Genomic DNA, 71,829 nt, shown 5'->3' on the forward strand with positions numbered 1-71,829 from the left:
CCCCCTCCCTGCAGCCACGTGCTCCTCAACCGCCACCAAAACACAACAGCAGGTTTAAGTCAAAATCTTAATGGATTTATCATCCATACAAACATAAAAACAGTCACAAACCGAATCAAACTATCAATAACAAAACAAACATATATAATATAATTCCATGAAATATGAGGCCCCGTTCGGGCCACACGACAGACAGGTTTGGCTGCCCCATGGCCAGGAGGAGGTCTGATCCTCTCCTGGGATTCACAGCTCCTTGTCCCTCCGGAGTCTCTGAAATGTCTCATGTTACACCTATCGATCATCTCAGTGATTGGCTGACATCCAATAACCCCCTCCTGGGCCGATGACCCAATGTTCTTCAGGATAAGACACCTCTGCTCACAGCCACCTTCGTCCATCCCCCGCTTCCAGCACATTCCTCAAACCCCCTTACACAGACATTCAATGCATGAAATGACCACTCTCTAAACGTCCTTAAGTAAATATATTGTATCACACAATATCCAGCACTAGGAATGCTTTTAAAACTTAAATTCCTCACAATACAACCTGCAGGCCGATTAGTATTTTGGAAGATGTCGGTCTGAGGAACGTTTTCAAGGTGCGTTCGTGTCGCGTTTGGTGTGAATGCACCTTTAGGATCGCAACGAATGAAGGCACGTATGAGCCTCCCTCAAGACGCACCATCACAAGAAGAATACACGATTTGTATGAAAAGGTGAGGACTACAAAAGCGACGGCGTTACAACGTGCACCAGCTGTTGCTCTCACTGGAGACTACTGGAAATCGCTGGGTAACCATCATCACCTCGGAGTTACAGTCTATTATATTGATGAACAGTAGAGCTGCATTCACATGACCTGACTGTCATGAAAACAGAAGACAGACATTTTGCTGAAACGTGCGCGGAACATTTTATTCATGTTGCACAGCAGTGGAACGTTTCAAATAGAGTCAGCACACTGAGTACAGATAGTGCAAGAAATATAACTGCTACTATGTAGAGGGAATACTGCTGTTAAAAATCACCTTATTTGTTTAAAGTGTTTGCAAACCAAATATTATTGCCCTTTTTCTTCATATAGCAGTACTTTTAAAATAAAAGTGCGCAATACACTACTTTTGAATTAATTATTGAACTTTGCCATAATGCGATTAATTTGCAAAGAAATCATGCGATTAATCGCGATTACAAATTGTAATCGTTGCCCAGAACTAATATTTATATAAATTATATACACACATACATACATACATATATACTGTCGGAGCATCAACATGGTAAATTAAATATCATTTTATTATGCGCATTGTAGTATTTGTATTATGCAGACATTTTGGAAAACTGGTGAAGAACTTAACACAACGCAGTAAAGTATTTAGTAAATGTACCTGCATTCATGTAGCAACTAGTAACATGATAGTTTTGACATGTAGATATACACAATAAAATCACATCACAAACAAGTAAGAGGTTGATACCATTTATTTTGCTCTTGAAGAACACTGTAGGTGATCATCAAAACCTAATTTACTGAATAGTATTGAGTGCTTAATGTCAGGCATGTGTAATGTGCAACATTTGAAATATGATTTTACTATGAGCATTGTAGTATTTGTATGATTATTTTTCTGACATTTTGGAAAACACAGGTGAAGTATTTGATTACTTTGGGGTCATTGAAAGCATCGTAGTAGTCTCATTGTGGAGAAACAGTCATGACCGTCCGGATGCTGTGGAACCAAAGTAAAGGAGAAATGAGGAGACCTGCACATTTTCATTGATCTGTGTTGTTGTTGAGTCATGAATGGAGGAGAAAGAATGGGAGTGTACATCTACCATTTGCCATGCTTCATCAGATCAATGGCTTCGTTGACCTGATCCAAAGTCATGTTGTGAGTGATGAACTCATCCACCATCACCTTCTTGTCCAGGTAGGCTTTGACCATCTGAGGCACGGCATCCCTACCCTTAAAGCCTGAGGCACACAATCACAGTCTTATCTAGAATACAACTAACTTACTAGCGAGTTGCAAAACATGAGCACACAGCCATTTATTTACCAGAAATTTGTCAGTCAGTGATGATGGTCATAATTGTCTCACCTCCAAACGTAGAGCCCTTCCATGTGCGTCCAGAGAGGAGCTGAAAGGGGTGAGTAGCAACGTCTTTCCCAACTATCCCAACTATCACGCTGACGCCCCAACCTCTCACGCAAGACTCCAAGGCACTGCGCTAGATGGAGAAACAGCATAGATCTTAAATATAATGAGCCAATTTACTTATAATCTATATGCAAATCTTTTTCATCTGCCTCACCACGACTCCCGCATTCCCGACACATTCCAGGGAGAAGTCCACTCCTCCGTTGGTCATCTCGGACAGCACCTGGCTGATGGGTTTACTGTGATCCTTGGGGTTCACGAAGTCGGTCGCTCCGAACACTGTGGCCTTCTCAGACTTCTCTGGATTGATGTCAACTGCGATAATCCTCTTGGCTCCTGCAGCCTTGCAGCCCATGACTGCAGCCAAACCCACAGCTCCCAGACCGAACACAGCACATGTGGAGCCCGGTTCCACCTACGATACAACAGAGTTCAGTCAACATGGCTCTATAGGTCGGAGTATGTTGTGCGCCATACTGTATTAATCAATAGAAAGGTCTCTCCAAATATACAGGCACTTAACACAAAAGGCATCATTCTGTTATAATTTTAAATAATGATGTAAGCAATCCCCACCAGTCACACAGACGCACCTTAGCAGTATTGACTGCTGCTCCGTATCCTGTGCAGATCCCACAGCCAAGGAGACACACTTTGTCCAGAGGGGCAGCAGGGTCGATCTTAGCCACAGCCATCTGGTTGACCACAGTGTACTCTGAGAAGGTACTGGTTCCTAAAAACTGCAGCACCTTCTTTCCCTTACAGGTGAACCTGGAGTCTAATGGTGACATTTCCTGCAGACGACCAACAGACCTGAACAAGACAATGTTTTGATGTGAAAAAAAACTGAAACAATTTGAAGGTTCAATGAATATTTGCAACATGCCAACAATTTAAATCAAATCAAGATCTAAACTGTTGGGATCTATCAGGAGCGTGTTTGGTTATCAGCAAATATAAAGCTGCTCTTTAAAGTATAACAGAGTTATACAACAAATATTTGCAACATACCTAAAATCTAAGAAAACAATCCAAGATCTAAACTATCGGTCCTGTGGTATCATCAGTCAGTAACTAAAGTGTTCCCAGTTCCTTAATCATCTCTGCATACCAACTGTGTGATCCAACCAGTCCTGCATCAAGCAAACACTTTTTGATTTACTATGCGAGCAGATTTCTACTATCCTTTGCCTCAGAGATTGTTGGAACAAGGCCCGTAATAGTGAATCCTGCGTTTCTGTGGAACGCAGTGTAGTGTCCTCAAAGCTTTCTCTGACAAACTTGTTATCTGTGTAGGTCACAGACTTCCCCAACATCCCTGATTCTCGGCCCCAGGTTACCAGCCCTCAGCCCAAGCCTGCTAGTCCACTACATTCCTGTCTTGAGCTGGCTTTCCTGCTACCCGACTATCCAGATCCTGCTTTTCCTGAGTCGGCGAAGCAGCTGCCCACATCCTCCAAGCCTTCAAAGAACTGTTCGGGGAGCCACCCTGACATATCGCAGTCATTCGTTGAGGGTACTCGCTTGAGTCATCATAGTGGCAATGCTGTGTTCTGTCTGCCAGTTACCTACCAGCAATTTGGACTCTCTGCCTGTAAGCCATTTACAATGAACCACTGAATTCATTTTGCTGCCTACAGCTGTTTGCATTTGGCTCCAATCCCTGTATAGCAACTCTAACAGCTATACTGATAGAGAGCTGTTGAATACAATGTTTGTCTAGAAGTGTTTGGACATACCTTTTGAACATACCCAGCAGGTATGAAATCAATAGTTGAGACAGAAGAGTGTATTAGTGCTTATTGAGCTCACCATCCTTTCTCACACTGGTTGGTCTTTGGACTCTTACAGAAGCGACATTCTCTACACTGGGAGATGAACAGAGGAATGACTTTGTCTCCTGAAAGACAAAAACAATGTTGCCATGTTATAGTCACATTACTCTCCAACTTTCATTATAAAATAAAACTATGGCACAGATTGACCTCAATTTACAACCCTCATACATTTCCACTAATACCTGTAAAACTGTTAATGGACGGATTAAGGAGACAACTTGTTAACAGTGACCTTAAGAGGTCTGTTTCAAAAAGTCAAAATATTTTTTAACAAAACTTGACAGCTATGTCCCTTTATTTCTGAACTTTGGACAGAGCCAAGCTAGCTGTTTCAATACTTTACGCCAAGCTAAGCTAAGCTAAACATGTCCGAGCTCCGTACTCAACACACAGACATGAAACATCAATCTTCTCATCTCACAAATAAAGCAAATAAGCATTTATTCAAAAATATTTTACTATTCGAAATTGACCTGGCTGAAATTCAGTGACTCCAGGTCCGACGCTCTCTACAACGCCGGCTGCCTCGTGGCCGAGGACTACTGGGAAGCCGTCTTCATGCATACTCTCTAACAGGTGGTACAGGTCAGAATGGCACACCGCAGTCGCCACAATCTGCACCAAAGACAGTAAGCAAACGATGAAAACACAAAGGATTTAACGGACGGACTGAGGAGAGTTCACTCTCACTGGGTTCAGCAGTACTAGCAAGACTTTCACATTATATTGTCACTTTTCTGTAGCGTTAATATCAAACGTATCACTAAATGGACCCGGTAAGTTGCATTTAGCAGGATTTTGTGATTAAAGGACGATCTGCTCTACATTCAGAGCCACAGCCACCCTATAGTAGTGATAGTTAGTGGACGTCTCTCACCTTGATGCGGACCTCATTGGCCTGGGGCGGGGCTACCTCAATCTCCTCAATCACCAAAGGCTTGTTGGGCTCCCACGCCACTGCTGCCTTGCACTTGATGACCTAGAGGGCAGTGACAACACATTAAATTACCCAGCATGAGATATGACAAATATTACTGGGACTTTTAAACCACAGGGTCTCAAAAAAAAATCCCCAAGGCCCCAACCTTTGTTGAACTCTGAACACTGAAGCTTAGTTTATACTCGCTGTAGTGAAGCCGGCGCGAGACGTGCTCCACAAAAAGACGTAATTACGGGGCCTACAGTCTATGGGGCATATCTATGGGTTTCACTGGTTGTCTTTTTGATTGCTCACAGTTCACTTTGTTTGTACGCTCTCTGGCATTTCAGGGAATAATGCAGCTCACAGCGCGTTGAGTAGAAACGATCATGCTATGAGCTCGCGGAATGGAAGGAAAAGCATGATTTCTTTTAACAAGCCATAAAACTACATTGTTTATCCTGGCCAGACGCTGTAAAAAACGTCATTATCGTCAAATTTACATTTCTCCATCACATGTGACAAACGCTTTCCGTCAGAAAAAGTAACCGAAGCTAAGCTTAAAATTGTGATATTTCATCAACATTTTATTCTACATGTCTCATTAAAAATCTCACCCCAAATAATACGTTTGAAGTCACCAGATCCTGTAAAAACTTATTGCAAAAGAACAAACAAAAAACTAACAAAAACACCACAAAATATGTTGGATTGTACTCACCTTACCAGCTGTGTTCATTTTTGGAGCAAATATGAGAGAAAACCAGCAAGACAGGACTTAAGAGAGCAGTTGCATAACAGAAGCAGGGAGGAGACAACAAGAGACTTTGGTCCTGTGGTTTTATGTCGCAACAGAATAAAACTATTTGGCAAACCTTCAGGGTAGAATGACTCCAATAATCCTAACTGCCCCGGCTGCTTTACAGCCCATAATTGCTGTGAGGCCCAGTGCCCCTAAGTCAACCACTGCACAGGGCGAGCCGGCCTCTGTATCTAACTCTACTTAAACATCCAGAGGAGACAGAATTGAGGTTCTAGATTGTTGTTCTTTAGATATCCTTTATCTTCTTTGCCTTTCAAATTATCCAAGACTCTAGCCAAGAGACAGAACTGTGGACTGTGTTCAGCCCAATGAGATGGAAATCTGATTTTCAAACAAAAAGTGAATCGTTTTTTCGGACCAACACATTCTCACTCCCAACTCGTGAAATACCGACACTTGGTCAGTGGCCCTGAGCTTCAAAGTCTGATGGTTTAGGGAGAGTTTTGGATGTGTCAGGGACGGTGTGTCATTTTATGCTTGTTTCATGCATAGTGTCTATTCAAAATAAACTTCAATGTTCACAATAAATGTACTGTTTTAGCTTGTTATTGCATACAGTATCTTTAAATTAACTTACAACATTGGTTCACTTAGGTAGTTAGGTTTACTTACGCCACAAAACTACTTGGTTAGGTTCAGGCAACAAGAGGCTAGTTAGGCTTAGGAAAAGACCGTGGTTTAGGTTTAAATAAGTATGTTTGTTATGCAAAATAACTACATTTATTACTTAACTGGCATCAGTAAAAATAAGTCAACATTAGTTTCACACTGGACATGAACAGCGATGTAAAGGGTGAAAGTCATTTGTTTATTAGAGGTGCTAAACTCCAAACGCAGAGCACTAATTTAGCAGCAAACAACTTTCTTCAGTGTATGTTGTCATCTGAGCTTCTCTGTGTTTGTTGACGTAGCCGGTCCGGCAGTGCGTGTGTGTGTCCCACTCACTAGCTAATGGCTAATTCGGCGTCCTTACCATCCAAAAGTCACTCTCGCCTGCTCTACGAGGACTTTCTTGCTCTACATCAATTGCTCTGTCCAGTACTGATGCTTAACGATGCCTCAGTGAGTCAGCTTGACATGCCGAGGCGAGGAGCACTAGGTTAGCCACGGTATTTGACAAGTTGGGGGTCAGAACAGGTTTTTCAACCAATGCTGTGCTTTTTTTTTAACATTGTGAAAAGACACTTCCCAACTCCTATACATTGCAAGAAATGTGTAATTACCTCAACGTTTTATGACATTTATCTTTGACACATCACTTTTATCGCTCCAACACCCGGGAAATGTACTACCTTCAAAGAAAATGTACACATGCATGCAGAAATACAACTTTAACTTTGCACTCTGGTACATAACTTGCATAATAAATTATTAACTTTATTACTCAAATCCTGGATCCCATTCTATCCACCTGTATCACATTTAGTTATCCTTGTCTGTAGATTTTATATTACATTATTCATAGATTTAGTCTGTAACTGCAAAGCCCTATAAAGTCTGTCTCTGACCTTCTGAGCAAGTGGTGAAGTTACACTATTGGTTGGCCCAGTGTTGGAGTTGCCTCATTGGCCATTGCTCCTTCAAAATGAACAGACATGAACCTGTCCTCAATTACATCCTTGGGGGGGCAATCCATGGTTTTTTTACGTTACATTTTTATAATTATTTACTATGATTTCCACAAAATGAACCTTGATAGCCAGCCATACACATGTACACCGTCTCACATGCACACAATAAGATAGGACACTGACGTTACTGCCTTATGCAACACTTGATTGACTGTATTGAAATAAGGTCTCTATTTATGTAAATAGATACTTAACAGTATTCCATACATTTTTTTGAAGCGGGATATATGATAAAGCAACATGTTGTCAGCTTTTCCCATTCACTGTAAAAGGCAGCATGCTACATTAAGAAGAATCACTACATATAGTGTTGCATACCTTCACTCGTCTAGAGGCCTGATTGCAATTTCAAATTGTCTGACGGCCTTATTGCAAAATATATCAAGCAAACAAATCCTCCCTACATTATCAATAACATGTAAACAGTTCCTACCGAGGTTGAGCAAGAAGTTGGACAGAATAAAGGAATGTACTGCGTGTTTAGCAAGCACCACTGAGTAAATCGGTTGTCTCAGATTTGACAAATAAAGTGGTTTGCCTTGAATTTATAAGCATTACTGATGAATTCTTCCAGAGTCATCTTTTTTCAAATTGTGTGCCAAGTCAAAACAGGACATGAGGCAGAGGGAGACATAAAATAGAAGACAGAGAGACATGAAGTTAAGTTAAGATACCCTAAAACTTATCTAGTCCTACAAATTCTAAAATATAAATATGTCACTTTGTTTTAGTGGTTAGTTTAGTTTAGTTTAATTTAGTGGTTACCTGCATATCTGCAACCAGATACACAATAGGAAAGCACTGACGGTATTGACTTTGTTTCACACTCATACACACATACACAGCCATACATACACAAACATGCACTTCACACAACACAGAAGCACAGAATAAATTGTCACATTCCTTTTTGATGTCTCGTCACATTAACTTTCAGTGTGTGTGCATGCATGGGCATGTGACAAATATACATGCACACATTGCAAAAATGACTTATAAAAACACAAAAAGATACTAGTCGTGGTTTTATATTGCAAACATTCAGATGGGCGACGGCTTTGAATGTTTTTTTTACTTTAGTTTGAGACTAAGATTGGTTCGCACTAAATGTGGGAAAATCTATTTTAAGTCTCTGCAGCCATGTCATCAGTCTCTTGATTTCCTCCCCACATCTGGGCAGCAGATGTGGAGCCTGTGTGAGATAAACAAGCAGCTATCGAGATTTATTGACTTACATAAGAGAAAAGGAGTTTGGGAAATACGTTTGAGACTTAGATGATGAGATCTATGCGACTCTAACCTGTCACACATTTCTGACACAACTTGTACTTGTTCTTTGAAAAGAAATGTCCTCGGAGGGCAAATCATTACAAAATCCCATCTCAGCTTTGGAGGGCACCAGTGACACATAAGACAGACAAAACCCAGAGGGACAGTATTCATGAGATGTCTCGAAGGGCAGAGTTGAGTCACAAATTCATCCACTCTCAGCTCCTAGTTCATGTAAATGAGCTTATTTATTCAGCGAACACACTTGAAGTGACTTGAAGTTTAGATTTTGGACATCAGGCACTTGGGGATCAAAAGAACCCCAACTCGGTTGAAGCGAGCTTCTGCTTAATTTTTCTTTGTATCACACACCTTAAACAAAAGTTTGTCTCTTAGACGTTTGCAAAATGTACCATTTGGGGACGCTGGCGCAACATTGCCACGTCCACAGGGCGTGAGTGGTGTGCTTAACAGTGAGAGGAAGAGCCACCTGACAATCACAGAGGAGCATCGAGAAACCAGAACACATCTGTGGTGAGTTTCATTTGAATATGAAAAACAAGTCCTTTTTTGTAACAAGGACTAAGGACCACACCAGCTTCTAAATGGACCGACTGACAAGCTAGGAGCAGCTAATCAGCTTCCCAGCCAAGACTACAGTTGGACTTATATTCAAATAATAATTTTAAATACTGGATGCAGAGTTGAAGTAGTTGACATTGATATAACTGAGATGGTCTGTTCACATTTAACCTAAAACTGTGGTCTCACTAAACACAACGCAGTAAAGTATTTAGTAAATGTACCTGCATTCATGTAGCAACTAGTAACATGATAGTTTTGACATGTAGATATACACAACAAAATCACATCACAAACAAGTAAGAGGTTGATACCATTTATTTTGCTCTTGACATGTTTAGCTTTTATTTATGAACACTGTAGGTGATCATCAAAACCTAATTTACTGAATAGTATTGAGTGCTTAATGTCAGGCATGAGTAATGTGAAACATTTGAAATATGATTTTACTATGAGCATTGTAGTATTTGTATGATTATTTTTCTGACATTTTGGAAAACACAGGTGAAGTATTTGATTACTTAGGGGTCATTGAAAGCATCGTAGTAGTCTCATTGTGGAGAAACAGTCATGACCGTCCGGATGCTGTGGAACCAAAGTAAAGGAGAAATGAGGAGACCTGCACATTTTCATTGATCTGTGTTGTTGAGTCATGAATGGAGGAGAAAGAATGTGAGTGTACATCTACCATTTGCCATGCTTCATCAGATCAATGGCTTCATTGACCTGATCCAAAGTCATGTTGTGAGTGATGAACTCATCCACCATCAACTTCTTGTCCAGGTAGGCTTTGACCATCTGAGGCACGGCATCCCTACCCTTAAAGCCTGAGGCACACAATCACTTCAGCAAAGAGTAACCAGAATAAAACTAACTAGAGAGTTGCAGAACATAAGACCACAGCCATTTAGTTACCAGAGTGATGGTCATATCTATCTCACCTCCAAACGCGGAGCCCTTCCATGTGCGTCCAGCGATGAGCTGAACGGGTCGGGCAGAAAAATCTTCTTTGTCTGTCCAGCCAACTATCACGCTGACGCCCCAACCTTGCATACAAGACTCCAAGGCACTGCGCTAGATGGAGAAACAGCGCAAAGTCAGTGGGCTTTTTACCAGAAGGGTGCTGGTCCAAATCTTTGGACTAGCTAAGGAAATGTGGGCTTGGTGAATTCATAAATGGAAGGAATGGGTTCAGTTTACTTTGATTAGATTAAAGGACACTGTTTTGATAGTTAGGTCACACCTCTTCAATATGTCCTTGAACCATATGAAATCAAACCTCCCTACCATGACTTCCACATTGCCGACACATTCCAGGGAGAAGTCCACTCCTCCGTTGGTCATCTCGGACAGCACCTGGCTGATGGGTTTACTGTGATCCTTGGGGTTCACGAAGTCGGTCGCTCCGAACACCGTGGCCTTCTCAGACTTCTCTGGATTGATGTCAACTGCGATAATCCTCTTGGCTCCTGCAGCCTTGCAGCCCATGACTGCAGCCAAACCCACAGCTCCCAGACCGAACACAGCACATGTGGAGCCCGGTTCCACCTACGATACAACAGAGTTCAGTCCACATGGCTCTGTAGGTCGGACCTCTTAGTTCTTAAAGCATTTATTCTCCCTAGATACATTGGTGCCCCTGGCAGTATGTTGCATTTTAGATGCCTAATGTGTAACATAGAGGGGTTTGTGTGTGTGGGGGGGGATTCATTACAGTGGGTTTTAGCCTTCAACAATACATGTTGGACTATCCCTGACAGTCAAACAGACACACCTTAGCAGTATTGACTGCTGCTCCGTATCCTGTGCAGATCCCACAGCCAAGGAGACACACTTTGTCCAGAGGGGCAGCAGGGTCGATCTTAGCCACAGCCATCTGGTTGACCACAGTGTACTCAGAGAAGGTACTGGTTCCTGTAAACTGCAGCAGGTTTTTCCCCTTACAGGTTAACCTGGTGCCTGCCAACACGTTGTGACGACCAACCCTGAATAGAGAATTTGTTGAAATGAATATGCAACTGCAGCATTTTTTTCCCCCTGTTCTTTTAGGTTGCAGCAAATAGTTGTAAGAGTAAAATAGATCATCTTTTAGGCTTGGAATGAAGAACAAAATAAGAAGAAAGATCTCAACTATCTATACCGTGGTATCGTCAGACAACATCTAAAGTTGCTACACTGATAGATACGTGTTGAATATAACGTCTTGTCTGTAACCGTATGAACACACCCAAGAGGAATGAAATGAAAAGTTAAGACTGAAGAGAAACGGAGTGGAAGGGAGGAGATGAGTGCTTATTGAGCTCACCATGCTTTCTCACACTGGTTGGTCTTTGGACTCTTACAGAAGTGACATTCTCTACACTGGGAGATGAACAGAGGGATGACTTTGTCTCCTGAATGACAGAAACAATATTGCCATATAAATTAAATTAATTTAGGCCAACTTTTAGAATGAAAAAGTTAGGCCTCAGTTGACATCCCTCATACACTTTCACCAACATCGCAATTAGTCATTTTTACATTTTTGTTAATGACTAAATTATCAAGATGCAACTTGCTAATAGTGCGCTTTTGTGGTTTTGGTCACGTGGGTCGACCGTATTGATCACTATATATCAGAATTTTGGAATGAGACAGACTAGCTGTTTCCAGTCACGCTAAGCTAAGCTAGGATCAGCTAAGCTCAGCTAAACTTGTCTAAGTGCCGTACTCAACACACAGACATGAGACATATCAATCTTCTCATCTCACTCGTGGAAAGAAAGCAAATAAGTTTTTATTCCAAAAGATTGCATCATTCCAAACTGACCTGGCTGATATTCAGTGACTCCAGGCCCGACGCTCTCTACGATGCCGGCTGCCTCGTGGCCGAGGACTACTGGGAAGCCTTCTTCATTCGTGTGCTCGAAAAGGTGGTGCAGGTCCGTGTGGCACACCGCAGTCGCAACAATCTGCATTGAAGACAGTAACCAAACATTGAAAAGACAAAGACGAGTAACGAGAGAGTGTTTACTCTCAGTGGGTTCAGCAGCACGAGCAAAACTTTAACATTATATTGCTACAGCTATTTGGAATATCAAATATATAACTTTGAATAGAACAAAACACCTCTCCAGCACATTGTCACACATTAGTAACACACCGTGGATATGTTGGAAACATGGCGCAGAGGACGGGCGCCGTATCCTCAACTTCAGACTTTTCATCTGTGATATTTCTTTGTTATTAAATTTCTCTTTTTCCAATCATTTACGCTGCCCAGGCAAACCTTATCATACAATATGATAGAGAATAACTTCTGCACATCGTGCAGAACAACTTGGTTGTCCACCAAGAACTATATTCTTGGTGGACAACATTTTCTCACCACGATCAACAATCAATAGGGAAAATCAATGGCTTGGATTACTTGTTGCCCAACCCAGAAATGTAGGAGAGAAGGGTCACGGGCCGGATCCTGGTCAGGCTGGGGAACATGCAAAGTCACTGGATAACCCAGGAGCGGGAAAGCTTTTCAATGCCTCCGAAATGATCTCAAAGACAGCAGCTCTTCTTGTGGTTCAAACTGTATATGAATTTGGAGTGGGAGGGAAAGTCGAAAAAGCATGGCATCGAGATATTGGCAATATTGTTTCGATGCACGGACGAGTAAGTATGGATGTATTGAAATAAAAACTATTAATATTGCAAATACAAACTAAACCTTTTAGAAATAATTGCTTCCAAGTCAACTACATGGTGGTGAGTTTCTTTCTGGTGCAGTCATGGGTAAAGTCAGCGGGATTGGAGTATGTAGACTGTAATACAAACAGTCCAGTTTGTCGTGTGCATGACGACAACATTTACGGCAGGTTTTTATGGCAGTGTTGGTCAGTCTGTCTGCTTGATTGACTAAACCCATTTTGCTGCTGATTTAAGTGAGATGAACGGAGGGATAACATCATGTTATTAGATACAACAGATGTTAACAAACTGCATAGTTTGCAGTTGAAGAAAGGTAATACATTGCAACAGTGGTGGGCCGTCAGGGCCTGCAAGGCAAGGCCTTCTCTGCTGGTCTAAACAGAATCACAAAGTTATAGCTATTTTATAATTTTTCTTAAATACACTACATGTATTATAATTTATAAAACTATTTTCCCCATTATCTTATTTTCTCATTGCACAGCTACAGTCTTCCTCAGTTGCTCTGCTTCTAGTGCAGCTTGTTTTAAGTAGAGCTTTTATCCAATCAGATTTCACCTCTGTGTCTCTAGGTAAGAAGAGAGGCCCGAGGCCTGCAGACTCACCAGTGAATCCATGTACAGTTTAAGTGAATGGGGACGATATTGTTGATTGTCATAGTCTTCAACCAATCAGATCTTTAGTTTGACATGTTGGCCATATTCTTTGACATGTCAGAGCTGCTAGCTGGCCTAGCCGTATGTGATTGGTCAGTGGGCTAGCATGACATGTTGGGCGGTGACAATCCCAATATCTGCTGCCTCTGTGGAGCGGACATTTTCATCCCGCAAACGCATTAAAACGTATTCCGAAAACACAACTGGGGAGGCTCAACTGTCTTCACTGGCATCCATGAATCGAGAAGGACTTCTTACTGGAACTAAAACGCACGGATGTACTGAACAACCGTGAGATTAAACTCTTTATTAACAAAGAAAGGAGGATGGACTTTGTCTTTAAATAGTGAACAGCAGCTCTGGTAAGTTAAATGCGTTTGTTTTTACATCTGCAGTAGCTTTAATATGCTTGTTTATATATTATTATTTGTACAACTTGTTTTTAAGAAGATGGATTTTTGTTTGGTTTGATATGTGATTGGAACTATTGTTACGTCCAATGTTGCCCTGGGGACATATTTAGCCGATGCCAGTGTTGGCAACTTGCTCGCTAAATCTGGCCACTTTCCAAACCCTCGTGGCGACTTTTTTTTGTCAAAAGCTACTAGTGACAAATCTAGCGACTTTTTCTGGTGTTGTTGGAGACATTTCTGGTGTTTTGACTCTGACGTTAAAGCACGTACGTTCTGCAGTGGCGTGAACGAGCAGCGGGTGCTGCCGTGAGCCCCAAAGCACACACAGGCGGGTACTCTCACAGAAGCCTCGCGCTGCAGTCAGAGAAGAGAGGAGACGCACTCTCGGCGTATTCTCTGCAGTTAGTGTATCTACAGGTGTTGAGCTTCATTTTTACACGAAACAAATAATAACCGTAGCTGTGTTTCAGCTGCAGGACAGCAGTGAAGGCCCAGTTATAAAATGTACGGCCCGTCACTGCATTGCAATATATCGCAATATATAGCAATACTTTTGCATATTGCAACCTTAACATGAACCGTGTGTGTACATGTGTGTGTGTTCTGATAGTGGACCTCTCTCACCTTGATGCGGACCTCGTTGGCCTGGGGCGGGGCTACCTCAATCTCCTCAATCACCAAAGGCTTGTTGGGCTCCCACGCCACTGCTGCCTTGCACTTGATCACCTACAGGGCAGCGACAACACATGAAATTATTCAGCAATGAGATATGACAATTATTACTGGGGACTGTTCAACCATATTAGGAATGGTTTCAAACTAAGGATCAACAGTGCCGCGATCCTTTGATGAAAGGTATATGGTAAAGCAACATGTTGTCAGCTTTTCACTTTGACTGTATGTCACATTGAGGAAAACAAATGGATTTCACGTCCTCACTTCACTCCATTTTTTATTATTTTATTACTTGATCACGTTAATGGTCAGCAGTTTCCATATCTCTGATATAGCTGCTCTTGGCAAAAGCAAACATAAAAAGGAACAGTTTAAAGTCCACACAAGAGTTGTTTGACAAACACAATTTTTGATAAGCGCCTAGCGCAGAGTAATTCAGTTGTATCAGATTTGATGAATCAAGCGGTTTGTCTTGAATTCATAAGTATTTTCTTTAATCTGCTGTGGACATATAATGAAATCTTGGTCTTCCACAAGAATATTTTATCTGACTGGATACTTTCAAACTGTGCCAAGCCAGGACTTCACTGAGACAGAGGGGACAGAGAGACAGAGATGGAAAGTTGGAGACGAAAAGAAAGGGCCCTTTAAGGTTAAGATACCCTCAAGCTATTACATAAGGCTATTACATAATAGGACTTATCTGTAACCAGATATGCTGGGAAATACTGCACAGGAAAGCACACTCCAACCCCCTGAATCAGCCTCACAAATGTGAACTGCACTACATACATTCTGCACATTCAAATGCAAAATATTCTTCATGAAAATAGTGTTAAATTATCATTCACTAATGCGATACAGTGTCATTGATTTCTGATGTTTTGCTATATATCGTGAATGGCACTTTCATTTTAGTGTGAGTGTTAAATACACAGAACAGACATATGAGCTGACATATGAGACATATATGCTGATGTGTTAGATTATACTCACCTTTCCAGCTGTGGCCATTATTGCTGCTAAGATAAGGGTATACAAGCGAGAGAGGAGTGAAGAGACGAGTTCAGCTGCGGGACAGGAGCGTGGAGGAGAAAGGTCACGCTGGATTTATTTATAATGGGAAGAAAACAGCTTGACATTTCTGAAATGAAGCATCACGTTAGTTCATGCAGGACACGGAAGTTATACACCCCAGCTGTAACCAGCGGACAGCCAGCCAATTCGAATCATAGCTTCCAATCGGCCACGCACCAATCACAGCCCACTCTCACTTCAAGGAGGATAATCTAAATATGACTCCCCCCTCACTGATTCATTTTACACCTGCGCTGTTACAGACCGCACTGCTGGCAAAGCTTAGCCTCCTCCACCCCAGCCTTCACCCTTTTGTTAGTTCAGAGTTCATCTTTCATGGCAAATGGTTGAAATGTATTTAAGAAATGTACCTCTGGCTCATTCCTGTAGACCCTTGGGGGTTGTTGCTCGGTGCTCCCCGTCTTGGCTTGGTAGCTGCTGGCTAATCCGGGGAGCATTCAAAGAGCGGAGCCACCAGAGCTAAGTTTAACTGTATTTACATTTGTTGCAATAAATGGTTAAAATCTATGACGAGAGTGTCCCTGACTGAAATGACCACGTACGTAGTTCAAAATCTCCACTCCCTCCCATCACACATTAACCACTTTACAGCTTTTGGACTACAAGTACATTGTCTCTGGGTACACCTGGGTTCAAACCGGGGATAACGGGTGAGCCATCTACAGAAGAGAAAGGTATTCTGATTTTCTAATATTTTGGGAAATGAGCTCATTCACTCAGAGGAGAGAAGTTATAACGTCTGAACGTGAAGGTAGGTGTCCTCTTTGAGAAATGCATATTTCACACCTCACTTTATCAGGACACTGAGGGAAAAAAAGGCATCGTGCAGATTTTCATGAACATCTTTTATAACTTAAACCTGGAGTGAACCCTTGTGTGGAAATGCATTGCTGTAGGACAGGGGTAAGCAACCTTAGACACAAGTGCTTTACCAATAGTACACTTGCAATAAGTGTGCTAGAGTTCTTTGGATATGTGCCCTCTCATCCACAAACACCACAAAGACCCGCCCTACTCTGCCCCTGATTGGCTAGCACTCGTTGCCTTCTTCTCCCAGTTTGCAGAGTTTATTGCTGGAGATTGATGGAGGTTGGAGGAGTCAATGATTTCAACTCAGATGTGGCTGTTTACATAACGATTGCAGCCTTCGAGTGTAGTTCTCTCTTTTATGATTACAATGTCCTGGTTATGAGGGAAGAATGTTTTTTATTCATTTTGCTATGCACGTTGCCGATACCGATGGAATATAATTACAGATCTGTTGGTGATTTCAATATTAGCCTGATGACATAATTAAACGTAATGCTAAAAAACATTTAAAAGATGGAACTTCCTATCAAAAGGGTTGCGACCCGACGTAAGGGAGTATATTGATGTCGGAGAATAGTTTGTGATTCAACAGCTAAAGGTGAATAATGTAACAGTTACTGGTTTTAAACAATTCTTTTGTACTTTACTCTGACTCTCACTTAGTTATATATTACAGAGAAATATCACAAGTTAAAGTATTATGAAGCAGGAGAAAAGCTTGTTTTTTTTCTTTAAACAAGAATAACAAAAAATCCTCTAAATTTTATATATATATATATATATATATAAGTAAATCAGGAACAACTACATGTCCAAAGTACATGATAGTGTTGGACTGTGAATAAACCAAATAAGGAAAAACTGAATATATATATATATATATCTTTTCAATAGGAGTGGATCATTACACGCTGTAGATTATTAATGTAATTGTCCAAAGTCCAAAGTCTGCGTGGTGTAGTAGGTGGCTGTCTGGGTTGAGTGTGTGTCTACTTAGCTATGATAGGATGCAGATGCTATATATATATATAGTATATATATACAGTATATATACACTGCTACATGCATCATATGAATTTCTTAAATTTTTTCTTCAAGGAGAACAATTCAGATATGTAATAATTTAATAATAATCACAATAATAATAACACATCTGACCTAAAACTATTTTGACTGACAAGAACAGCAACAGGAAAACCACTGATCTGGTGTGAACTCTGCACATGATTCTCACAATCTGCAGGAAATCCCCTGAACAGTGTTCAAAGTCAGGCGCGTACACTGTGCATTATTTGATAGATCTCTTTATTATGTGCATTGCACTGCGTGTATGCATACAGTGTTGAGCTCCGGTACAACATAGCTGCCGGCCATGAAATGATTTTTGCGTGGCTGGAAGCCACACAGTGGTCTCATTGTGGGGAAACACTCAGGACCGTCCGGATGCTGCGGAGCAAAAACAAAATACATTCAGACCTGTCTAGCCAGTTAGTAAATCATGAATGGAGGAGAAAGAATGGGAGTGTACATCTACCATTTGCCATGCTTCATCAGATCAATGGCTTCGTTGACCTGATCCAAAGTCATGTTGTGAGTGATGAACTCATCCACCATCACCTTCTTGTCCAGGTAGGCTTTGACCATCTGAGGCACGCCATCCTTACTCTTAAATCCTGAACCACAGATAACACACACTTAAAATAAGAGCAAACGGAGTCTTATCTTAATAATACTGGTTGACCGCAGAGATCCACATGCCATTTACTGTCACTGTACCAGCTACTAATCGGCCATACATGAGAGAAATAACCTTGGTTGCCAGTCAAAGAGAAAAGGATGCAGGCCTTACCTGAGACCCATATCAGGTCGACTCACTTTGGTTGCCGCTCATATTACGATTATTACTTTTAAGACCCGCCTTTTTGAGATGACAACCATTTAAAAATGACAATTGTTGACCGACAGGTCTCTCACCTCCAAACAGGGAGCCCTTCCATGTGCGTCCAGCGATGAGCTGAATGGGGCGGGCGGCAAAGTCGTCCATGTCTGTCCAGCCAACCAGCACGCTGACGCCCCAACCTCTCACACAAGACTCCAAGGCACTGCGCTAGAGGGAGAAACGGCACAAAGCCAGTGGGCGTGTCACCGGAAGGGTCCCAAATCTGCAGAGGAGCTAAGAAAAAAAAGGGTTTTAAAAGTTACTCACCATGACTCCCACATTGCCGACACATTCCAGGGAGAAGTCCACTCCTCCGTCGGTCATCTCGGACAGCACCTGGCTGATGGGTTTACTGTGATCCTTGGGGTTCACGAAGTCGGTCGCTCCGAACACCGTGGCCTTCTCAGATTTCTCGGGATTGATGTCAACTGCGATAATCCTCTTGGCTCCTGCAGCCTTGCAGCCCATGACTGCAGCCAAACCCACAGCTCCCAGACCGAACACAGCACATGTGGAGCCCGGTTCCACCTACGATACAACAGAGTTCAGTCAACATGGCTCTGTAGGTCGAACCTCTTAGTTCTTAAAGCATTTGTTTTCCCTAGATACTTTGGTGCCCCTGACAGTATTTTTAGGGGGGGGGGGGGGGGGGGATTCATTACAGTGGGTTTTAGCCTTCAACAATACATGTTGGACTATCCCTGACAGTCAAACAGACACACCTTAGCAGTATTAACTGCTGCTCCGTATCCTGTGCAGATCCCACAGCCAAGGAGACACACTTTGTCCAGAGGGGCAGCAGGGTCGATCTTAGCCACAGCCATCTGGTTCATAACAGTGTACTCAGAGAAGGTACTGGTTCCCATAAATTGCAGCACCTTCTTTCCCTTACAGGTGAACCTGGAGTCTGGGGCTGACATCACATCAGCATTCCTGAGTAGAGAATTTGTTAGAATGAAAATATAGCTTGAGACTCAGTGTTTGCATTGCTCCATGTTACATAAGAGGGTGCAGAAAAAAATCAAAGCCCTAAACAAACTGTTCTGTGCCATCATCAAACACCTACAGTTGCTCCTCTGACATAGTGAGTACTATGACATATGTAGAGACAGTGAATTTGCACCATCAAATGGGTCTATAACCTAATATGAGCACATGAAATGAAGAGATGAGAAGGAAAAACATGAGCTCACCAGGCATGCACACATTGGTTGGTTTTGGGACTCTTACAGAAGCGACATTCTCCACACTGGGGGATGAACAGGGGGATGACCTTGTCTCCTGAAATTAAAATACAGTGCTGTCATGTCCAAGGAACTTTAGGCCAACTAACAAAACAACAAATCCAATGTAAAACAGATGAGTAGCACAAATATGCCTTAGTGTTGTCGTTGCTAGCATTGCTGCCACAAAGTTTGACAGGGAAAGAAACATTGAGCCGTTAGACAAATTAAAGTGTTGAGGTGGTAAATTTGAACTGACCCGGTTGAAACTCAGTGACTCCAGGCCCGACGCTCTCTACGATGCCGGCTCCCTCATGGCCGAGGACTGCAGGGAAGCCGTCTTTATGCATACCTTCAAAGAGATGATACAGGTCCGTGTGGCACACTCCGGTCGCCACGATCTGCACCCAACACAAACGACCACACAATGAAGACACTGATGCGTGTTTCTTGTCAAAAGTTGGGTATCGTGCTTCCTTTAAACATTCGCAATTGAAATCACAGCAAAGCAACTGTGGACCAGTGGACCAAGGAATGGATTCAATTGTGTGTTAATCTGCTAAAACGTCTCGAGAGTGGACGTCTCTCACCTTGATGCGGACCTCGTTGGCCTGGGGCGGGGCTACCTCAATCTCCTCAATCACCAAAGGCTTGTTGGGCTCCCACGCCACTGCTGCCTTGCACTTGATCACCTACAGGGTAGGAAAATCTCAATTTACTGGGTGCTACTGCCACAGTTCAGCTATTTTAGAATGGGTTTTCTGGAAAGGAGATGAAATGTTATCCTCTGTGAACGATTCCAAGGCGAACACTCATCTAGAGGCGCCACATTGACTTATACCATGCAAATGATCCTCACAGCGAACATAATCAAAGGGGTTTCACATATCCGCTGCACATTTATTCATTACATGTTAACAGTGGTAGGTGGTTTCCATTACCCTAATACTGCTGCTCCTGGAAAAGCAAACATCACGTAACAGTTTTTTTTCGGTCTTTCTTTTTTAATTCCAATGTCGACCTTCATGATGTTGTTTTTGGCTCACTACCTGCTCATCTTTGCCAGTCCACAGCTGCGCAAATCTCTGGATAGTTTCAAACTCAAAGGACATGCAATATTTCACTGAGGCAGAGGGGACAGCTGTAAAAGCAATAACTCTTAAGTTGCTTTGAGTGAGAGAAACATGTGCAAAGACAATTACATTGACACTGTTCATGAGAGCACAGAAACACATTGTCAGGTATCAGCTTGATACATTCCTCCCATCCGCATTATGAAAATATTATGATCCCGGAAAAAATCTCATATTAAACTAAAATATATTGACGTGAATTTTGTGTGTATTGTAGTCTGACGTTTTGTTTTTCTACCTACACATACTTGACTATACTTAAACTACTATACTTTACAAAAACAAATGAAAACATCCCGTTTGTACGTAACTACATGCTCTTATTGAATTATATACAGTACCTACCTTACCAGCTGTGGCCATTTTTGCAGCAAAGCTGAAAGCAGAAAATAAGGCAGGAGTTGAGAGAGAAAGAGCTGCCGGACCGAAGAGTGGGGAGGAGGGAACTTGGATGTGATGTTTAAGTACTGCTGCTGCTGCAAAAAAGCTGTTACGCAAACATCCAGATGGGCAGGGACTGACTAAGTCATTGCCGTTCAATCTGTGTTATCAGCTCCTGATACTGTGGAGAATTACAGTATTAAGAAGCATTATTTAGTAGAATCTATAGCACCCCTAGTGGTGAATAAAATTGTCACAATGATGAGAATGTAAATTATGTTAAGAGTCACAATATATTTACTTATGGAATGTAATATAGGTTTACAGGATGTTTACTTATAGAAGATATTATATGTTTGCAATAAGTTTACTTGTAGGAGTCTTAAACATAATCATTGGAAGTATTGAACCAAAGTACAGTCACATAGGTTAGGGGGTTCTGAGCCATGAGGCAGAGAGATCAAAGGGGAGATAGGGTCAGTGAGGAATGCAGAGGACAGGCTCTTCACGACCATATAAGGGAATAGGTCGAGGACCGGGGACATCAAAGGGGACACAGAGGTGCTGGACAAATGACCAACAAAGGAGGAGGAGAACCGGAGACAACTGAAGGGAAGCAGACGGCCATAAAACAACAGAGAGGACTCCTGGGTAGGACCATGCGGTCCCAGGTCAGAGGTGATGTCACAAGGAGCACAGCCACTGAGATGAGCAACGGATCGATAGAGGTGGGGTCAGATCAATCGGAAACCAATCACTGACCCCGGATGACGGCCTTTATGTTTTGCGACGGCTTGGGGCGCTTTCCGGCCATCAAAGAACATAAAAAGAATGTTTGAGAGAGAAAGTTTCAGTTCTCGGCAATATTCGTTTTTCAGCTAACTGACCAGGTCGGATCTGTGAGTGAAATTGCACGTGGACTCTGTTCTCGAGAACATTACCATGCATGGTGTATTTCAGATTGCATTTGTAAAACATTAGGTTGCAATTGAGTGCATCAGTTTGCATTGTTTACCTTCGTGGTTGCAGTTGTATCTGCTATCTTTTTATTAAATTACTATTTTTGATTTTTAATTGGATCCAGTTCGTTTTTGATTAGTCTCCATTGCTGGAAGTCAGCAGCGGCGAAAGTTTGCAGCCTACCTCCTCTCGTGAAGTTCCAGCCTCGACAATACTCAAATCCAGGCCACATACTGTATGTGGATGCTGTATAGTTATCAAATCCTGCAGGTATCCTTTGTAAGATAACATTTTCTTGATTAAAGAAACCAGGAATTTTGTTAAGTTTCGAAAGATTAGCACATTACTCTCACAACTCTGCACCCACCCTCAAGTCTGAGATAAAAGTCCACCTTGCCCCACCCTGTAGCAACTATGCGCTGTGTAAATATATAGTGGCGTGTGTTGTAATCTGAGCTTCTCTTTGCTTTGTAAGTTGTTCCCGGCTGCATGCATGTGATTCCCTGTTTGTTCGCCCCGATGGTTAGCTCGTGGTCATCACTCTGCACTGCGCTCATACGGCTGATAACGCTGCTCTGGCAGTGGCAGTGTAACAAAAAATAAGATCACAGAAAACCTGTGAAGTCTACATCCTCATTTTGAGAAGGATGCTTTACTGCAGCCACTGCATCCAAAAAGCTTCCCCTGGTTAAGTTTCTGCATCCGTTTGTTGTCACCACATATAACACACTTTTTGATCAAATCAGACATTGTTAAAAGCAGCTGGGTTTTTATTGAGCGTAAAACTTGAATCAAGTTTTTCCTGAACCTCCTGTAGTTGCTTTTAGACGCCCCCCCCCCCACCCCACGCTTAGAGACAAACATTTTGGGTTTGTTAATGATTTAGCACCTTTAATAAAGCCTTTTTAATATAAGCTTCCTCTTTGTTCCTTATTAATAATTAGTTTTTATTGCAAAAAAAGATGTTGGACCAGAGAAACACGTATTATATGAATGTGACAAGGTTAAAGACTTGTGGGGGAGAAGAAACATATTTTTATAAATCAGTTCTTCCATTTGTGTTTGTGGACATATTGGTATAATTATACAGTAATTTAGTAGTTCAAAAGTTGAACATGCATGTTGTAATTGATCTGTTGTTCAAAAATAACTATGTAAAAAAAATGATCTCCCAATTTACTATGCACAAGTAAAAATGTTATTGAAGTTTGTGGAGCCTGCATGGGTTGCCAGTAAGTACACAAAGAACCCAAATTATTCTAACCACATACCCATCAGATGTTAAAGTTTTCTTTTTTTAACATACGCTGTTAGTTATATGATAAAGTGCCGGTACTAAGTTGGCACACCAATCTGAATAGTGGACGTGATGAAATAAGTCGTTCATTAGCTTATCTAAGTGTGTAAAAGAGGAGACTTACAACACTGACGACATTTCAAAAGCGCTTCGATTTTTATTGTTTTAACAATCAACTGATGTCATCGACGGGGGGGTGACGCTTTACATATTAATAATATGATCAAATGCGTGGGAATTAGTCAACAGAGGACGCATCCAGTGCTAAAAGTATCAGAAATATGTTTGCTTCAAAAGGCACTATATCAGAAAATAATGATCTCTGATGTGTGGTAACTTGCACTACGCCGATGAAATAATTGCCTCTATAAATGGCGCTCTCGAGCGCTGTTAACCAAAGCTGCCAGTGATAACGATAACCATCGTTCCCAGGTCGCTCTATAGTGAACTAAATATCTAGATCTATCTATCTATAATGATCTAATTCATATTAAGAATAGCATCATTAAGACATAATTCTATTTCCGTATCAAAATGTGCTCTGTGTGCCTACTTTTAGTATCATTTGATGACTTTTCTGTGTGCAAACTTAAAAATACATTAAAAAGACAATCTGCATCTATACGAGTAACATTGTAAATCTTAGCTTTGAGCTCATGAAAAATCATTTGTAGATAAAGTTTTGATAAGTTTTCTATCGGAAGGAAACTAAATAACACAAGAATCTCCCGTTTACAGTGACAGATAAACAACTACTATGCAAGAGGATAGAAGAGACATGTTAGCTTTCTCTGGAATGTGGTGGGTTTTTAAGACAACATAAAAAAAAAGAGAAAAAAGTCACATCGATGAGAACAGTGTGTATTTCATTGGGCACCACTGGCTGTGGTGCAGAGCAGCTTGAATGACTCGTCCTTACTGTACATGCATTAGTATGCGGAACGAGCGGTTACGCAACGCTTGTCGGAGTGCAAGCGAGTGTGAATGATGTATGTGGAATGTCTTTTTTTTTTTACACAGCTGCCTTCACTTAAGAGAGTGTTGTTGTCCCAAAGCTCAGTAGCACAAAGCAAAAGTTTGAAAAGACGGGAACTATATAATTAAATAAAAGCAAGTGAAAGTGCAGTGACACACAGACATACCTGAAACCATGCAAGCAAGCGGGCACACACACACGTCTCTAGTCTCACACCGGGTGAAAGTATGAATGCCTTTTATGTCACAGCACTTTTACCAGGCATTCAAACAATATGAATCACATCCAGACTAGTCTTGAATCAAAAGATTAGTTATATTTGTCGCACTTCTTGGGAGTGACTAAACTGACCGAAGATTAAACTTGAGCTTTGATACCAATAAACTAGACTGTATTAATAGACTATTAAGTGATATTAAATTAATCTGTAACACAAAAACTGTACAAATACGCACCAACATACAATCATACTAATGTCAGTGATGGGGATATAAAAGACAGCTGTGGGAATGAGAGGCCAGACAAATCCAAGTGTAACAGACGATGAGGGTTTAAGTTCAACGTTAAATAGATATTTCCATTTGTTTTTTAATAGCAGTGACTTACTATTAGTCTGAATTGCAATGTTGCCTTCTTAAGTTATCATTTCAGAAAACTGGTGTTATTATTTTTAAATTATATTCCATATGTTTGGAGTTGTGGGGGTAAATTAAGCTTTGTTTACATTATATACGTTAATGTTGTCACTGGAATATACAAAAAAGAAAACCTTCATACAATTTCCATTTTGGCACTGTTGCACTGACCCAGAGCTGGCGTTAGCTGAGGCAATGAGGTTGTCAAGCTGTAGCTCATGGCGGTTTTAATGAGTTTTTCCTGAATGCTGATTATGCAAAGTAAATTAGTGTACAATAGCAAGTATTGGACGCTTAACCTGACAGCCCACTGACCCGAATTTAAAAGGAAAAGTTGTTTTGGGAAAAACACTTATTTTCTTTTGTTTAAATTTAGAGAGGCGATCGATACTACTCTCGTGTCTGTACGGTAAATATAAAACTAGGGCCAGCAGGTTATTAGCTTAGCTTAGCATAAAAAACAGGGGAGAGCGTTTGCTAAAATCGGTCCAAAAAAATGAGTGTAGAAATGACGATGGATGATGGATGTATATTAATAAGACCTGGATACTCAGCCTTGCATCCAATTCTGCCCAGTGGCTACTGGTCGTATTGCAGCAAAAGAAATCCCCCCGTGGGCCCAAAAAGCATTTCCCCATAGACCTCCATTGTAAAAGAGAAATCTGTAAAACTGTTGACAGGACACCTTGAGATGCAAACAGGGTCCAGTATGACCCTTTTTAATAAGCATTTTTTTTTTATCCATGGAGGTTTTATATTTGCAGAACTTTCCCCAGCCGAGAAAAGCGATTTGAAAATTGGCGACTTCATCACAATTTAAAGTCTATGGGCCGAGCGGGACCCCGCGGGCGGCGCCAGCGAGGGCAACTTAATACATCCATGGGAGTTACGGGCTGGAACCATTTCTCTTTGGGCTACACTAAGCCAAGCGCTTGCTGGATGTAGCTTCATATTCACTGCACAGTAATGAGAATGGTACTAATCTTCTCATCTAATTGTAGAAAGAAAGAAAAAAGGCAACAGATGGCTTTAGAACAAGTCGTTGCATTGGTCAGGGTAGTTATCTGCTGCTCAACATCTTCTTATATTTGGCAACTTTTTTGTAGTACTACATCCTCACTGCTGTTTTTTTCCAGACATTTTGAAAGTTGGCATTTGTCCACTCCACATATACAACCACAATGCTTAACATGACACATGCTAGAAGCACCACACACACACACACACACACACACACACACACACACACACACACAACTAAAAGTCTTTGACACAAAATGATAAAAAAAAGAAGTAATAACCTTTATAAGTTTAAGTGCTGTTTTTCAGTGTGTGCACCACAAGTTCTGCATGTGTTAAGTAAGGCAAAGTAGAATTAACGACTGATTGAAGTGTTTTTCCTTTTGTTGGGGGTTTACTTTATGGCCAGCTAGTGGCAAGGAGGCCCCTGCGCACATCTCAGTCCTCATGGAAAACTTGTGATCCATCTTGACCCGTTCGGTAATTTCTGGGGTCGATTCTGGTTCACGCCACTTCAGGAGAGGAGCGGCTCATCAGTCGTCGATGTCCTCGTACACGTCATCGTCGACGGGCCGCGCCAACGACGGCTGGATTTTGTGTCGGGAATACTTGAGCTGAAGAAGGTCTCCTACCTCACTGATGACACTCAGCGCCTGTGGAGACATTCGTACAATAATAAAAAAAGCTGTCACCGTGAAGGGCAATATGTGGCCCGGGGAAATTTAATGCTGCACCAAGCAAGATTTTTTTTTTATGGAAAAACACAGCAGTCTTGTAAGTTTAAATCACAAACATGGCTGACTTTAATGCTGCAGACGGACCCAATCTTTCCCATTTTTCTTGAGGTGAAGTCACCAGTAGGACATTTCTTTTACGGTGAGTTCATTTCCGGCTGATCCTCAGTATTAAAAGTGTCTTATTTCTGAGTAATGTCAGTGAAAGTTTCTACGTTTCAAGCAGTCACATGATCCACAATAACAACACAACCTGGGTGTGACTGAATGCAATGTTACGTACTACTGGAGACGGAGTCCCTTGGGTTGATTATGGTGTTGTCAGATAAGACACAAAGAAAAAAAAAACTGGTTTTCTGATGTTCAGCCCATGTTCAGACTGATTAAGTTTAAAAAAACAATATTGATCACATTTTAACTTCAAGATGCATTAATTGACATTAAGGCCACTTGCGCAACAAACTGTGAAATAATCATTATTGTAATTACAAGGAGAGACCACAGACCTACAACAAAAGTCAGTCTGGGGTGTCTCGCCTAAAGTTGTGGACAATACACTTTTAAAGACAAAGAACCTCAACACGATTGGCCATCTGTCCAAGGATAACAATTTAGAACCAATTGTTAAAAGCCAGGTGGAGAGCGTCATCTGAAACCTCATCTGTTTCTTACATCTCACCTGTAAAAGCTCTCATCTCTAAACCTACATGGAAGATGGGCCGTAATGAGTCAGCATTTTTGCAGTCTCGAAGTCAATGGGTTTTTTGAATGTTATTTTGGTTAGATACCTAAAACAAGGTCTGTGGTTAATACAATACATTTTCACTTTTTGTTCTACGATATGAAATGCGTCAGTAGATACCCGTCTGGGGAATTTCAAAGCTTTTGCGGTTTACAAACGCGGTTGCCAACAAGTGGCTAAAGGAGGCTACAAAAACGTCATCACGCCGAACACTCGTCCGCCTTAAGCTTCATGGTGCAGACGTGAAGTCACGCGACCTAGTGTAGTTCAGCCTAACATTAGCTTTTTACATCTGGAATTTACGCTTCAAAAACAAAAAAAAAGTGGTGCTCATTTGTGAATCTTGCTGAACAAAACGTGTACGTTTCATAAACATTTGTTTGCCACTGAGCTTATTTTCTGCAATAATCCAAAGGAAAAATCCCATTGTTTTTTTGTAGAGTGAACCAGTGTGATTCTTGCTTACTGGGTTGGCCTACAAAAATACATCATCCCTGCATCTATGCATTGACTTTGTATTGCTTGAAGATGCCCCTTTGTCACCTCCGTCTGCTAGCAAACAAAAGACAAATCTCTAAAAGCTGCTGTGTGGTTGGAAACACCATTTATTTTTAAGGTGCCGAAACATTTGCAAGTGTCTCAGCTAACCACATTGTCTTGCTAACACATACTGTAGCTAAAATAATCTTGCTAACAGCTATCTTGTCCCATCATTATTTTAGTTATCAACTTCACGCCTGGTAGACATAGCGTGCTAAAATAATCCTTTGATGTGCTCTGATTTAAAGTTTTTAGCTAGCTACAGCAATTCTGTTAGCGTTTCATTCCCTTGGTTGCATATTGTGACACCTAGCTAGCTAGCAAGCCGAGGCGACCGACGTGTTGGTGACGTTCATTCTGCGAGAAGAGAGATTCAGATTAGTTTCACACATAATTATCACTATAACAAATCTAAGACTTTCTTTAAATGAATGTGTTGGAACAATTCAAACCGGATGAAAAAAATATTTGTCTTTCACCATTGACTACCATAAATTATTTCCCAAACCAAAGTCCCACGGGGGCCACTGAAAGGCCCTGGACTTTGCCTCTATAAAGCACTTGAATGGCACAAAATGGCCACAGAATGCCCTAAATAAAGCAATCTTAGTCTGTTTCCACTGTTTCAAGAAGTCAGTGTAGATTAGCATGATTTGTCCAGTAGGATATTAATGTGGTCAGTGAAATGAAACGTCTTCAGAAGGACAAAAGAAAAGGAATTAAGGTTTATGTTTACGTGTGTGGGTGTCTTCGATTGAGAAGCTAAAACTGCGAAAGCTCACCAGCAGATAAAAGAGACACACAAATCGACATGACACATCAAAGTACCCGAGAATGATACGGAGAGGACGCTAACAAAGAGAGACTTTAACATCATGACAGATAAAAGCACTACAGCGCTACAATACTCCCACTCCCTGTCTTCGCTTTATTTAAAAAAAAAAAAAAAGAGGGAACGGGACTGGATAACAGCCCCCGACACGACAGCACTTCCCGGAGACACGGCACGCATCTGAGCCGACTGAGGCACAAGGACGCTCCAATTAGACGGGAGGCGGTTCAGCCACTGTGCGAAAGGATCTGTGTTTATGTGAGAATGAGTGACGGGCCGAAGCTCAACGGTGACTGGAAGAGGACGAGCAGGCGGGTCTGCAGGGAAGAGGAGAGGAGTGGGCGGCTCTCTGATGTTTCGCCAAGAGCGATCAAAGCGGAACAGTCTGCGCGAACGTAGAGCAACACAATGAGGAAATAGAAAGGTTAAAGTGGAGGTGAAACACGGGGAAGGTTCTCTGAATACACTGACACATACGGGGCAGGGAGGGATTCTGAAGTGACTCAAAAGACATCTCCACAAGAAGACATTTTGGGGTCATGACAGATCACACCTGTGTCCTTCCGATTTCTGTCAGTTTTTCCCGCCCACTAGACCGCCCCGCTTCCCTTTCAGTGACCTCTTGGCTTAGATTGAAACAAATTGAAGGTTATTACACCAACTTGGAGCAGGGGAGCTAGCAGTTGGTGCTACTGAAACAATATGCCAATGGTGGAATATTGGCATTTACACCCTTCTCTTCTTTCTGGACCCAATGTGTGTACAGGTCTAGTATTTGTATGTAGCCCTAAGCCTCTGTAAGCTCAGTTCAGTAAGGCTTGGGACGGACAACTCTGACTAATTAAAGACATTCAAACCACCCGCAGTGGGTTTTTCACAGAATAATTATGGCTTCAGCTTTGCCTGCACAGGAGATCGGTCTGTGTGCCAGTGAGATCTGGCTTCAAGAGATGAGACACCTGCTACTACAGTGTGCTGCAGTCAAAACAATACTTTTTTGATGAGAAAAACTGAAGCAGGTTTCTCACACTAAATACAAGGTGGGGCTGAAGGATATAAATGTTTTTTTAACAAAATCTTTCGAGGGCTTGTTCACTGTGTTTTTGTTTTAACAATATTCTCAGTTCTTTGCCCAAAGAGAACACAAGTCGAAGCCATTCAAAGTGACAAGTCTCATTTTCTGTCTGAAGCTGTTCAGCGGTGAAAGCAATTAGTTACCCTGTCGAGCACGTCTTTCGTGTGGGCGGCTGAGATGCAGAAGCGCGCCCGGGACTCGATGATGGGCGTAGCGGGGAAGCCCACGACCACCACCCCGATGTTCCTCTTCAGCATCTCCCTGCCGAACGCTCTGATGGGCCGAGCGGGGACAGAAATTACAAACACACACAACATTGTCAATTCATTGTCGACTGATTTTAGAGGCATTGCTCTGATTGGAGGAGGACAACAAGCAGCTGGACAAAGCTCGAGGCTCACCCTATCTTGGCGGGCATGTAGAGCATCATGGGCACAACGGGCGAGTCCTCGTTGCCGTAGATGATGAAGCCCATCTCTCCAAGCCTCTTGCGGAAGTAGACCGTGTTCACCGCCAGCTGTTGCACACGCTCGAGGCCTTGGGTTGACGAGAGGAGATATTGAAACGTGAGTTGACCCTCTTATCGAAGTTAATGATCGTTTTGTGTCTGTTCGACACGACTCACTACTCAAAAGATAGAATCAATGCAGAAAACAAAATACTGGACTGAAATAAAATGTATATGAAGAGTCAAGACTCTCTTTTCATCCCTTAACCAGAGGTGACGCTTCTGGTACAGGGGTGGGGGGAAAAGGGAGGCAATTATTTATCGCTAGTTTGATGATGCTTTGAAAAGAAGAAGAAAAAGAAGGTTCACAAGCAGCTACAAGCAATCACATTCATGAGATGTGCGTTACAGCATCCAGGCACCACGGGGAGACCAGGTTTCTCACTTTCTCTGGGTTCTTTTGAACAGCTGGGTTTGCAAGACTACAAGCTCGACTAACGATGCTTTTTGGGGTTAAATTAAATGGAACAAAAGGTCAATTCTAGCTGAGATTTATCTGGACTAGCCTTGCAATAATGGAGGAGTAGAAGAGAGATGCTATTGACTATTTCTAAAATTGATTGCCTTCAACTCTTTGAGGAGGAACTGGATTCAGATAAGACTACTGTGACGCCGTGACCGTCTTAGATTTCATTAGTGTGCACTGACACCCGGTGGCGCCTGATGACAATTACAGCAGATAAGATAGGATCCACGAAGCACAGCTAGACAAAGCTAGTCTGATGGTTGTCACTCTCAGTTCATTTGTAATGGTTCGGTAGGAAAGTATCGGATGCATGTCATTCATTAAAGAGCCTTTGCTTATTATGACATGTCACAATAAATGAAGCTCTCAATGGTGCTGTTTGAGCAGTAGGCTACTTGAGTTGCGACTTGTGGTTAGCAGGGCTGGTATTTGGTAAAAATAGATAGCATCAAATGCTCAGTAGTTTCATTCCTGAGAACATCGCATTACTTTTGCGGTCGAAAAAAGGGGGCAGGGCATTGGGGCCCATGGTAACAGAGCATCAAAGATAAAACGTATCGACACACTCTCGCATCGTGTGAAAGTGCAGTGGGTAGACTTCATTCCATCTGAATCGCAGTCAGGGATCTTTCTAAAAGAAAGGTGTAAAAGGTGCCCTGTGGAGTTCTCATGTAAACAAACAAAAGCTGTGTCGACCTTCAGTGTGAAGTCTCCAAGATGCTTCTGCATTTCTATCCACATTGAAACCTGCATTATTTATATCCATGTTTCCTTGCTAGCAGTCTGCTGTGGAATAGTGTGAAACCACTGCTGGGACTGTGTATTGCATGTGCGTCAGACAAATGAAAAGAAGACCCATTTATTACTAAAAACCTCTACAGGGTACCTTTAAAACATATATATATATTTATATATATATATATATATATATATATATATATATATATATATATATATATATATATTTATTGTTGTACCACTCACCGATCGTTGTTCCATCCTCTCCCATAATGCACTTCATAGAAGTGATGATTTGCTCCACCACAGGAGGAGACATGGAGGTGGCGTAGACCGCACTGTGCGAATGGGAGCGCAGGTACTCAATGAGCTCCTAAACCCAGCAGATACACAGGAGATGTAAGGAGACGTGCATGGAAAGCTTGAATTAGTCTATCAGACAAGTGAGGGTTCAGAACTCTCATGCATGCCCCTTATTCCCTATATTTGCATTCAAATTAAAATACATGAACAGTTACAATTTCAAAAGATCATGGAATGTATACTGTTTTGTACAGATTGTAAGTCTACAATAGGCTCTGGCATCCAACTGTACGTTTTGTCCTTCCACTTATAAAACAAGATTACCATCCGTCCTCACCGTTTTGCAACAAAGTTTGAAAGTAATGCAGGTTATTAACACTGCGTCTCAAGCTACATCCTGTAACTTTGACACTCTTGTGGTGAAGGTGGTGGGAGAAGGTGACAGGAAAGTAAGTCTGCTCACATTAACTTTTTGTCTCAGTGTCACAATCTCTTCACGGAAACATAAAAGCAGTTCACATCCTGAAGTCGAGAGGCCTGTGAACCTGGCCTTTTGTTTTGATAAATCGATGTAATGTTACAGGGCTAATAGGTCGGGAATGCAGCGGTCATGCGCTGCCAGGTAGAAAATCAACATTACTGAGATGACGGGTGTCTTTACCACACCTGCGACTTTTGTCACTTGACACAGTTACCCCAGATCTTGAGAGATAGTTTGCAACTTGAACATTAAGATTGCCGTTTAGCCTAGTTCAGTAAACCAGCCATTAATTGTGACTGCAAGTGCTTTCTTTTACAACTGTGCTTTCAAAAACAGATTAAACCTACGACCCCCCGCATCCTCACCCTTTTCCCTGCGATGTATCCCCCCGCGGCGCCGAAGCTCTTGGTGAAAGTGCCCATCATGACGTCCACATCACAGGGGTCCAGGCCAAAGTAATCGACCACACCTCTCCCTCTCGGCCCCAGGGCCCCTATGCTGTGGGCCTCGTCTAGGTAAAGGTAGGCCCGGTAGCGCTTCTTCAGGGCAATCACCTCTGGCAGGCACACTACGCTGCCCTCCATGCTGCAAAGAGAAACAAAAACAAAACAAAGTTAATTTCCTTCCTGACAACCCAGGAAACCTGAGCTCAGGGGGAGCACTCCCCGTTCCTCTGCCAGGAACTGTTAGGAACTGTCAACTGGTGAGCAGACGTTACCTGCATGACAACTGTCTCAAATATTCTGTTCACATGTGCCAACTCGTGGAAATAGTGGAACAATGCACAGGAAAGAGCAAGGGTGCAGAGTGTTCCTGCAGATCGCTGTACAGTGCAGCTTCTTGCAGCCACCCTGTCTGGCATAATAAAGTAACACATCAAAGTTGCTCACCGCGTGTACAACCAGTAAGAGCTAACCAAGCACCGAGTCAGCTCTGTCAAACAGAAATCCAATCCCCGGGAGTGTTGATACTGCTGAATTCCAATGGAACCACATGAACCATCAATAGAAGATAAGAGCTGTTTGTGTTAGACTCCTACTGATAAACATGCTTTGCCTTATCTTTTAGGGAAATACAAAGAACTGGCTGTAAACATGGAAATAATTGGATTAAATTCAACCTGTTTTTTTAAACTTAAAGCCAAAATCTGTTGATTGAAAACAGTTACCAATTGCATAGAATCTGATGAAACTACGTGAAGCAGTGCTCATGTTGAAACCAGGAAGGAAATAATTCTTTTAAAGCTGGTAACTCCTTTTGTTCCACTGCTTTTGGCCAATTACACTTTTAGAGCCTAGTCAACTGTAAAACACCTGGAAGGGTTTTATTAAAGATATTTATTGTGAAGGAAATGGGAAGGCTACCTGTAAATGCCCTCTACCACAATGAGGATCTTCTTCCATGGTCTGTGAGTCCTGGGCTGCCCGTGAACTATGGCCTCTCTCAGCAGTTTCTCAAGGCTCTGCATGTCTGACAGGAAAATCAAGAGAGACAAGTAATTGCACTAAATTCAAAAGTAAAGTTGTGGTATCAACAGTGGTAGCAGAAAAACACCTTATTGTCAGTTGGGAGTTCATCAGAACAAAGTGAGACATCACCCAACCACCAAACAAAACGTGGACAACAATACTGACTATTGGGTGTTTCATAGAACTTAATAATCGGATTGGAATCATATTCTTCAATAATGGGGTCAATTATTTTCATTATGTTGAAAGGTTGGTAGCCAACCTTTAGCTGCCAATTACTCAGACATAAGTAATTAGCATTAGGCAGCTAAAGTACCATTTAACGGGCCATAGCCGTCACCGCCATGGAGGCATCAAAATGAACACAAACTGTTCGTATGTGGGCGTAGCTTCAGAGACAAGCTGTAGCTAGTTAGCCAAATGGCTAATACAGTTATTGGCTTTTTTTTTTTTTTTAAACTAACTACACATACAAATTATCACACGTTATAATGAATGTATCTCATGTTCTATAAGAGCTATCTATGAGCTACCCTAAAGACATACTAGATGTATGTGAGCCACCGTTAGCAGCTAGGCAGCTAGCTCTTCTCCCCTGCATTTGACATACAAACAGACGAAGTGTGTTTTTGTGTGAATATAATGAAGTTTGTGATAGAGAAAGAAGATACAGTTTACTGAAAGCCAATACGACTTTCAACAGCAGGAAAAAGCACAGGTGTTACTACTAACATTAACAGAGGCTATTCTTCTGTTACATTCAAGCGTGACAGTGAGCCAGCATGAACAATAGCATGAGGACCCGGAAACTAACGCAGCCGTCACTCATTCTATTCTTCAACTTTTTAAATCCTCAGATTATGATACCCAACTTCCCCCGAGACACAGACTGCAGAGCTAACTCCCCAGTAGTGTGTGTATGAAAAAGTGATGAGATCAAGTGACCACATGGTGGCGACATACAGCATATGGAAGGATAAGTAAGAATAACTTTTCTCATTATTAAGTAGAGTCATTACGTACATCAATGACGAATGTACCGAAAATGGCAACCAAAGCCATAGGGGCTTCTGAAGAAGGAAGCAATGAATGAAGCTAAACAGGAGGACTCACAAACACAGAAAGAAACATTGACCTAGGTAGGAGATATAACTGAAAGGGCAACATATTTGTGATCACAGACTCACTGTTGTGTTTGTAGACTCTGATGGTGGACCCCGAGAGTCTGGCTCCCAGGACCAGAGAGGCATGGTTCAATTCATCACTCACAATCAGACAGCCCTGCAGGACACCGGGGGACATTTATAAAAGATTCATACATGTGATTTGTGTCCATCCATCTGAGGCAGCAGATAGTGTTACACATACAGACCTACCTACAAAAATCACATTAGTACATATATTCCTGTGACTTTTATGCTTATAAAATGATCTGAGATCATTAGATTCAGAATGCTGCTTAATTGATTGCATTGTTTGCCTGTGTAAGGGAGGCCATTGAGTCACTACTACTGATGTTGAAAGTGTACACTGGTTTGCCGCATTTCACAACGAGCAAAAGAATTCACACCGTTGGTTTCCTCTCGCCAGTGGGAACTATGTGGCGAGGAGCCTACCTGCCGAGCAACAACGGCAGCAAGGTGACAAAACAGTACAGGTCTGAACTCTTCTGTTATTTTTTTTCACTCTGACGTGCAGTCAAACCACCAGTTGCTCGTGCCAACAGGAAATGTTTGCTCCTGATATTTGAAGCCAGAGGACGGTTTTGTGTGGCAATGTTGCGAAATATATTTTGTTAAAACTAAATATGCTCCGCAAACAAAAGTGCCTGGCAGGAAACATAGTTCATCAAAAGGTGAATATACGCGAGTGCATGCACTACTACAAACCTAACATTCGTATGAGGTAGAGTGAGACAGTGGACAGGGAGAGAGGGAAGAAGAATAAGAAGAAGAAGAAGAAGAAGAAGAAAGTGCTGAGACAACATAGAGGAAAACCTGTAAAGGAAACAAACAGCAAGCTAAAAAAAAAAAAAAAAGAATGGAGGGGAAAGTGTGCTGCAAGAATAAAGAAGACATCTATCACCGGTGGTCTTACCTTGCCAGCCAGTGCTGGTATGTTCATGGAGTTGGTTGCAAACCCCATCCCAAACGCCATGGCTGACTCCACACCCAGGAACTGAGCCACCAGTTTCTCCATCTCCTCGTGTCTGTCTAGGTTACCTGAGGTGCAGATTTACAGGACATCACCAAACCAAACATAACCGCAGAGATTAGCCTCACATAGGTTGCTTGGTAAATATCTTCATTGGCTTTCTTGTTGAGAATTACACGATAAGATTGATACCACTCTCATATCCGTCCCTTCAATATGGATCTTCTGCCAGGAGATGGTTAGCTTAGCTTAGCATAAAGACTGGAAGCGGGGGGGGGGGGGGGGGGGGTAAACAGCTTCGTCCAAAGCTCACTAATCAACATGTTGTACATCGTTCGATGAATTCGTACTGTAATCACTGTGATGCTGCCAGGACTTGTAGTTTTTACACTTCTTGTTTGTGTATGCATTAAACAAACAAGATATAATGTGTTACATAGTTAGCTTAAACGGTGCTAGTTGATGGAAGCTTTTATGGAGAGAGACACATTAGCCGTCTCCCTCTTGCTTAGCTGTTAGCCTGAAGCCTGAAAGCTAACCAGCTGCTGGCTGTAGCTCCATAACTAGCTTCATCTAACTCTGGGTAAGCAGTTTAACTAATCTACTGTGCGTCAATCAACGTATTGGATGTAAAACGGACTTCTGTTGTTGAGCACACGCTGGTGCACTCTCCTAATCAAAATGTGGGCCGGCCGGCCCTCTCCCTGTGTAAGCAGAGAAGAAGCGTCATTGGTTCTACTCTATCGGTAAAAATCTGCCAACCACATGACCGCTTCCAGGCCAATCTGGATCTTATCAGAATCGATCAGCAGACCGACCTCAGCCACACATTGCTGAAGTGCACACAGACTCACATGTTTTACATTGTGCTGGAATTGATTACACTGAAAGTTTTGATATTTATCAAAACAATCGATACTAATGTCACGGATACCCCAATGTTTTTGTCATGCATCTATTAAGAAAACCAAAGTTTGTTGTGCAGGACAAATAAAGCCTGGATATTAAACAACGCTTTGTGATACTCGCACACTGCGTTGTTAAGACAGAATCTACCGCGTTAAGTTTCCGCTGTGCCACAAAACAAAACCGGCCCATTATATTCTCTCTCTTTACTGCGGAGAATGCATCCCTCCAACATTCCTGCTGTTCAAAAGGAAGGCGTGTCTGTGTTTGGCCGTGTGATTGTACCCATCTCCTGCCTGGTGCTCGCAACTCCGACGCCGTACTTCAGGGTGACCTCGGCTGCGGAGTCGGCGCACGGACCGGTGTTCTCAGCGAAGCCCAAGTAATTGTACGAGCCCAAGTTGATCACATCCGTCACTACCCGACCCGTGTAACTGCAAGGGAGAGAGACGGAGGGTACAATCATGGAGATGACGTTACTGTTTATACAAGCCTATTGGTAGAGTTTCACACGTTTCACATTAAATGTGATCTGATGCTGTTCCCGCTCTGTCATGTCAGTCACATATGAAGGGAGAAAAAAAAATAGATTTGGGTCGTATCAATCTGCCAAGAGATGCGTTTTGATTTGCTACTCAGGTTTGAGACCCACAGCCCTGGCCTCATGTTAATTTACATAAGAAATAGAACGAAGGCCGTAAAGAGGCCAAGATGGTTGCAGCTGACGTTGAACTTTTTGTTTAAGCTGCTATTGCGTAAATTGGATGGTATATTCTCACTTAAAGAAGCAAGATCGGATGCATTTAAATCTTTTCGAGAAATAAAAGTTGTGTTTGTGGTACGTCTGACAGGATTTGGCAACACTTTCATATACCAGCTGGTCTCTGCATACTGCAGTCTGCTTATATTTTTCCATGGGACAGCTGTTATTACCACTTTCAGTTTTGTGCCAAGCCCCGCTTTAATGTGCTGCGATTGGCTGGTAGTGCTGTGCTCTGATTGGCCGTATGCACCGGGCGGACCTGGCTACGTCACAAGGTGATAACATGCATGTTGCAAGACGAAAATCCGGTCCGGCGATATCAGGCTATACCTAAATTACTGGATAATGGAAATTAAGAGTTCAAACGAGGACTTTAACCGGAGCTCTGGGAAACTTGATGTTGATTTGACATTTTGAAGTCAAAGTTTGTGGCAGCCCTCGTATATTTTTTGCTTATTTATCATAAAGATAATAGACACCAAATAGACCAAAGCCCTTTAGTGACTAATAATGACAGCTGGCGCCACTATACAACACATTCAAAGCTTGAGTTACACTTTTTCCTAGTGCCAGTTTCCTCTTTCATACAACAACACGACATTGCAGCTTTCTAGTTGGTGCATAAACCTGCTCGGTGTTATGGTAGACCAGTAACGTTACCCAATCGCTTTCCTAAAGTGAAATGTGTCACTTGGTATTTGACGAGTAGTAGGGTGTAACTGCTCTGATTAATGCGTCTGCATACCTTCCTGTTGACTTTTACATTACAGTGTTTACAGCCTTGAATAAATGTCTTTCTCACTCAAAAGTCCAGTTGTAGTCGCGGGACGTTCGCTCCATTAGGTCCATTTTGGCCCCCGGGACGCTGCATAGGGGTCGGTTCCAGTTGTCTCTTATGCGCATGTAGAGGTTTCTGGTGTAAAAGTTCTCAAAGTCCTGGTAGAGGGGCACAAAGTCCTACCCAGGGATGAAAAGAGAGAGCGTGATGAGGAGGACTAGGGAGGGGTACATTAGCCGAGGGGGAGAGTATCACAACTACCAGTAACTTCAAAGAATTATAAGCCATGTGTACTTTTGGCAGCCATAGCTGGAAGGAAAGAAATACAGAAATATCTTCACATTCAAACACATGTCAAGGAATTCATTTTCCTTGCTTCTCAGAGAAAACATCCTCAGGCTGATTTCATGACTTCCCCCGTGTCTATCTCAGCCGCTTCCTTTCCTCAACGTAACCAAACCCTTAAACACAATGGGCTTCGCTCTCAAAAGTTACACAACGGGTTGAAAAACAACCTCAGCGGTCAAGGACGCGTTTCAACAAACTGTGCTGATAACTCTACCATTAGCTGTGCGTTGACACAATGGCTGAATTGTGAAGAGAAGCCATAACAACTTGAAGATTCCATTAAATGATCGGAGGGTAAATTTGGTTCTAAATGCATACTTCCTCTCCAGACGCCAAGCTTGGAGCAATGCCTAACAATACTGAAACTGTTTAAAGTACAAGAGTCAATGGTTTCTAATTGGAGAGACTTTGTGGTGTGATGATAACATGCTGGTTCAGTTCTGGTTAACCTCACCTTCTGCTCCTCCTTCTCCCTGGCGATGTGGCACCGTTCGATCTTCCAGTGGCGGAGGAAGTCGCGCAGGTAGCCGAAGACGGTCAGGATGCCGTAGCCCATGTAGGTGAGCACCGCCACCAGCATGGGCGTCTCCTCGAACGACTCGACGAAGGGCCGGCCGTACAGGCCGCCGTGATGCTGCGCTGCGTAGACCTGGGCGGCACGGGAAAGCAGAAATCCTGATTAAACGACTGGGACTATGAATTCATCAAAAGCAATAGTACTTTTTAGTGCATGTTACCGTTTCTTTTTGAGTTGAAACATGCACTGTGGCTGTGTAATGTTAAAAAGCAAAACGTTCTGGCAAGAATATGCCAAAGAAGCATAAAAACAGACTTTTAAAATCTTTTAGATTATTGTTAGTTCATTGATGATTTAAAAAAAATATTACCTGATGTATATTTGAAAACATATATTTATAAATTTATATTAATTATATATAACAAAAACACGATATACTGCTTGCGGTAAAAAGTGCATTATTATTATTATAAAGTTGGGGAAAAAAATAACTCTGTATACACGTCTAGCCTGTAAAAAGTTGAAACCTATCTCCCTATGCAAACACACTTATGTCGAAGCTGCAATGCAGTTTCACGTTTTGAATACTTTATATACATGTAGAGTTGTCTTCCTGTCCTTTTGTCCTAGTGGGGACCAACAAAATAAAAAGACTTTAACAGAGGCTTATGTGCAGTCAAATTGTAAGTAGAGGGAACATAAGAAGGCATTAGCTCTGGTGCAGCTGTACACCAACTATACAGGAAAGAAAACAGTGTGTAACAAATGCCAGGGAGGGAGGATTTGACTGCCAAATAAGGGAAGAGCCGGCACTTGGAGCAGAGTGGCCTGCAACGCGTTCATAAACGTAACCTACTTAAGAAGTGTCCTTAAAAAAAAAAGTATCTTTCCTCATTCTGGGGGGGGGGGGCAGAAACTCGCAGACGTTACGCAATTCCCATCATGCGCGTCTCCGTGCTCACGGCCATTAGGCGCTTGCATGTGACCGGTCATGCCTTTTCCCCTCACATACCTGAACACGAGCAGCAACGCTGACATCTACACGAACCGTAGTCAGCTGAGGTTCAGTCACCAGGCGCTCGGTTTGCATTTTACTGTCCTTCAAAAGCTTAAACCGGAAATGGTCGTGAAGAATTTTACTTTCGCCAACGGTTAACCCGCTTAATATTTTACACAGTATTAGTATGTATTGTGATGTGCGAGCAAATTCCTTAAAAAAAAAAAAAAAGATGCAAATCCTACGAGAGAACTTGAAACATAAATGTTTCCCACTGTTTTCTTTTCATCTTGATGAGGGCGAGAATTCAGACTCAGTGTCAGTGCTCGTGTGCGACAGCATCTAAGCACACTGTCTGAGGGGACCTGTTAATTGGGACTGTTCCATACGGTGCACCTGAGGGAGGGGGGGAGATTTCATTAGCCTCTTTGGAAAAAGCTGTTTCCCAGCATGCATGATTTAACTGAACTGTCGCACTGGTTCAGTGCCACCTTATGGTGCCTTATAGTTACCCACTTCAAAGACACACACACACGTTAACAGACAAATATTTGCCAACCCAGAAGATTGCAACCAATACACACACACAGAAGTTATCCTTCACGAAATGTTAATAGTGCCATTTGAGGTCGAGAGGCGTAGCCAATATACTACAATTAGGTTCCACCAGAACACACACACACCACTCCTTCATAACAGGACATTGTCAACTGAGCAGATAGGAAGGCAACCTACAGACGTATTACTATCATCCAGACAGGACATATAAACTGCCACAAGTAGTTAGACTGGCTCCGAGGGTGTAGCATCATGAGGTCCTGAATGATGAGTCTTTTAGAAACGGCTATAGGTATTACACCATCCACAGTTCATCTTGCCCAATCACAGACACAGAGTCTGGTTACAGTTTGTCCTCTTCTTCAACTCAACATGCATATTATGCGCTAATGGGAGCTGTCACACCCGCAAATAAATGAAAACCTGTTTGGGCCAGCGGGGGGGGGGCATTATAAGCCCATTCATAAAGTTGAGATTTTAATATATTCAAATGTTGCTTGGTGCAAAAAAATGATTGTGACGAATCAATCGGCGTCTCGTTATGACTCGTGGAAAGCGGTTGGTTCATGTTTTGAGGGAGCGTATAACATTAAGAACGTGCGAATACTCTTTAAACGAGGGTCTTTGATATGGGGTTCCGCGTTTTGTAGTCGAGAGAATCGTAGCTCGATGGCAACAAACTGTCAGTTAGTGGACAGCCGAAAACGGGCGAGCTGTTATCGTGTCATCTCCTAACAACGCGCGAGTTGATGGAAGTGACAGTAATGTCAGCATCGTCCCGGGTATTTCCGGGTCCACATAGTAGATGTACCCGGCTACACCAGCCTCTCCTCCCCGTCCCATCCCCGGGGCCTCACCTCCTCCTCCATCTCCTCCTCGGGGCGGCAGTGGTGCTTGGGCTGCCGCTCATGGCAGCGGTGGAGGCTCTTCGCCAAGCCGTTTCTCCCCGGCTTCAGTCCGTTCTTCGCACGCGGACACACATCCCCGTCGGCCGGCTTGGTCACGGGGCTCTCGGTCATTGCTGGCCAACGGTTGTGGAGCCGCGACGGTAACTTGCATGTAGGAACACGGCGCCTGCCTCCGGTGCAAGGCGGTGACGGTATCCGAGCTGGGAAGGTTTACAACCGCACTGCCAACTCGTTCACAACACACACGCACATGCACATACACGTACAATAATAACAACACACCCTGTGGAAACCTAAAAAAATCCAGACGCAAAACACCGGAAATAAACGCCCATAATAATGTCGGAGGGGGCGGGGCCATGCGTTTCACAAGTACGGAAGGGCGTGGCTTGACCTTGATTCCCACTTTAATTTTTTTATAATGTTTATAGTGCTATCAACAGGGAAGATATAGATAGTGAAGTGGTGCACTTTGCTCTATAATACCTTTAAGAAGTTCAACTGGAATTAAATAATTCAATATTAAAGGGCATCACATACTGTAAAGATGAATTCTCGTGAATATATGTGAGAAAAGTCCACATTTTCATACTGTCTCAGAAAGATCATATTGTTGTTAAATGCTCAGATGTGTTATTTGCTTAAAAGTCAACTGGTATTCTAACGCATGTTCTGTCCTTCAACACATCATTGAACAAATCAATCCATGCTTACGTGAACATATTTAAATCTACTAATATTTAGGTCAAATCAAAGCCCTTTGTATCTAAATGGTAACATTGTATTGGAACTAAGACAAACAGCAAGATTTTCAAAGTAATATTGACAACAAATTTAAAAAAAAGAGGTTAGACCGACAATGCAAGTTCCCCAGGACGAAGGAGGAATTTAAGCAGAAACTACACTAAACTGACGACTAAACCCTCACACTGTGTGTGTGAAAGTTATCAGATATGATAGTGCGGTTCTTAATTACAGTAAGCTTAATTGTATTGCAATTATATCATCTTGTAAATTATTTAAAGTGTTAACACAATGTAAAAAGTCTTTTTTTCTGTCATTAGTGTGAAATAGTAAGCAATAAGGGGCTCAAAAGTAAAACCTTCTAATATATGTGAAACATGCAGTGTTTGTCTCTGAGAATCACAGTGAAAGCTTCATTCTAGACTCTTTGCACTGCCAGACGACACACTTTACTGCATGTTGGATATATATTGCATGTTAAATTGAAGTTCATACACCTTCATAAAACTGTCATGATTTTGACTTTACATTGCAGCCGTGGCCATTTCTTGTGGAAATCACAGTTCCGCTGCCCCCTCTAGTGGTTTGAGATTATACTGCAACCAACATGTGCACATTTCCTTCACACCTTAAAAACCTCTCGGGAAGGTACAAACTGTGGGATTAACTGCTTGTATCGTCTTTGGTTGGAAAGTGTTTATTTTATTGTTTTTAGTGTTTCATTTTTATGTTTTAGTGTAAAAAATTAATCAATGATGAAGCTCAGTCAAAAGTTCTTAGAATGATCCAACATAGTTCAGCCCAGAACCCCGTGCAGGCCTCGGACCGTCACTGTGGATACAACTGTGAATCCTCATTTCAAGCCTGGTTAAATGAGACAACAAGAAAAATACCAACAGCTGGCTGTAAAACAAATATGGTGATGAAGCTATGTATTTTATTTCAGAAAACGAGATCACCAACAGGCAAGAAAAAAGAATCTAATTATTAAACCTTCTTGACGCATTGGTAATATTCTCCCCATTACATTCATGCCACTAAAGCATATTGAATTGAATCGAGGAAGTAGGACAGATACACTGAGTCAATGTAAGGAGAAATCATTGCTGTTGTCTTTAGTGAACAATGTGCATGATGGTGAATATTTGACTTAATTTCTGCCAACTTTTGTTTTTTTTTACAAATAAAAAAAAATGTGCTCTAAACTGGTGTGTTCGTCCAGAGCTGAAGGAGATGATGAGGCCTTCTGTGGTTATTTCCTCGTCATTGTCAGTGAAGGCCTTGCAGCAAGGCAAGGCATCTAATAGGCTACACTTGGACGATATGGCACTTTGAAGTGCAATATATAGGCTTTGACAACATGATAACACAATGAGAGATAATATAAATCCCAGCATGCAGCAGCAGCAAAGAATACTCTGATCATAAAAACAATGATACAGGCTATTATAGCGTTTTCACATACTCAAGCACATATACAAAGAAAGATGAACAACCTTTTGAAATGCAATAAGAGTACAGTTTTTATATGAAAAATAGCTGTAAGAACTATTAAACTATTGTCTGTCAGATTTATTTTCTAATACCATACGACTCCTTCATTGCTGATTGTCTTTTCTTCCAGGCCCAATGGACGGTCAGTTCTGCAGACAAAGCCCTCTGTCAAATGAAGGGCAAGGACACAAAGGTATAGTAAGAAGAATTATTTGTGAAGCTGTAAATACTGTTTTTTGAAACCACCAAACACAGTACACATTTGTATTCATTTAAATCACATTTGTTCTTCCAACAGGAATGAGATGACTTCATCCACACTCTACACAGCGGAGAACGGCAAAATGCTAGTGTGTGGGACAACATGGTGAGTCACATGCTCTCCGTTTCATCCAGTGATACCAAATAGTGCAGCATAGTTGTGACGACAGCTGCTGTGTGGTGTGCTTTATTTGTTCCAATAAGAAGTCATGGTAAAACAAGGGGATATATCTACTTAACTTCCGTTTCATGTAATGAGTTCACAACGCCTAGCTGGGGAAAGCAGGTACAGAAAATATGTGGAACGCTGTTGTACGAAGGGGAGAATCATTTTTTTGTGTGTGTAGCTTGTTAATGGGAAACATATTAGAGGAATAGTTCAATTTTGTGAAGTACGCTCATTTGATTTCTTGCTGAGAGTTTGATGAGAAACCTGAGACCACACTCATGTCTGTCTGTTGAATATCTAGCTGGAGCCAACACGCGATTAGCTTAGCTTAGCACAAAGACTTCAAACAGGGGGAAACAGCTAGCATGGCTCCGTCCAATGGTAACTGAATCCGCTTACCAGCTCATCTAAATCTCACTAATTAACATGCTATTTCTTGTGCAAATAATAATCAAAATATAGTGTGAAATCTGCCTTCAGTCGTCATGCTAAGCTAAGCGAAGTTAACAATACTATTTGCTGGCTCTAGCGTCATATTTCTCTTTCAGTTAGAAGAGTGGTATCAAACTTCTTATCCCACTCTCGGCAAGAAAGGGAATAAGCATATTTCCCAGAACTGGTGGATTAATTGAGCCCCACATTAATGCTCATTCAACAGACTTTCACAAGCGGAAAAGTCTCCCTGGAAGGAAAGGAAGCAGGTGGGTAGGGTTGTTTCCTTCCCATTTGGCAGGAAACACTTTGTACTCGACCGCTTCCTCCAACTTTCTGGGCACGGAGCTGGTGTTTCAGAGACATGGACTGAACCCTCTCAAGACCGGAGTGAAGCGCTCCTGGTTCAACGGTAAGCTGCTCTTATGTGGGGTGACAGAATGATCAAAAATAACTGTTCCATTTGTATGTCCCTTTAGGGGTCATAAGGAGTACATTTATTATGGCCTCAAAATATTATTAAAACATTATTGTTAGAAAATAATAGTTTATACAGTCTTTCATATTAACACGGTGAAGGACATCTTCCCATTTCCACTGCGTTTCGTCAAATGAGTGAATCCCTGAGTAGTAATGGCTGCTCGGCCAGGCTGTACGGTCAAAGGCCGTATTGCAGTTCCAAGACGGTCGCATGCGGAGCCCACCTGAAAACGACAGGTGAAGTTGCCGTCCTCTGATTTAATTCATAGTAAACGGTCAGATGCGAATACTGGCTCGGTGTCCGGTTACATCGAGGACCAGAACTGACCAATCGATCGGAGGAAGTGACGAGAGGATGGAAGGATTGGTTTCTGACAGTGAGATTTTGATTGGAACGAGTATGCGGTGACTACAAACAACTGAATCGTGAATGTAACAATCCATAATATTGATTGGAAAGTCATATGTTGTGTTTGATGAGCATTTCCATCTCTTCACGGTGAAGCTCCAGAGAAGGATCTAGGCAAAGTGAAGTTTGCACAAAGTACTTGAATAAGAAGTGAATACTTGTATATGCAGTGAGTAGAGAACAACAAAATGCGCTACTGAAAACAAACATCCTGGATGGGAAAAAAAGTTCAAAACCATGTTCCTGCCTCAGCTGCTAGACATAGGGGAGTCATCTCTGGAGTCCCAATATCTGTCACAATGGAGGAAATGAAGACAGAACTGAAAGGAGGGAAAGGGATTAATGCAAAACGTATTACTTCTAAAAGAAGTAGAGAAAAAAACACAGACGCTGTCAGTATTCATTGATTTCAAACATGGCCTCCCAAGGAAAGTTCTGCTATAGGCTTCTTCAGCTACTCAGTAAGAGAGTGCATTCCTGCAGCACTAAGATGCTTTCAATGCCAGAGAATGGGTCATACTGCCAGCCAGTGGAAAGGTAAAAGAACGATGTGCTCGATGTGGAGGTAATCATGCTTTTGGGAAGTGGGGGAAAGATGTGTTAAATGTTGTAGTTGTGGAGGAGATCACAGTGCAGCTTTTGGGGGATGTGAAGTATAAAAGCATGCTAGAGAAATACAGACATTTAAAGTAATAAACAGTCTCGTATACAGAGGCTGCTAAAAGAGTTAGCGATGAACAAGTAGCAAAGGAAGACGAGGGAGGAAAGCCAAAGAGAAGTGTGGTGTGGTGATTTCAATGCACATAACAGTCTATGGGGAAGTGAGCACACTGATAATAATGGTACAGTGGTTGAAGAAATGATTGACACAAGAAATCTTGTATGTAAAAGTAATGCTAGAGGAACAAGACTGGATATACGTAGAAATAAGATGTCATGTATTGACTTGACGTTGGTTTCTGCAAATATTGCCAGCCTATGTGAATGGAAAATATGCACTGAGAACATCATTTTCCCATCATATGTAATATGAACATTGATAAATGCATTCAAGAAAAAACTCCTTTATATAGATGGTGCTGTCAGAAGGCTCAATGGGAAATATTTAAGGAATGCTGCGGGGAGCGAGCTAGCCATATTAAAATGGATGGGAATGTGGATGAGTGTAATAGGGAAGTTACAATTATGATAATTGAAGCTGCAGCGAAAAGTATACCAAAAACTGTGATAACTGGGAATAAAAGAATGGTGCCATGGTGGAATGACGAGTGTAGCTTGGCTATTACAGAAAGAAACGGTGCTCTTAGAAACAACTGGAGTGTGGACAATTTAATAGAATGTAAAAGAATGAGAGCCATAGCACGCAAAATCATTAAAAACAGCTAAAAGGAATACCTGGAGACAGTTTTGTTCTTCAATAGGAAGAGAGAGAGATGTAGGACAGGTATGGAATATGATTACAAAGATGAGTGGAGGAAGGATAACCAGTAAAATACCAGTCCTAGTGGAAGGAGGACATTTAGCAAAAACAGATATAGAAAAAGCCAACCTTCTAGGAAGAGTATTGCCAGTGTCCACAGTGGAGATCACCTTACAGACATACATAAACAAAGGACAGAAGACGTCTTAAAAGTGAATGAAATGGTTTATGATAAGAAGGTAGATATTAGCTCAGCTCTGGATATGGATATTTACTTTCAGGGAAATGAGACTAGAGGGCAGCAGATATTCTGCTCCGGGTCAAGATCAACTGTGTTTTATGCCGTGTTCAGACAATTAGCCGGAGGGAGCGCTAGAATTAGTGCTGAAACTTTTTAAACAGATATGGACTGAAGGAAGAATACCTGAAAAGTGGAAGATGGCAGTGATCTTACCATATGTTAAACCAGATGCAGCTAATGCTAAAAACTACAGACTGATAGCATTAACCTCCCACTTCTGTAAATGGTTGGGAAAAAATGATTGTTTATAGGTTATCGTATGGTGGAACAAATAAAGTTGTCTTTTGCGAGGCAAAATAAAATAATTCGTACAGTATCCTTTGCTCCCACAAGGACTTCTACTCACTGTTGCTGTACAATGGTGTATGCCGAGAAGGTACTAGATGGTTGTAAGTCAAAAACAACTTACTTGTTTGCTTATCTTTCATCTCTTGTTCTTCCTCAGTGTACATGAAGAGTTCCTCCATGTTCCCATTTACTCTGGATTTTCAGTGGCCTTTTTTAATAGACATTAAATTCTACAGAGGAAAAAGATGCAGATATTCTTTTCCCCTTTTACATCCGTTATGATTTTTGATATGAGGTCCAAATACTTAGTTTCTTCTTCCTCTAGTTCTTTCACCATTTTTATGATACGACTGAGAGAAGTTGATTATACTGTTTTACTGAAGCGAGCTGTCCTTACATCTTATTTAGCTGTCGGTATGACAATAACCTCATCAACATCATCTATTGAATGTACACAAATAATTGAGCTTTAAGAAGCCACGCAGGCCTCCTATTAACACAAGAGTGAACATGTCCGACGAGCCCAAACCAGGATTTCAATCCAATTTTCCAATCAAGTTCTCTGTATAAAATAAATAGTTTCTGTTCTTGAAGTTTAAAAAGAGGAGGTGTTCAGATGTGATGGGGTTAGATGACATGACGTATTAACCACTCGACTGACTAAAGTAGCACTTATTATGTAACTGGCCCCCCCTTTGGCCCCTGTGGTTATAAATGGCTCAAACCAAACGGCTCATTGGCTGTGCAGGAATTCAGGACTTATGAAGCCCAGGTGATGAACATAATTAGGGTCAATAGGAAACAGCTGGGGAGACAAACAAGAGGCCAGAGTGCTGATGAGGCAATCATCAACAGGTGTGTGGAGCATGAGCAGAGCACACTGAGGGCACCCGGTGTACAGGTGAGGAACGTCAGCCAGGTGACCACATCTTCAAATGTTTATCTTCAAAGCCACATAAAAAAAAATCTAAAAAACCTTAAAAATAAAGACAGTTAAGTTCAAATCTACAACTTCACTTCGTGTGAACTACAGCACATTTCCAGCCAGAATGGACGGCTGCAGAAGTATATACATTGCGCAACATTCCGCTACACATAAATACACAGTTGATGAATTGCATATATTTCCTCCTACGAGCCGGTAGAACCCATGCTCCACACTGGGTGGCAGCATGGGATGTATGTGGAGAAGGTGCGTGCGTTTTGTCTGTTGTTGCAGCGAAAGTGCAACACTAGTTATTTATTTATTTTATTTTCAAAGTGGCATTGAACTGAGCTCTGTGGTGATGTTATAATTAGTTCTCGGGGGAATGACTCTGCTCTTTTACTGTCTGCTGGTTCTCCCTTTGCTCTCCTCCTCTGCGTCTTTCTCTCTGTCTCTGTCTCTGTCTCGGCTCTCTTTCAATGCTTTTCTCCTTTCCCTATTTTAGTTTTTTTTCCAGTGCCTCTCGCTGTCTTTGCCTCTCTGTCTCTGAGGCAGGAATAGCTGCTCTTTCCTTTGGGAGCATTTTGTGGAAAGTCACCCAACACGTCAGATGAATTGGAGGAGAAAAACAAGGCAGGCAGACATGTTGAAAGAAGAGCGGCAACACCAACAGAAAAAACAAAAGACCACAAATTCTTGACAATTAGAAAATAGAAGGAAATGCATGCAGTTAATTGACAGTCCACACACACACACACACACACACACACACACACACACACACACACACACACACACACACACCCATAGCACCTCGGGGCGTGTAAGTATACTGACCACTTTGATCCAGGTCTCTGCTCCAGAGTCCTGTATGCTGGTGTGTTCGGCCCAGAGGCTGGGAAGCATGATTTGATCAATATCGGCTTGGAAGGCAGATACCTACACCAAACTATTAGGAGTGAAATGTAGAATCTGCATTAATTATGAATAGCCATCTGTCATTAGTGAAAGCAGATGAGAGGGTGAGGGAAAGCTGTGTTAATGTGTTCAAATAAAAGTTCGGACAAAATCAACTGGCAACATGTTGCCACATTCATCAAACTAACGGACTATAAATAAATCAACCTGAAAGGTTCTTTTAACCGTCTCTTTTTGAAGCAGAACACTAATGAGCAGGGATTCCTGTTGATTTACAGTACTTGACAACATACACACACCTAAATGTATGGTGAGTATTTTTAAGGCCGATATCACCTGCTGCCACACGGTGGCAGTCATGTATAACTAATAATTAATAAAACAGTGAGCTGAAAACCCGAGGCTGTGGAAAACAAATGTCTAATCTGGACAGGGATTCAAATCTGCTCAATAATGTTCAGAAAGAGTTGTATCATCTATCAGACGTGTGACCGTATCATACTATTCATCAAAGCCCTCGATGCTTGTCTCAGTTTTTGTGTTTCTACTAAGAAGAGGGACAATGAGATGGGACTACGTTTTCGCAGCCAACGTGCACAACGCCGGCACCCTGTGACTGAAGCAGCTAAATGGAATTCAGCCGTAAGTCACATTGCTCGGGCATGAGCCGTACCCTTCGTACACAAACCGACTAATTGATGATGAGAAGCAGCTGGGCAGGCAGGTATCCAAATCAGGTGATCCACACTCAGAGGAGGCAACCAAGTGGGAAGAAGAGCAAAAGACGAGGAAACGGGAGGAGACCGTTAGAAAAAGATTAAAGCTGTGTTTTCAGTTCTCAAGCTGAAGAGGGAAGAGGGAAGAGAGGGAGACATTGCAGGAGGCCCCATGCAGCTGGCTAGAGATAATGCTGCAGCTTTATGCCACGCATCACCTTTGTTGACGAGGATGGCGTTATAGTGCCTCCGTAATGGGAATGGTACTACCTTGTGTTGCTGTTAAATGTGGTCACTATATTTCGGTAATGGCTACAGTGTAGCAGCGTTGTCCCGCTAATTAGCATGTAGAGTTTTGAATGTTGATGAGTGCCACTAAGGCGTCTCCGCAGTAAAGCAAGACAGACTTTCATAAGAACAACGCCTGGTAAAGGCACTGGCAAAGACATTTGTTTGTTTGAATCACGAGCTCATAACCCAACAATTCTTAAACCCAGCAAGTGAACATGAGGCGAGCACATGGAACAGACTGGCCTGACAATGAAATATGATGAGTGAGCTTATATTTGTGGGGAAGTAACTTATAATGTATTTCTCTATGTCAGTGACATTTTCTAAAGTATCTCCTGCGAAAAGAGTCTCGCTCCAGCATTCCCGCTTTCTTGCTCACTTGCTGTGGTGTTTTGTCATGTCTCCTAAAGTTCATCCATGCAGCTGTGAGGGGAGCGTTTGGTCACTATTCATATCCGTCCAGATAAGCCAGTGAAATATGGCCGACGTGGAAATAACGGATTTCTTAACCCAAAAGCAGCTCCGCTTGGTGCGTCCACTAACGTGTATGTGGTACAATATGCCCGTTTTAAAGACACTTATTTCATTTTGTGTCAGTTTTCAGCCTGCAGTTGAGATGTGTTCTTAATACATTTATGTTACCATGTTTGCATTATGAATAATTTAACTCTGAAACACTCCTCTTGCTCTCTTTCCTCCTTCTGAAGCCCTTTAACTTGCTAATGAGGGCCTATACTGTCCATCCTCTATCAATGATAGATTACAGCGATAACTTTATTCAATTTGAATAGTCGGAACTTTACCGATATTAAAAAGCTGATCTCTGCACCTATAGCACCACTGAGAGCAGACCTTTAGCTATTTAAGAGACGAAAGGAGAGTGGTGGAGGTGTAGAGAAAGTATAAAGACCTTTATGCCTCTGTTCCTACTCCACAGTGGGGCCTGTATAAGGAAGGCTACATTAATTATAACCTGGTGAAATCCCATAGGCAGGCTCAGGACGTCAAAACTCCCAGAATGACCCGCCCTCCTACGGGCATTACACCAAATATATGCAGGCTTGTCCCTGAACGGCAAAGACCCCGGCCCCCTCTGAATGACTCCTTTGGATATCACATCAGTTTTATACAGGCATGTTGTGGGACAGCCTCTGTATGACCCCTGCATTTATTAATGTTATGGTCCCCAAGTCAGGCAAGTTCCAAGGGCAGCTTTTGTTTGCTTCTGGGGGCCACGGGATGTTAAACTAATTCTAATCAGGCACATCCAAGGCCAGTCTTTTTATGACCATGTCAGGGTGTGGTTGAAAGTACACCAGTTTTATTCAGGTGTGACCTACAGCAAACGGCCCTGTGTTAAGGCGCCTGGTTCCTCCAAAGACCCCTCAGAATAGCGCGTTAATTAAATGCAGGCATGTCCAATGGCAGCCGTTTTATGGCATGCTTAAAAACTACCAGCTTGTCATTGATTTTCTGGACTATTATGTAATCTTACGAAGTCTCTCTCACACAGTGCAAGGTCAGGAACTTCATAATGCCTCGAGGCCAATCAAATGGTTTACTTTGTCCAGCAGCATGTTTATTTTTTTGTATTATCTAGTGATTTTGCGGGAGCAGAAACCACTCTGTTTACCGCTTCCAATTTTTCAAACTCAAACACACCATTAACAGAACAGGAACGGTGGATATTTTTAGGTTCTGTCGGCCACTCTGAAAAAGCTATGAGATTATTATACCGTGACGTGTACAAACTGATTTGTACATTGAGAGGAATCTTTCGCACACTTGGCCAGCACCAGGCCAACATCAATTCTTATTTTTCAACAGGGGCCCCCAAAGGGAATGTCAAGGTAGTGGAGTTGTCGCTCTTCACTTTGCTAAGTGGGGGACAGGAAATGTGAGACAGGGGAAGAAAGAGGCAGTGACAGTAATGGGGAAGGAAGAAGGGAGAGAGGAGGGCAGACGGAGAGGTGGGGGGGGGGGATATGAAACCTAAGGAGAGGGGCGGGGCCATCAAACACTGTCCACCGGCCTCTTCCACATGGCAGCTGTGTGTCTACAGTTACAGCTGAAAATGCTTTCAGTGCATTTAGTCCAGGTTTCTTTTGCTGAATACATCTCAATGTGAGCCTGCAATTTATCAGTTAATCAGTTACGACGACTTCATGACTGCAGTATTAATGTCTGTGGGTAAATTAAACGGCGGTGTTGGATCACATTTGGTTGTTTATTTATTTGAAAACATCAATAAATTCAATATTAATACACATGTATTATCAGAGAGCAATATGTCTATTCTTGAAGTACGGTCAAGAGGAAGAATTGCAGCAACCAATGACCCTAGATCGACATTTGGGGAGTTAAAATAAATCTTTTCCCGCAGAAAGCCCTGAAGGTAAAGTTTTCTCATTTGCTAATATTGTGTGTCGGTAGACTTTAATGGATGTAAAGCCGCCCCCCTAACATGGAAAACATGCCTCTCAGGACTATGTGTTGCTGCACTTACCGAGGTCCCAAATCTGCTACTGCCGTCTGCACCACAGGAGCTGTCCAAGGTTCTGAGCCCAGTTTGCACCAGCTGGGGTTATTTGGTGTTAGCGGGAGATATTTGAGCCGGTTTAATGATCAAATCCACTTGTTGAAGTGGTTCTACGGCTCCCTCGTCTCTACTCCTGTTCGGTGAGTCATTTTCTCAGGAGATTTGCCAAGTCGTGTTTTTCTTTCTCAGAGCTGTTGTTCCGTTTGTTTTTCCTGCAACTTAAAAGCGAGGACTTGTCAAAATAGTAAAACTAACTTTTGAATGCATTTTCTGCTTTGTTTCTTGAAATGAGCTAATATTTTGGATGACGATTAACTGCCATACAAATGCGTGCAATACCCTTGTGTTGTCTTAGGGGTCAAAAATGACCCCCCCACGATGTTTAACAGCACGGGAAACCCCCCTTCATGATCCTTTTTTCAACTTGAAATTCAATGACTTTTCCTAGAATGTTAAACATTGCTTTTGTTCAGATTTCCATAAAAGCTGTACACCAACAGGGTACAAATCTTGTCTTAGGGGTCTTTTTTGACCCGTCAGTTATAAAATAATTTTCATACTACAGAAACTATAAAAAAAACACACCACAACACACACACACACACACACACACACACACACACACACACACACACACACACACACACAAAAAGAAATTGAGATTACGTGTGCTTGTGATTGAACTTTCTCGTGAATATGCAGCATCCCACCTCCACGACCCCACACCTGCTGAAGTTCACAGACAAAATCTCCTCACAGCTACGGAGGTACTGAATGTTACATTCTCACTTTGCGTCCACTTCATTTCAATGTTCCTTTCTTTGACTCGTCCTTCCGCCTCTCGCCTTGATTGCGTCGCCCTCCCCTCTGTCCCGCTTCCTCTTCTTTTTCAAAACAGACATCCTCGGCGACTTTGATCCTGCACTTGCTGTTCTGGTCGTCCACTTAAACCAGAAGCTCTCTTTTTAAGTGATGTACTCCTAATTCCCCAAAGACAAACGTGTGCTAACCGCCCTCCAACTGGAGGTTGAAAGGTCAACAATAGCAACAAAGAGCACCCCAAGAAACGGTAGGGACTCTGTATTTCTGTCAAGGGCTCTTGAGCGTGCGGGAATAAGTGCTGGCATTTTAAGTGCTTGAACTTGAAGGACGGCCTGTTGGAGGATGATCTCTCCTTGCTCATTACGCAATGCAATACTCTTCCTCCAAAAGTCTGTCCTGGTCAGGACATATAGCGATGCAGATAGTTTGGGGTTTTATTTTCCTCGGTTTTGAGAAATCGTTGTCTTGTTAGCCGCTATGTGCATAGCTGGATACCACTCGTCTCAGAATGACAAACTGAGACCAATCAATACTCTGTGTTATGTAAAAATCAATACCAAAGACCACAGCTGAGATTAATGTTTACCAAATAAATGGTAACGTTTATGAAATCAGCTTAGACAATGTTCTAACTACAGGGGGTCTCCTTTGAAATTGGATGTTTACTTGTTCCAGCTAGATTTCTTGCAACATTGAGTCGGACTATGTCCTGAATCACTCCCACCTATGGACTTACTCATTGACCTTTTTATTCATATGGAATTTATTTGCAGTATACTGGCCCCAAATAACAATGACATGTGCAGTACTTTTTACTTAACACCCCGTAATGACTCATACGTTTCCCAAAAGGAGCTCATCAGAAAATAAATTGTGAAAACAGGCAACAGGAATTGTGTGCACTGTAACCACCACGAAGTCTTGTTGTCTCCGTTGCGTTGCCATGTTTGACACCATCGTACCTGAACATACTAAAACTTGTGCTCACTGACCACGACTGGCAACCCGCTCTATAACTGAAAACGCCAGGTGGATAGTCAAAATGTGGCCTTCCCCTCAAAAGACAGTGTTGTTTCTACATTGTTGTTTGTTAGTGGGCTTTGGAGCCGTTTGTTGGCTTATTTGAGTCGTTCTGACAGAGACATGCTGAGCTAGTCGAACGTCCCAACTCCAGCTCCATTAGACACAGATTGGGTTCTATCTTCACATCTCGTTCTCGGAAAGAAAGCAAACAAGGGTATTTCCAAAACGGTGAACTATTCCTTTACATTAGTTTTAAGAGGAACATGACGCGTTTTATGGTCCTGAATCATTTTGCAAAAGTAGATAAAGTACACAAAATGGGGACTTGGCTTTCTCACTATATGGACTTTGAAACAACAGGTTGAGGATGTATTCATGTATCGTTGATTATGTTCAGTAACTGGCCAATTACAGGCCTCTGAGGAAGCACAGCAGGAAACCATGAAACCACTACTATGATATGTTGCTTTTTTTTATTATCCTGGTGATGAATATGAATCCATCCGACAGTCCCAACGGCTACCCCAAACTAACACCGTGCTAATGATGATGATGATGTTGGCTGTATCCGGGAGCATGAAAGTTTTAAATATTTAAGGAGTGTAAAAATATAGGTGCTACAAACAGCCCAACACAGTGAAGCCACTTGACATCCTGTAAATTAAACTTTAATGGCCGTGAGTGAAAGAGGGAGATATGTGGTGTGTCTGCGTCCGTGCACACTCGTGGCTCTGTGTGTGCGTGTGTGTGTGCGTCTGTTTGCGAATCCGTCGGACACCCGGCGTATTAAACTTTCATGGACGCTTGCTTTGAGCTGGCTCTTTCTCTCGCAAGCATGTGAATGATTGCAGTATTGTACGTATATGTGTGTATGGGTGCGTTCAAGTGCAAAAGACGGGGGGGGGGGGGGGGGCGAGCAGCATGTGTGCAACTCGTTTTTGTCGGGAGTCCGTATGCAAGCTTGTGTGTGTGTGTGTGTGTGTGTGTGCATGGGTGAGTGTGTGTGTTGCGTGCTATGAATATTTGATGTGCTACTCAGTATGCATGAGGCTGAAAGATAGAGAGAGGAGGAAATAGAGAGGTAGGGGATGATGGGAGATTTAAATCATCCGACAACAACATATGGTTACTATGGCCATAACGCTGTAGTCTTTTTATGTGATTATGGGCACAATGGTGGTCCTGCCCGACCTATCCAGCACTGTCAAAGACATTCAGGATACAGCGAGGCATCAGAGGGTTCTCTTTGGAGTTTTCCACTAGTTTTTACCATATGGGATGTCCACCATAGCTGGATTTCATGTCATCAACAAGTATATACAGGACAGTATTGAACGGGACATGGCAAGTTGTAGCTCAATAACATTGGAAATGTGTTAAATAATGGCTCAGCATGGGCTCTATGAATCATGTTTTCACAGCAATATAAAATAGATATTTAGAGAGGGAAATATGATCTGTTCAACGTCCTAATACTAGCTTTAAGCAGCTTAGAATATATCATTAAAACTGCCATTGATTTTTTTTTTTTTAATCTATAAAAATACAATCTTTTATTTGTAATCATTTGAATTGTGTTTTTAGGCTATAGGCCTATTAGAAATATTCTGATTAACAATCATGAAAACATTACATTTCCTCTGACAATAATCGTGATGTCAAGATTTCGTAGCGCGATATCTCTGGCTGTCAGTGAGCCTCGTGAGGGCCGCTGTCCACGCAGCTCCCCAGGAGCTGCTGCTGACAGACGAGCAAAGGCTTTCCTCCCTCATGTCTCCCCCACGTCTCGCTCACGTCTCCCCACATCTCGCTCACGTCTCCCCCACGTCTCGCACACGTCTCCCCCACGTCTCCTTCACGTCTCCCCCACGTCTCCCCCACGTCTCGCACATGTCTCCCCCACGTCTCCTTCACGTCTCCCCCACGTCTCCCCCACGTCTCGCTCACGTCTCCCCACGTCTCGCACATGTCTCCCCACGTCTCGCTCACGTCTCGCTCACGTCTCCCCCACGTCTCCCCACGTCGCCCCCACTTCTCACTCACGTCAATGTTAGGTTCAGCCTGCTAACTTGCTCTCAATGTCATTGCTCACATGCGGATGTGAAGCAGCAACGTTTAACGCGTTCTCCATTCATTGTGAGAGAGATATAAATGTCTGAACCAAATGTCGTGACAATCCGTCTTAATACTTGTGGAGACATTTCACTCTAAACCATAAACGTCAACCCCATGGTGACACTAGACAGGGTTCCCACGCACCCTGGAAAAACCTGGAAAACAGTAGACCGAGTGTCCAGTTAACACACGGAAGATGAGAGAACAATTAAAATCATGTGGTGTTCTTGCAAATAATGTCAACGTTCTCCTATTTTCTTTGAGCTGAGAATGAACTACTAGCAGATCTATCAGAGCTCCCCAAAACAGACAGCTCTGCCATCTGAACGGGCTCAATCATGTTCAGGATCATACTAACATTCAAATGGTTAATGGACGAGAGTATTTTGGTTATGTTGTGTCAAATCACATGGTTGTAAATGCAGGTTGGATGACATTACGTTGCATTGCTGTCTTTCCAACTTGTTTAATAATGTTTTTTTAGTGTGTATGGCACGATCCCTGTCTGTCACAACAGTTGATCATCAGTAGAAAAGAGTGGAAACTCTGCTAGAGGAAAAGTCAGAGGATCACCAAAGGCACAAGGATTCATCTCCACTATCCACGAGCAAATTAACATATTGAGACTCGGCCCAAACTGAGGCCGAGTCTCGGTGCAATGGCTATATTCGATCTTACCTCCCTCTCCCAAAAATATAAGAACCTCATTCAAGAGTTCTGCTTTAATGTAACTGCAGTAAATGTCGCACTTACATTAGTGCTGCTGTCTGGTTTCATTATGCAAACAGGATAAAGGAGCCTCACATTCACTAAAGGGAGCTGTTCACAGAGGCTGTGAGCGAACAAGCCTTGCTAGACGGTGTGAAACCCAACGACTGCTTTGTGAAATGATTTTCTCATTATTTTTTCTTTCTTAATACTTTAATGTTATGCTGTTGAGTACGCGTGCCAGTTCATTCTTCGTATGTTGCTTATATTGCCAAAATGCATTGTTCCAAGATGGTTCAGTCAACACAACAATGGCGGCGCCTGAAGGGGTTAGCATAGCTGCTGTAATAGCATCAGTTATATCAGAACTTGAGAGAATTTCTTAGATAAGAGAATCTCTTGAGATAAGAGCAACGAAGGGCACTGAAGGCTTCTCTCAGTGGGAAAGGTGTTTTCGCTCTCCTACCGACTGGATGTGGCAAGCGTTTGATTGACAGATGGTTCATTGAATCACATGCCAAGTATTTTTTTTTAACTGCCTGAACTTTCCTGGACGGTTTCCAACGACAGCTTCTTAGATGCGTCTGTGTGACAAACCATCTGGCAGGTTGTGATGGGACAGCTTTCCGCACAAACATACAAAACGATCGTCTTTGTGATGTGCTGTTCCACGGTTTCCTGGCAGATAAATGTGTTGCCGACGCAATAAATATTAAGTGCAACCGGCTTTTTTTGAATGCTTTAAGTTAAAGATTAAAGTTACAGGCACCGCGGGAAATGTGGTGACATGTTCAGCCTGGCATCAAGTAAAACAAATCCCTCGCCTACTCTCGTGATGCGTTAGCTATAGATATATCAATATCTTAATTAAAACAAGCAGCCGCTCTAAATCATCAATAAGCTATTTAGTTAGCCGATAGCAGCAACCGTGTGTGTTTGGTGTAGGAGTCGCACCTCGTTCACTGGCCAGCTGCTGCGAATGTGGTTGCTCAGGCGCGTTATTAACTGTTAGCAGCCGGTAGGCAGCACAGTCCTGCTTGGCTAAATAACGCAGCTAACAGCTAATGTCAATGGAGGTTGCATTAAGATGCAGTCAATTGCGGTCAATTCAGTCAAATTTGAGTTTTGGGCGAAGGTAAGTTATGACTTTATCATGAAGTTTCCAAGTAATCTTGTAAAAATTCTACCTTTTGCTTGTTTATCGCTATTTTACATTAGAATGACAGCACACATGGACAAGTTGCAGTCAGTGTGTGTGTGTGTGTGTGTGTGTGTGTGTGTGTGTGTGTGTGTGTGTGTGTGTTGACAAGGCACTAAGCTAAGACTCTATGCACTTTGTTGTACATTGTTTTACCTCAGTTAACACCATACACACTTTCTGCTTTAAAGGGTATTTTTTTCAACAAGTCTATATTTGGAAAAGTTCCCACATTGTGACGTACGACTGACCTCCCTTGATCATCCTTTGGCTCTGGAAAAGTGACACAAGAATGTGAAGAAACAACGGAGGCGTCACAATCGGCACCACTAACATCCACACACATGTTTGGGTTCCCTGTAGCTTTAATTGCATCTGCCTGACTATGTGAATAGACAGCATAAAGAAATGCAGTATGAACAAATGAAACGTTATTGTTCCCCACAGGGTGGTTCAGTTACTACAGCAATAAAATGATAGGGGCTACAGGAAGGAAATTGTATAGAATATAAACAACAGTTGAGCAAATTGGATATGGGCATGGCATTAAGTAGAAATATGACCTTGTATTAAAATACAAATTATCTGCACAACAAGCATGTATAAGGAAAATTAGATTACACAAATAACAAGACAAGGAAAACAAGGTTAAATGTTTCATTTGAGTGGCTGAGCCATATTGTGCAGCAATCTAGACGGTCATTATCACAAAATTAAGCCCAACTGAGTAAATGAATTGATACACAGCCTGTACATCATCCTACTTATTACACAGTTACTTACCAAAATCCATTCATCTTTTGGCAAGAAATATCGACGCGGAATAACTTCATTAAAAGTTCAAGACATTTACAAGCTTCAAGCCAACAAAGCTAATTTAACAAGCCTGCAACCAAGCAAACATTTGTAGCTGATGACCTCACTTAGGCAGACAAATGCTGAGGACTTCATGGTCGGGGCACTCCTAAGTAGCAGAAAGGAGAACTCCATTTCTTCCTGCAGGGTGCCTGTCAGACAAGATACTGGGACAAGGTGACAGCTTTTGGACATCTTCTTCTGAGAGGTACAGAACCAGACCGGCAGTGATGGGCCACGGGTCACATGTGTGCTGTTTGAGGACAGGTGCACTCACACCTGAGTGGGTCCCAAAACAACTTGCCTGGATGACTTTAGGTGTCGTGCTGAGACAGACGCTGGATTAAGCGGCAGGGTTCCGCTGCAGCATGAAGGCTTACACAGGGGAAAAGCTCTCAGTGGACCCGAAAGGACTTTTGAAAAACAGTAATACAGTGACAATGCTTCACTGTTAAATCATTGATGAAGTCACTTGACAAGTCAAACTGTTAAACTGCTTTGATTATGTTGCGCCCAGATCTGATGCCTGCTCATAAAGGGATTTTTTATTAATCGTCGCTTGTTACCATGGAGGTAAAAGCTGAAAAATATTGGTAATATCATCTTTCTTTTTCCTTATCTAATATTTTATTATTATTATTATTTAATTATTTCCCTAAATTATTCAATGAATAAAACACTTGCTTTAACTGTAGATAGACTTAATAAATATCTCCCGTGTGCGTACAGTAGGATGTCCGGGTGCTCCTCCGTGTCCTTGTGATTGAGTTTGGGTCACATCAGTATTATGAACAACGTACAAAAAAACTATTTGATGAAATTCAGAACCGTAGAAGACGAGAATGACTATTCTTGTGTGAGTCAAATTCCTGTTTCCCGATACTAAAGACGAGGTTCTCACCTAAACTAAGACTTTGACTACCCTATAGATTCTAAACATATGAGACTTTTATGTTGTCACAAACCGGTCAGAGACATTTAAATAGAGAAAGCTGACCCCTTCTGGTCGGGTTCACTTCTGCTGAGGACGACCATGGCTGACCAGTTTGACGAAGCTCTAGCTGAACGTTTACATATGCTTCGGCATATTTATAAAAAAAAATTGTTTTATTAATAGAAATACAATCTTTTTCTTTACACAATTAAAAGAAATATTGAAACTAAAGAAAACAAAACTCTGGCAACGCAAGGGAGAATAGCTGTGCCATCCTCTAAGGTCAGCCCCCCTCATATTTGGCTGTTGACTGTGGGGGCTTTACTCGCTTCACTTTCATTGGCTGGCTGTCAAGCTAGACACAAACAAATAAACTACCCACACTGCACTGCTACGTTCACAGCTCTAACCAGCTGCAACGTTAAAGTGATGAACACATTCATGCATCAATAATTGTAATCCAATGGTATGAACCTATCGTAAATATGTTATTTGAAACAGGCCGTTCTGCATAATAAGTATACTTTCACTTTTGGTACTTGGGTATATTGTGATGCTGATACTTTTGTTCTAGTTTTCTACAATGTGCTCTAGTAAATCATTTAAATCATAAACACAATGGCGGTATAAATATGAATGGTGATAGCTGTAAAGTTGTCTAGTGTCATTAAAGGTACAGTGTCACACACACACACTTTTTACTTCCTGCTTTTGGATTGAGCCGGCACCGCTGCTCTGGTGGTGCCGTCAGTGGAGCAGCTTCCAGGCATGTTTTAAATCAACTGAGGTGTGCTGGTTGAAATGCATAAGGCATATAAAACGCATATAGTAAAAGATCGCCTCAGGATTTTTCGAATCTACATTGGATTATTCAAATAAAGATACATTTTTGAATTGGAAAAATCGAGTGACATAAATACGACTCCTAATAAATGATCATGTCCCCCCAGGACTGCTGGATGTTTTAAAAAATGCAGTTTAAACAAAAAAAAGGCGATGATGTGTCAACGCTTTGTTCACAACAAAGTGTGTTGTTGGAGGTTTAACTAAGACAAACAGTAGGACGTGGAGATCAGCAACATCAGCAATGGAAACGTGTGAAATATGTGCTATGGAGGAGTAGAATAGTGCTAAATGAAAATAAACGCATAAAGGTGGATACCAGAGAGAGAGACCGAGCTAAGCACAACCTGTTTTTGGTTTGTGACCCTTAAAACTGAATCAGTGTATCCATGAGCTGTGAGCAGTCCCGGCAGTTCCATGAGTTCCCTCCTTAAAATTCCCAGTCGAGTCAAATACACCGCAAATGTTGAGTAACAAAACTCTTTTGTCCTTCCCACCCCTTGATTCATCTAGTGACATAAGAGCCCAGCTAAGTAAACATAAGATGTCCATCGCGTTTGACCAGGACGGCCCACAAATCCAGTACTTTTACCGACATGAAGGATTTGATGACCGCCATGAACTCGTGCCGACATGTCTCCAGCCCCCTCAGACATGTCGACGGCACAGGCTCCTCTGAACCTCGTCCAGTTGGTCTCCAGTACGTTGCCGTTTCTCGATGGAGTACTATGGGAAAGCTTTCCTGGCGATTTCTCTCTGACCCTGTTGCACAGGGGGAAAGATTGTTTAACAGCTCTCTCGTTGACTTCCAGGCTAAACGCACTATGATTACAGAGGCCGGGCTCTGGACTGCCGAGCTGTTTGACTCTTTATTTAATTAACTGATTTTGACCTAAAATCAATTTGGCAGGCGATACTGGAAGTTGGCTCCCTGATGTGTAAGTGTGAATTTCTAGCAACACCACTCAGCCTCAACAAGTAATGGTCGCCATTTAGACCCAGACACACACACACACACACACACACACTCTCACGCAGAGTAAACCAACTGCTGAAGTTTAGTTGCCAACCTTGTCTATGTGTTCAAAGAAAATGGACATTTAATTGTCGAGCAATCAAGGCTGAGAGCTTAATGGGATTTTTATAGCTTTCCGTCGCTCAACCACTCTCCCTCCTTGCCTCTCTCTCTCTTTCTCTTTCCATGTGTTACTCCCTCCCTGCACTTTCTTTTTCATAGTTTTTTACATCCAACAGCTACAAATATGTGAAAGCTTTCTTGTGATACTGCTGCAATTCAATTTTGCCCCCCCCCCCCCCCCCCCCCCGTCTGACCTCCAACTTTCTGTGTCTTTGCTTTCAAATCCAATCAGCTGAAATCAAGGGCCACAAATGGCAATAAAAGCAGCGTTTTCATCTCTGTGCTTGTTGGTTTTTCATTTTATGTTCCTCTGGTCTGTGTGTTTTGATGCTGCGCCGCCTGTAAACACAAAAGCGCGACTTTACAACGTTTCAAACAAAGCTGTTAGAACAACACTTATCTCTCCGGACATAAGCGGGTAAAAAACAAAAGCCAGCAAAAGATAAAAGGAGATGTAGTGTTTTGAGTTTGGCAGCTGATAAATCGGCCTCAAACTCGGACCGAATAAACTCTAATACACAACACTACGCACTACACATGTTTCTGAAGTTTGCATGTAAGATGTAGTGGCACTAGTACAGTGAAAACTCAGAGCTTTCAACCTTTGAGCATGACTTGCTCGTGGAATTTTAGGGCGTTTTTTTTTTTCCACCTTATCTTTTGAGAAACGTAGGAGGAAGTAGGAGCTGATTGTAGTTCCTCTGTGATGCTTCAGTACTCTCCAATGGTTCAGGAGCCGTTGAGGCGTGACACAGGGCTGAACATTATCTATATGCCTTCTGGCCAGCGAGTTACTCTACTGTTTTACCGTCTCATCAGTCTAGTTTCCAAATGCAGCAGGAGGCTATACTTGCAGGAGGCTAAAAAGACAGGCAAGAAACCAGCCCAGAACCACACGGTGGACAGGCAAAAGAAGCGAGAATAAGAAAGAGAGTGAGAGTGAGCCAACGAGCTGAAAGCATGAACGAACAAAAGAGAGAAGGAGCGGCTGTTGACAGACAAAACGTTTATAGTTTATAGAATAAAAGATCGATACTTGGCTTCCGTGTATCGATACAATATCGGCACGCAAAATATCGCGATGCTATGCTGTATCGATTTTTTCCCCCACCCCTAGTGTTTATGCGCCATTATTTGAAAATCTGGAAACAGAAACATCACCGTTCTATTAAGAGACACTGCATGAGAGCCAGATAACAGCCTGACACAACACACACTAACATGATTTTGAACAATAATAATTATTCTTCATCTAACGTACAAAGACCCGTGTTTGGAACATCATTATTATATGAAATGAAAAGCATCAGCATAACCACAACACACACACAAAAATAGAAATAGAATAAAAACAAAAAGAACACAACTGTTGCTTCACAGCTTCTGTCCTGACTGCCTCTTATACGTCTCACTGTTCTTTGAGCTAACACATGACACACACACACACACACACACACACACGCTCAGACACTCCAGCTGTCAGAATTAAAAAGCCCCACTGTGGAAAGTTCCTCTGGACAGCATTACCCATCACACACTTCTTCATGTCACTGTGCCAACCATGGTGCTGACAGGCCAGAGCCTTCAGGGGTCCATTGATTCTGTACCGTATAGAATACCAGCTGGCGACTAGACCTCTGTAACATGGCAGAAGGCTTGTTTAGTGCTTTGTGCTCTCTGGTTAAAAGGATATGCTGAGCAGAATGAATTCAATCTACAGAAGATTACCGTGAACTGTAATTAAGCAGCATCGTGAGATTGCATTTTCCTTGATCTCAACAGCTCATAACTTCAAATTCTTTCACTAAATGCCTACTGTAAACACAAATTAGCCTCAGCGCTTAGCCGTCATGTCCTGCGCTCCAGGGAACATGGTGAATTTGCAGCGCTCAGATAAAAGGAAACTGAAAAGGATAATGTAATGCAGTTGAATAGTTGGATAGAAAAGCTGAGAGGTTAAATTGGAATTTGCATTTAACTGAAACAGACAGATAGACAGGTCCGTGGGAGCACTGTATCATGGGGGTGGGTGAAGATATAAGAATCGTGATTCTCATCTTCTATTATTGATTTATTTTTCTCCATAAAGGAATAGCAGAATTCAACCGCGAAGGCACAGTGCAGCACCGGTCCATTCAACTATTTGGACCCATCTTAGATTTAAATATTTTTTTCAAGACTGCCAATGATTCCCACTCCTACTATATCATTGCCAAGGTGAAGAAAGAGAAAGGTGAAATATGATTTTGAAAAGTGTAGAAAAGAAGAAAGCAAGGAAGAAGATGTGAAATTCATTTGTTAGCCTTTCTGTCTCAGAGGATTCAAAATCCTTTTCTTGCAGCCTGTAGTCCTCGGGTTGCCAGTGAATGTTACCGGACAAGTATTTTTGCTTGTTAAATCCTTTTGCTCCTAGTGTAGCGGTCAGTCCATTTCCATTCACTTCTTATTCTTACTTTCTTTTTTCTCTGTCAAGTTTCACAAGTTAAAAAAACAGCCGTGCACTGTAGACGTTATGTTGGATAAACTGTCCAAGCAGAGCAAAGTGAAAACAGTTCGAAATATCCACCCGGTTCGAACGAGTGGTCACATGCTCAGATGCGCCCACCATAGGCTTATCAAGGGCTCCACACACACAGACAGAGAGACGAGGAAAATGCATGGAGGAGAGATATGATGACCCCCAGAGAGGTCACAATTGCTCAAAATGATGCCAAACAGCTCTGTTATGATAGATTGTACAATATGAGTGATAAACAAAGTGAAATATAGTGGTATATATAGTTATATAGTATATAAAAGTACAATGGAACAGCTGCAAATCCTGGTTCGAAAATGAGAATTTGGCATGATTTTTCGTACATAATCTTCTATAACTGGGGTTTGCTTCACTTTATTTACACCAAATCTTTTTGTGAGGCACCTGCACCATTTTTGCTATGAATCGGGAATGTTTTTAGGCTAGCCAGGGCCTCATAAAAAACAATATTAATAATAAAAATTGCTTTTTTTTCAGGCGAACCTGACAATTTTCAATTTGAGCTGTGTGCCATCTTCATTTACTATTAATAACCAGTAACATATACACAATATTTACCCATCAGAACAGATCTCACAAGTGTTTCTGTTATTATTCAAATAGACCTTGTAGTTAGAGATTTACACTCTCTTGAGTATGGGTATGCAATTTTCGAGCAGAGGCCAAACAATAGGCCTAGGGTTCAAGAGGTTTTAAAGGGATTTGGGTGAACTGACCCTGAAGCACCTTCTGATTTGTGCTTTCGTTGTGATTACAAAAAATCTTAAGGATGATATTAGTGGGTGGAGGTCAGATGTGGCTGCTGTGTGTTAACCACAATTCACTTTAATATTCATAATTTGCTGATTTCTGACACCCGGTTTAGCAGAATGCATGGATTCACTAAACCCTGAACCCCTTTTGTTGTGCAGCTGACATTCAGGTAGCAGCTTCCTAAGTTAAATCGGTCGCTTTCGCTGGTTAAAATGCCAAACGTTGCCCGCGGAAGAATTGGTCATACCAGCTGTCGCTAATTTACATCATTTCCATGAGTGACATGCTGACAGGCCAAAAGGATAAACAAATGAATATGATTATTGATGTTTGACTAAAAATGAGTCAGTCGTGTCATCGGATGAAGATTGTGTTCGCATTGTGAAAAATGTGCACATTTGCACAACTCTCGTCTTCCACGTGCTTGCATGCATGGTTTCCTGTTAATCCCTCATGCTGGATTACACTGCAACATGCAAAAAGCACTATGCAATCACCGTATGCAAATACATTGATTGTCCACGGCTTAGCTGGTGTGTCGGGGCCGTTTGTTGTAGGGGGGGGGATGCTCATGTCATGGTGGCGCTGTCCAGAGCACTGAAAGGAAGAGGGAGTGACGGAGATCGATCAACACAATTCCATGGCTGGGAAAAAACACAAAAAATGGAAGAGTTGGATAATGAGGAGGAGCTCCTGTGCCTAGAATTGATAAATTGGTTGTTGTTGTTGTTGTTGTTGTTGTGTGAGCGGAAGCTTTTTCACAGAAGTGTGTTTGCTTCTCCTGGTTGTAATTAGAAGCTCGGCGGCTCTGTGGGCGGGCCCGGCCCCCTGGGATCTGGTTCTAGGTATAGCTGATGTAATACTTCAGGTTTTATGTACGTCACCCTGGCATGAACAGAGATAAACCTCTACAGTATATCTTCCCCTCCATCTCGTTCTCACTTGCGTTTCCTGGTTAATTACACAACTCCTCATGGTGGGAGGTGTAAATGAAAGGGGAAAAGAGGTGGAGAGGAGAGGGAGCGTTGCCTCTGATCTATTCCCTGTGTCAACTCTCTAATCTGCTCTTCAGCTGAGCCCACCTCCCTCTCTCTTTTAAGGGTCGGTCATCAGGCAACTTAAAAGGGGATTTTGAACCTTTTGATGCTTGGAAACAATAGAGTGACTTTGTTCAGCAGAGAACCTTTCATGTCCCTGAAATGAAGAAGACTAGTGCGGTGCCCATTCAGAATGGACTAAATGCTGCCGCTCATATAAACAACTTCACACTCAATACTTAGCTTCTTTGGGTTCTCCGCGATACACCTGACAAGACAAGGTAACCGATCCTGGGGACTGAACTTAAGGGCCCCAACAACTTTAGATATATTATGATATTTAGGTGTAAAAAGTATTGAATTATTTTACCTTTCTAAGGCATTGTCCTCCGAAATAACTCACGAAAGCCCCCCAAAGCACTTAAAATAATATGCAACTCAACTGCATACTGACTGTGGCTCAGCGGAGAGCAGGGTCGTCCTTCAATCAGAGGTCCAATCACAGTCCATTTACCATTTACTTACTGTGCACCTTGATTTAAGAGGAAAGCATTATAGTGCTACACTTACCTTACAGAGAAATCTTACTGATTCCTTTGCTGATCCAGATTTGACCCCAGAAATGTTAATATAATTCATTATTATTCATTAAACTATCCCGAGTTGTATTAGAATCGGCCTTGGGGCCCTAAATAAACTAAACTAAAAAAATAAATCTGTCCCTGTATAAAGAAGTGGGTCCATGTCACTCGCTGTCAGGTACACGTAGCAGAGGGGATTTCAAGTTGACGCTGTGTTTCCCATTAATTACATAGACTGTGGAGGCCCGCGGGGAGTGAAGGAACCCTCTGTTTACCTGGACGGGGACTGTCCCACCGACCCATCTTGAAACACAGACCTCGTCTCTTTTACCATGCTTTGAGTCTTTTTTTTTCTTGCTGTGTCATCACCGTTCATATCTATACAACCGATGTGTTCATATTCCCATATTAGATGTAGGCGACATTGACTGGCCAACATCTGATTGTTCATGAAAGATGATAATAATCTAATCTGAGCCTCAAGGATGCATCAACTGCCGGAAATGTCATATCTGCAAGCCAATGTTCCTGTCCAACCAAACAAACATGCTATTTACGTTGCTACAGTCTGATATAAACTCATGAAAATTGACATTTTCAATAAACCAGCTTTTATTGGCTCTCCAAGTTCCCATCAAACCACCAAAGAGAAACTGAAGAAAAAGTAATTTAAGAATAATAATAAAATGAAAACATTTCCTCTTTGCGTCTGAAAACTTGTCAGAAAGAAAGTTATTCCCTAACTTAACTGTCAAGTGTGTAAGAAACACACACATGCAGACATAGGGAAACACACATCTCACACAGTTTTTATTCAATTTTCTCATGATAATACTTCTGTCTGCTTTTTATTGGCCACATTAAATATCAGCTCTATTTACGTGTTGCTATGCTTCTCACATACACATATTATTTCCTCTCCCTAATTGCCATCACTTTACATTACACCACTTTATTCCTTTCATAGCCTCACTGATTCATTTATAGTGTGTGTGTGTGTGTGTGCGTGTGTCAGAGAGCGAGTGGAGAAAAGACATGGGTTTTATTATGTGCAATAGGCTTCCAGAACAAAATTACATGGAATTGCCAGTGGGCATCCTCCTGCCTCTCTCCATTATGTCAGTTTTGTTTTTCATTTTTCTTTTCATTCTTTCATCTTTCTTCCCCTTTTATTCTTCATCCCCCCCCCTGTTGTGTTACGTCTAAAAGAGCACAACACCAGGAAGTGTTTCAAGTCAGTTTCACTTTGAGACTGTAGGTCACCTTTTCAGACACACACACACACACACACACACACACACGCGCGCGCGCGCGCGCGCATGCATGCAGGCACACACCTTTATAATTACATGCCATCTTTGTGACATTCCGACAATTACCCTGTACGACATGATTGTCTTACTGTTCCTCTGTGGGACACATCATAAACACGTGTGAGCTCTCTGACAGCATGACAAGTGTGTGTGTGTGTGTGTGTGTGTTTGTGTGTACATGTACGCTGTAGCGTGATGTAATGACTTGACACAAGGACACGGCAGGCAGATGATTCGTCACAGATGCCTTATTCTTCCTGCTTAAATGTTCATTTCACAGTTAATTTTCCTTGCAAATCAGAAAACCATGAAAGTAAGTGGACTGGGACTCCCAGTGTCCCAATGAAGCTTAATAAATAAATAAAACAAAAAAGCAAATAATATGGTATTTGGTATCTAAGAACGAGATATGATAGAAAAAGGTGTCTCTGGCCCCACTGTTGTGAACACATCTTCTATAATAATGTAGTATATTTAAAGTGTTCTCTCTGTATTATGTTTTGCGAGTGTTGCTGATCGATGTGCATCACTCCTTTTTCACATGTCAATGGCTGCTGGGATGTCGAGCTTTGTAAACAGCACAACCCCGTCTTTTAATGACTTGGTCTCTGAGTGTTCCTGACAGTAAAGTTGCATTTTACAAATTATCCAAACAACTTTAAACTTCATCCACATTTTTTTTCATCTATTCTATATCTCACATGACCTCTCTGGGGGATTTGTTGCTATGATTATCCGGTCAGCATTGCTTGTGTTCGTCCGTTTTACTTTGACGAAAACAACATCACGTTTTGTATTCGAACATTTCATCGCAGATCGAATACAATTTCCATCTGTCTTTTTCGATCTCAGAAAGTCAAAAAGGCCAAACAATTATCTTTAACACAAGTAGAGAATAAGGGTTACCTCGTGTCCCAGTTTACTTCCAGAGTAGGAAGCTCACTCTCCAGTCCCACAGTGGTGCTGGAGGAGATGCGCCTGGTTAGGGATCTGTCTTCATGAAGACATGAGGTTTCCCTCCTGGGACTTTAAGTTTCTGTATCGAGACACTGTATGATAGATCATCTCTGCTCGGGCTCTTTGTGACAAGGCCAGTCCAGAGTGCAGTGTGGTGAAGTCTGTTGGTGTGATTACTGATGCTGCAACGCTGTTAGGTTAGCTAAAAAAAAAAAAAAAGAAGACATTTTAAGTCTGCCCAGCAGTACCATGAATAATGGTACTCATGGCATGGGAATCCAAAGTGACCTCATCTGCAAGGTAGAGCAATCCCCAGAATAAAGAAGTATACGTCCAGGACATCCGATGTGTGCGGTATCATATTCCATGTGAGGGCATGCCTGGTTTCATTTGAATAGTATATGCCACATATAGCAAGGAGCTACTGTTGCATCTCTTTCAAAATATGTCTGTTATTCATTTTGTTTGTTATTAAAGTTCCTCCTTGTATCAGTCATAAACTATAAATCACTGTCAAAAGTTGATTTGGATTCCTGAGGGATACCTTAAGTAAACAAAGACACCACGGTCAACATGATTTATGGCTTCTGTTTAACACCAGTGCTACAGTTTCTCAAATAGTGTTTTCAAAATGAACCTCTACAAATGTATTTAGTTCAGCAGCGTCGGGCAGCGTCTTACCCACATCCAAGCGCGGTAGACCAGTTTATATGTCGTTGTAATTCAGTGATTTAAGTCCTTTGATTGTCTACGGTCGATGGTCATTTCCTTCTGAGGAAAAACAACAGCGTGCTCCTGCTTCGTTTCATGAAGCAAACGCCTGCAGAGCAACCCAGCAGACTGTGAACGCGTCTGTGGTGTTACACCGTGTGTCATCGTTAATGTGGTGATGAGTGCTCGGTGGTAATTGTTGTAAGGAGCGCCTTTTTAATAAAACGTTGCCTCCTGATCATTTTGACATTTAAAGTCAGTTTTAAATTGGTTTTATTGAAGAGGGTTACAGAGCCACTAATAGAAGATCTTCTCTTTGAGCAGCTCTACGCAGGCATCGACCCCTTTCCACAGAGTGACACAGTTTGCATTCAAAAGAAATCCCTCTCCTTCACATACATACATGATACACATTTTTATATTCAGTGTGACTTAAACTTTCTGAGGATATGATTATGATGTCCACTGTGTATAAATATCCATACATCTGCTTACAGTGTCAGTACATTCATGGGTACACTGAACAGGAACCACTTAAAGATAATTTGGCTAACTTTTAATGGTGCCAGTTTGCCAGAATGTAAATGGAGCTCAAGTTGTATTCCACAGCGTAACTTACTGACTCTAAGAATAATAGGCGTGTCGAGATCCACTAATGAGAACCTTTTTCTTCATTATAATGATGAAAGTAAAATGCATAAGGCTCCAAATGTCCCATCAACATGGCTGGTATCTTTCCTGGTCACGGTCACGCTCCTCTACCCATTTAAATACAGATCCCCTGGAATATTTATGTTTGGGCATACAGACAAAAAAATCAGAAACAAGGTTGAATGGCACGGAAGTAAATTTTTTAAAAAACTGCCCAATGTCTGAAAATACGATAAGAAAAGTTCATTACAGCCTAAATCGATCATAACAAGTGCTGTGTGTCACCGCTCTCTGCAGACCTTTAGAGAAACCCCGTTAATT

General features: G+C 42.1%; 4 protein-coding genes across 5 annotated transcripts; all 4 read right to left on the bottom strand.

The window, feature by feature from the left end:
• Nucleotides 1-1,472: 1,472 nt before the first annotated feature.
• On the bottom strand, nt 1,473-5,771 carry LOC306707219 (alcohol dehydrogenase 1-like). The gene is made up of 9 exons (XM_079174603.1): nt 5,646-5,771; nt 4,883-4,984; nt 4,479-4,620; nt 3,980-4,067; nt 2,761-2,980; nt 2,322-2,582; nt 2,108-2,237; nt 1,842-1,980; nt 1,473-1,735 (listed from the first exon to the last, which is right to left on the bottom strand). Exons 1-9 carry the CDS (start codon nt 5,661-5,663, stop codon nt 1,702-1,704), a joined length of 1,134 nt encoding a protein of 377 aa, XP_079030729.1. The 5' UTR covers nt 5,664-5,771; the 3' UTR covers nt 1,473-1,701.
• A 3,766-nt stretch (nt 5,772-9,537) lies between these two features.
• Nucleotides 9,538-16,243, bottom strand: LOC306707224 (alcohol dehydrogenase 1-like). Of its 2 annotated transcripts, XM_079174609.1 has the most exons (10): nt 16,106-16,243; nt 15,654-15,727; nt 14,607-14,708; nt 12,039-12,180; nt 11,535-11,622; nt 11,004-11,214; nt 10,517-10,777; nt 10,171-10,303; nt 9,918-10,056; nt 9,538-9,814 (listed from the first exon to the last, which is right to left on the bottom strand). In XM_079174609.1, the coding sequence occupies exons 2-10, from the start codon at nt 15,669-15,671 to the stop codon at nt 9,781-9,783; spliced, it is 1,128 nt and encodes a 375-aa protein (XP_079030735.1). In that variant the 5' UTR covers nt 15,672-15,727; nt 16,106-16,243; the 3' UTR covers nt 9,538-9,780. The 2 variants fall into 2 exon arrangements, with proteins under 2 accessions (XP_079030735.1, XP_079030734.1); XM_079174608.1 differs by lacking the exon at nt 16,106-16,243 and having other exon boundaries at nt 15,654-15,832.
• Nucleotides 16,244-17,853: 1,610 nt separating this feature from the next.
• LOC306707223 (alcohol dehydrogenase 1-like) lies at nt 17,854-21,376 on the bottom strand. Its single transcript, XM_079174607.1, has 9 exons — nt 21,206-21,376; nt 20,318-20,419; nt 19,987-20,128; nt 19,698-19,785; nt 19,227-19,437; nt 18,772-19,032; nt 18,540-18,672; nt 18,100-18,238; nt 17,854-18,011 (listed from the first exon to the last, which is right to left on the bottom strand). Exons 1-9 carry the CDS (start codon nt 21,221-21,223, stop codon nt 17,978-17,980), a joined length of 1,128 nt encoding a protein of 375 aa, XP_079030733.1. The 5' UTR covers nt 21,224-21,376; the 3' UTR covers nt 17,854-17,977.
• A 1,844-nt stretch (nt 21,377-23,220) lies between these two features.
• Nucleotides 23,221-42,173, bottom strand: sptlc2a (serine palmitoyltransferase, long chain base subunit 2a). The gene is made up of 12 exons (XM_079174596.1): nt 41,896-42,173; nt 39,421-39,615; nt 38,643-38,797; nt 37,363-37,511; nt 36,115-36,239; nt 35,205-35,298; nt 33,913-34,018; nt 32,914-33,133; nt 32,011-32,137; nt 30,454-30,589; nt 30,196-30,325; nt 23,221-26,782 (listed from the first exon to the last, which is right to left on the bottom strand). Exons 1-12 carry the CDS (start codon nt 42,055-42,057, stop codon nt 26,663-26,665), a joined length of 1,719 nt encoding a protein of 572 aa, XP_079030722.1. The 5' UTR covers nt 42,058-42,173; the 3' UTR covers nt 23,221-26,662.
• Nucleotides 42,174-71,829: the final 29,656 nt, after the last annotated feature.

The sequence above is a fragment of the Pholis gunnellus genome, assembly GCF_910591455.1.
Source record: "Pholis gunnellus genome assembly, chromosome: 15".
NCBI lineage: Eukaryota > Metazoa > Chordata > Actinopteri > Perciformes > Pholidae > Pholis > Pholis gunnellus.

Coding starts and splice junctions, on each gene's coding strand:
- LOC306707219 (XM_079174603.1), bottom strand. Junction 4,621..4,882: donor CCAATGAGGTCCGCATCAAG/GTGAGAGACGTC, acceptor TCTTTGGTGCAG/ATTGTGGCGACTGCGGTGTG. Junction 2,981..3,979: donor AACCAGTGTGAGAAAGGATG/GTGAGCTCAATA, acceptor TGTCTTGTTCAG/GTCTGTTGGTCGTCTGCAGG.
- LOC306707224 (XM_079174609.1), bottom strand. Junction 11,623..12,038: donor AGTCACTGAATATCAGCCAG/GTCAGTTTGGAA, acceptor TCTGTCATTCAG/GAGACAAAGTCATCCCTCTG. Junction 11,215..11,534: donor AACCAGTGTGAGAAAGCATG/GTGAGCTCAATA, acceptor TTCTCTATTCAG/GGTTGGTCGTCACAACGTGT.
- LOC306707223 (XM_079174607.1), bottom strand. Junction 19,438..19,697: donor AACCAATGTGTGCATGCCTG/GTGAGCTCATGT, acceptor TTCTCTACTCAG/GAATGCTGATGTGATGTCAG. Junction 18,012..18,099: donor CTGATGAAGCATGGCAAATG/GTAGATGTACAC, acceptor TTTGCTCCGCAG/CATCCGGACGGTCCTGAGTG.
- sptlc2a (XM_079174596.1), bottom strand. CDS start 42,057: ATGACCGAGAGCCCCGTGACCAAGCCGGCCGACGGGGATGTGTGTCCG. Junction 35,299..36,114: donor TACCAGCACTGGCTGGCAAG/GTAAGACCACCG, acceptor GGTGTCCTGCAG/GGCTGTCTGATTGTGAGTGA. Junction 33,134..33,912: donor GTGGTAGAGGGCATTTACAG/GTAGCCTTCCCA, acceptor TTCTCTTTGCAG/CATGGAGGGCAGCGTAGTGT.